The sequence below is a fragment of the Triticum urartu genome, chromosome 5A (genome assembly GCF_056163025.1).
Source record: "Triticum urartu cultivar PI428250 chromosome 5A, HENAU_Tu73, whole genome shotgun sequence".
Lineage (NCBI taxonomy): Eukaryota > Viridiplantae > Streptophyta > Magnoliopsida > Poales > Poaceae > Triticum > Triticum urartu.
The window spans coordinates 127,004,396-127,076,484 of record NC_141877.1 but is presented as its reverse complement, the minus strand read 5'-3'; the positions used below and the strand labels follow the sequence as shown (position 1 = coordinate 127,076,484).

General features: G+C 47.0%; 1 protein-coding gene and 2 non-coding genes across 3 annotated transcripts; all 3 read right to left on the bottom strand.

The window, feature by feature from the left end:
* Positions 1-6,680: 6,680 nt before the first annotated feature.
* Positions 6,681-7,571, bottom strand: LOC147970548 (pectinesterase inhibitor-like). The gene has a single exon (XM_087522666.1). The coding sequence runs from the start codon at positions 7,456-7,458 to the stop codon at positions 6,793-6,795; it is 666 nt and encodes a 221-aa protein (XP_087378792.1). The 5' UTR covers positions 7,459-7,571; the 3' UTR covers positions 6,681-6,792.
* A 26,358-nt stretch (positions 7,572-33,929) lies between these two features.
* TRNAV-UAC (transfer RNA valine (anticodon UAC)) lies at positions 33,930-34,003 on the bottom strand. The gene has a single exon. It is a non-coding gene; the product is annotated as a tRNA-Val (tRNA).
* Positions 34,004-35,141: 1,138 nt separating this feature from the next.
* LOC125506835 (uncharacterized) lies at positions 35,142-41,109 on the bottom strand. The gene is made up of 11 exons (XR_015604099.1): positions 39,204-41,109; positions 38,984-39,091; positions 38,794-38,884; positions 38,208-38,326; positions 37,875-38,084; positions 37,087-37,356; positions 36,842-36,971; positions 36,606-36,743; positions 36,019-36,454; positions 35,512-35,592; positions 35,142-35,405 (listed from the first exon to the last, which is right to left on the bottom strand). It is a non-coding gene; the product is annotated as an uncharacterized LOC125506835 (transcript).
* Between the last annotated feature and the right edge of the window lie 30,980 nt (positions 41,110-72,089).

Here is a 72,089-nt window from a genome sequence, read left to right as displayed (position 1 = left end):
TGGCTAGCGTTCCTACTCCTCCTTTGTCACCAGATTTTGAAGTTCTTTACTTCAAGCAAAGACAAGGAGAAAATTTGAAAGATGCCCGGTATAGGCTTATGGAATCGTATCATGTTTCCAATTTAAAGGGGGATGCTAAGGTTTTGCTTCGTAATTTTTACATAGGATTGGCTTTGCATCATAGACAACTTCTAAATTTTGCCGCTAAAGGAAATTTCATTGAGCTTGATGCCAATATTGCCTATGAAATTTTTGAAGGAATTTTGGGAATTCCACCTAAAAAGAAGGGGTTTTCTTTTACCCCTAAGGGAGCTCAAATGTTGGAAAAACTTGGTGATTTTCATAAACATATGGTTGAAATACAGAAATATAATGAACCCCTCAAACACCTCAATGGTAGTATCAATCGCATGAATACCCTGATTACTCTTTGCAACAAGCGTTTGGATATTTTGGATCTTAAGATGGTTTCTTTTCCGGAGAATTTAGGGAAGCGTAAAGAGCCTCCCGGGTTTGAGAAAACCATTACAAAAGTTGCCAAAACTTTGGAAAACAAAACTTAGATCCTTACTTTATGCCTAGATAAGGGCGTAAAACTATAGCACTTGTTGGGAGGCAACCCAATGAATAAAATTTATTTTTGCTTTTTGCTTCCTGTTTTTGAGTGTTAGCACAATTATGCTACTGTTATGATTGAGTTTATTATGTTTTAATTAGTGTTTGTGCCAAGTAAAGCCTTTAGGATCTTCTTGGGTGATAGTTGTTTGATCTTGCTGAAAAAACAGAAACTTTTGCGCTCGCGAAAATAATTCTCATTTCTAACCAGAGAGCGATAAAATACCCGTTCCTTTTGCAGTAGATCAATATGCAAATTTCTCAGGTCTTCCTAATTTTTTAGAATTTTTGGAGTTACATAAGTATTCGAAATAGTCAGATTTCTACAGACTGTTCTGTTTTGACATATTTTGTTTTCCTTGCGTTGTGTGCTTGTTTTGATGGCTCTATGGTTTTCTTTGATGAGTTTTTGCCATAGAAAAGTTGGAATACAGTAGATATAATGCAATAACAAAATATGAATTGGTTTGATACAACACTTATAGTAGTGATTTATTTTCTTATACTAACGGATCTCACGAAGGTTTTGCTGAGTTTTGTGTGATTGAAGTTTTCAAGTTTTGGGTTATCATATGATGGATGAAGGAATAAGGAGTAGAAGAGCCTAAGCTTGGGGATGCCCTGGCATCCCACGCTATTATCCAAAAATGAGAAACCAACTAAGCTTGGGGATGCCCCCGAGTGGCATCCCCTCTTTATTCTAATGACCATCGGTATTTTACTCGAAGCTATATTTTTATTCGTCACATACTATCTATTATTCTTGGAGCGTCTTGTATGATATGAGTCTTTGCTTATTTCATTTCGTGTTTTAAGTCTTGATCCCTTTATGGACACACCTATTTGAGAGAGCCAAAATTATGCCATGACTTGTTAGAATTGTTCTCTATGCTTCACTTAAATTTTTTATGAGCAATGGACTTGCTCTAGTGCTTCACTTATATATTTTTTTAGCATGGTGTGCTTTAGTATTTTTGAAGAAATTCTCTCTTGCTTCACTTAGATTTATTTGAGAGTTAGTAAAATTTTCAAGAAATTCTCTCTTTCTTCACTTAAATTAATTTGAGAGAAAGAAAGAAATATTATGCTCATGATCTTCACTTATATTTGTTTGAGCTTATGAAAATCAACACATGAAAATTACTCCCAAGGTGATAGATATCCAAGAAGGATATAATAAAAACTTTCATGAAGATCATTGGACAAAATAAACTTGATTCTTAGTAATAGTTTTGAGATATGATGATGTGATATGTGAATCATGATTGATGAGTAATTATGCTTTAGTAAGAATATTTGTGTTAAGGTTTGTGATTCCCTATGCAAGCACGAAAGTCAATAGTCATGCAATGAAATTATATCCTACTTGTGGTGCATTATTCAGTGTTAATTATGCTTAATGCTTGCTTACGAGATTATCCGTTTCTTGGTTGGTCGCTTCTCAATCTTTTGCTAGCCTTCATTTTGCACTAAGTATGATCTCTACTTGTGCATCCAAAATCCTTTAAACCAGTTTTGCCACATGAGTCCCCTATATCTACCTATATGTGGTATTCTTTTGCCGTTCTAAGCAAATTTGCATGTGCCATCTCTAATTTAAAATAAACTTCTCTTTTGTGTGTTCATTTCGCTCACGGAGCGATGAGGGGTAGTTAATATTTTCCATGCTAGATGTGTTATTCTCACAATGAGTGTTTATTCACTTGTCATTGCACGAGAGTAAGGCAAAAGTATTAGGGATGCCCATTCCCGAAATGAAAAAAAATGAATTTACTTTATGTTGTCAAATAATAAATTCCTTGTAAAGTATTGGTATGGAAGGCACCCGTGGATACGCTTAGCCATGGAAAGTGAAAGTATGGTTGAAAAAGGAATAAACTTTATTTTTCTGTTCGGGAACCGCCTATGATATATCTAGCATGAAAAGTGTTGGGAACTCTAAGTCGTTTTCATTGGTGGGATGGATACACCTCCCAAAAAAATTTATCTCTAAGTTTTTCACTTTGAGCTCTGGCACCTCTACAAATCCCTACTTCCCTCTACGAAGGGCCTTTCTTTTACTTTATGCAATTTTTATTTTGAATTTGAGTCTCCATCTTCTCTTATAAAAGCACCAACTAGGAGGCAATATGATCGTACTTGAGTATTGGGTGTAGCTAATATGCGAGTGTATTTCATGAATGGATCAATGGTTGAGCATGATGGGCTAGGGATAACTTATTTTAGCGTTGATATTTTGAAAGACATGGTTGCTTGTTGATATGCTTGAGTATTTAAATTATCATGTCAAAACTAGACTATTGCTTTGAACAATATAAAAGTCCAAATGTCCATGCTACAAAGAAAGAATATGATATGACATGTTAGGCAACATTCCACATCAAAAATTCCGTTTTTATCACTTCCCTACTCGAGGACGAGTAGGAGTTAAGCTTGGGGATGCTGATATGTCTCCAACGTATCTATAATTTTTGATTGTTCCATGTTGTTATATTATCAATCTTGGATGTTTTACAATCATTTTATAGTCATTTTATATCATTTTTGGTACTAACCTATTGACATAGTGCCAAGTGCCAGTTGCTATTTTTCCATGTTTTTACATTGCAGGAAATCAATATCAAACGGAGTCCAAACGCAATGAAACTTTACGGAGATTTTTTTGGACCAAAAGGAACATAATGGGCCCTTCCTGCGCTTGGGGGTGCTCCGAGGAGAGCACAACCCACCAGGGCGCGCCAGGAGGCCCAGGCGCGCCCTGGTGGGTTGTGCCCACCTCGGGTGCCCCCCCCCCCCCCCGGACCGCTTCTTTGCTCTATAAATACCCCAATATTCCCAAAACCCTAGGGCAGTCGACAAAATATTCATCCAGCCGCCGCAGTCCAGAACCACCAGATCCAATCTAGACACCATCTCGGATGGGGTTCACCACCTCCATTGGTGCCTCTCCGATGATGCGTGAGTAGTTCTTTGTAGACCTTCGGGTCTGTAGTTAGTAGCTAGATGGCTTCCTCTCTCTCTCTCTCTCTCTCTTGATTCTCAATACAATGGTCTCTTGGAGATCCATATGACGTAACTCTTTTGCGGTGTGTTTGTTGGGATCGATGAACTTTGAGTTTATGATCAGATCTATCTTTTTATATCCATGAAAGTATTTGAGTTTCTTTGATCTCTTTTATGCATGATTGCTTATAGCCTCATATTTCTTCTCCGATATTTGGGTTTTGTTTGGCCAACTTGATCTATTTATCTTGCAATGGGAAGAGGTGCTTTGTAGTGGGTTTGATCTTACGGTGCTTGATCCCAGTGACAGAAGGGGAACCGACACGTATGTATCGTTGCTACTAAGGATAAAACGATGGGGTCTATCTCTACATAGATAGATCTTGTCTACACCATGTCATTATTCTTATTGCATTACTCCATTTCTCCATGAACTTAATACACTAGATGCATGTTGGATAGCGGTCGATGTGTGGAGTAATAGTAGTAGATGCAGGCAGGAGTTGGTCTACTAATCTTGGACGTGATGCCTATGTAATGATCATTGCCTGAATAACGTAATGAGTATTTGAAGTTCTATCAATTGCCCAACAGTAATTTGTTCACTCACCGTTTGCTATTTCTCGAGAGAGAAGCCACTAGTGAAACCTACGGCCCTCGGGTCTCTTTCTCATATTATTTGCCTTTGTGATCTATTTTCCTTTGCATTTATTTTCAGATCTATTAAACCAAAAATACAAAAATAATATGCTGCACTTTATTTTATTTTCGATCTATTTATTCAATCTATTACAACTTTATTCCGTCCACGCACCAATTTCTGGTGCCGTTACCCGAAAGGGATTGACAACCCCTTTAACACGTCGGGTTGCGAGTGGTTGTTATTTGTGTGCAGGGGCTGTTTATGTTGTGTTGCTTGGTTCTCCTACTAGTTCTATAACCTTGGTTTCATATCTGAGGGAAATACCTACCACCGATGTGCTGCATCATCCCTTCCTCTTTGGGGAAATACCGATGTAGCTTCAAGCGACATCATTGTGCTGCATCATCCTCTCCTCTTCGGGGAATTACCAACGCAAATACAAGCAATCAGCGCGTCCCTCGAGCTTGTGGCTCTCTTGTATCTCATCTAGTTTCCTCCTGGAGTTTCTAGGGTCCGTTCTGGTCCAAAAAAATTAATCCAAAGATTTTTTTTCTGTTTGGAATTCATTTGATATTGATTTTTTGGAAAGCAAAAAACAATCAAAAAACAGCAACTGGCACTGGGCACTAGGTTAATAAGTTAGTCCGGAAAATGATATAAACTAGCATATAAATGCATATAAAACATCCAAGATTGATAATATAATAGCATGGAATAATAAAAATTTATAGATATGTTGAAGACGTATCAGCCCTCTTTTGGGGAACCGACGTGCGAGATCGACCTATCCTTTTTGTCTTCCCTTTTCTTTCTTTCTATGCCCTATCTCCTTATTTTCCTTCCTTGACCTATGGTCAACCATTACATCTTTTGCCCTTGACATCAATGAAAATCATGCGAACACTTTAACGGATCTTTAAATGGAACAATTGTTGAACTTGCATACATAAACATGTTTGAGTTGGTTTGAATCCAAGAACAGGGAGAGCAACCACCCATCCCACACACGGTGGCCAGGACCATTTGGATTCCACTCTTTTATTTAATAGATCTAAACAAGGGGAATGAGCACAATAGGGACACATGTGCTCGTTCCAGGTTGAGCCTAGATCCCGTGGCTACTCCTCCCGATGGCACGGCCTGGCCATGCCTCGTCTTCGCTTGGGTTAGCTATGGTGGTGTTGGTGTCGACGGATCTAGGCTTCCCCTACCCCAATCTGGCTCGTAGTAGTTGGTGGCGGCTCGGGTGCGTCCAACGACGTTGGCATTGGTGGTGTCGTAGGTGGTGGAGAGTTCGATGATGCTTGGTGCCACCTTCTGTTCAGTGACCAGTGCAACTCTCCTTCCCGCAGCGGTGGTTCACTCCAACGACTTGATTTCCACGCCTTTAAATTCTGATCTGGTGGCTTTGGGGTTGTTCAGTCATAGGCAGGGGAGAAATCCATGCTCGTCTTGTCGATGCTGACAGTGGTGCCACCGAGGCACTGCCAGGGTCTTTCTCCATGCCCTCTTCAAGCACCGAAAGAAACCTTAGGTCCAATTCATCAGATTGGACGGCGGTGGCATCACGACGTCGTCCCATCATGAAGGTGTTGTCTTGGTTGAATTTGGAGATGTTGGTCCTCATGTTTGCTTTGGGTTGCTTCTAAGGCGTGCGCGCCTGGGGCACAATGTGCATGCATGAGACAAAGTGGAGCACACCCGCCGAATCAAGCATCGTCCAACTGATCAGACACTGAGTATCGACCAATGGGCTAGGGACGCATCCGCACCATCAGGTAGTTGGCCTAGCACGCTAAGCACAACGCAGACAGACTCTGATGGGTACGCACGCCGCCCACAACATCCTTCCGTCGCATGTTCCGATGTTCATGGCAATCTCTATTCCCTAACCCCTGGCGTGAGTCGCAGGCTTGCAGCCTCGCAGGTCGCGACACTCTCATGCCACGAACTCATTCGCTCTCCGGCCTTCAGGAGATTAGGTGGTGGACGCACACGCCAACTGACGTATATCGACGTCTCATCAAGCGCCTCATGTGAGATGTCAATCCCTGACGCGTCATTGCCAACCGATCAGCCTACTCAGACATCGATCCAAGGCATACCATATACCAATAAACCATTTCATATCCCTCACATGTATATTGCTAATTAAGTAATTTACCTTCTCATACATATGCATAGCTTGCACTATTTATCCTTTGATTGATGCTTAAAAAAATCAACATTGGGTTTTATCATGTTGTCAAGAAAGTATGCGTAGAGAAAAAAATATAAATAAACAATGTGTGGATGGCTTGATATGATCGCAGAGAGGAGCTATTAACAAATACTTCATGTACCGAGGAAAAAATGTTGGATGAGATTGAAGATCGACCCCATCATAAGTGAATTTCTATCCAGGAATGTGAGAAGAAAATTTGAAGATATTAATGTTTAAATTATGATAAATATTGCTTTGCACCTATTTGCTGTTTATCAGTAACATTATATAATATATACTTATACAAACTATTTTAGGCCTCAGAGTTTCAGGAGCCCGGGTGGAGGCCCACGGCTTGGCCGATGGCGAGGCAGTTGCTGGCGAGCTTGGCGAGCTCGGCGTCGTACTTGGACATGAGCCGCGGGAGCTCCTCGCGGTCCTCGAAGCCCTGGTCGCACGTGTCGACGTCGGTGCGGCAGGTGTCGAGCATGGTGCCGGTGGTGTCCTTGTCGGTGGCGGCTATGGCCTTCGCTGCGTGGTCGAGACTGTAGGGGATGTCGTCATACGAGTCGGCGCAGTCGCGGAGTGGGCCCACCGCCAGCTTCGGCGTCTTGGGGTCGGCGATGAGCGCTTCCGCCGCCTTCTTGGCCTCCGCCGCCTTGGCGCGCACCGCGGCCATGGCCATCTCCAGCACGCCGGGCCCGTCCAGCTTCTTCCCTGCGGGCTGGGTCTGCTTGCCGATGGCAGCGACGCACACGTCTGGGTAGTCCGTTTTGGCGCACAGGGCCTTCACGATGTCGCCGCCGGGGGCGACCGGCGTGGCCTTCGGCGGCGTCGGCTTCGATTGCGGCGGCGTCGGCTTGGCCGGCGAAGGGAGAGGGCCGACCTTGCCCCCCGCGCCGGGCTTGCGCGGCACGCAGATGGCGCCGGCCGGCGGTGCCCCCGCCGCGGAGAGGAGGAGGAGGACGAGGCAGGCGACGAGCGGTGGCCTCATGGCGTGCGCGCGTGCGGAAGGATGGAAGGGATTGAAATGGAGGTTAGAATTAGGTAGGCGCGGGTTAATAGAGAGGCTGACGATTAATTGGTGTAATTATTTGTTGGTCTCTAAATTTGTTCCAACGGGGAGGGAAAGGAGGGGATTGGCTGGTTGCGTTTTGCCGGAAAAAATGGGGCCAATGATGGCCAGTGGCAAGCAACCGCCATTTTTGGGGTGGAGCATAATCACGTGGTGGCTCACAAATTGTTTTTGGCATTTTCGTGTCTTTTTTTTGTGGGGGTTTCGTGTCTTTTTTTAACACGGCATTTCCATGTCTTTGGTATGAATGGAAAAATAACAGGAAATGTTTCTATAATGATGGTGGGGCACATTAGGTCGGGCATCTCCTTCGGTTTATGCGCGGCTAACGGAGAGAGCGTTGAGGTCATTTGCCAATTATGTGAGCCTAAAGCATGGGTTGTCGGTTTACGCGAGGCCAGAGACGACGCATGGTACGCATTACATCTATGAATCTTCTTTAAGTTTATGCGGGGCTAACAGAAATAGCGTTGAGGCTATCAGCCAATTGTGTGAGCATGGGCATGGGTCCGTGGAGTTGGTGGTCGGTTTGATTCCTCGCGTATAGGATCTATCGATAATACGTATCACGTCTACCAAATTATGTCCATGTTATCATTTTCTCTTCAATTGACACTGTCTTTTTGGCCATTGTTGGTGCCCGGTGCACACTGATGCCACCGCCTCCGTCCCTCCCAACTCCTCATGTGGCTTGTCCTAGTCCTATCGCAGCTTCCCAGCCATGGTAGCACTTGCTTCCACATGTGTCACCCCCACCATCCCTCTCTAGGAACATCTGCCCCGCCACCCTACTCGATGAGTCGTCTCCTATGATTGCCGCTCATCAACCAGGGAATTGATGCGATCACTGCCGTGGTAGTGTCCTCTGAGATGACTAAGTCAACAACGCCAAGCCAACACTAAGGGAGGAGTAATGCTAGACTCACAGAGGGATTGATTACAAGGTTCACAGACTAACAGACGTGAGCGGTTGGGATTGGACAAGAGGGGAGGATGGGCCCCACCCCTGCTAAAATCCGGGGGCTGGGGGGTTAGTTAGAAGAAAATCATGTAAAAGCCCGTAATGGGTTCGTGTGCGTAGGATTATCGCTAAGGGAGAGTTCACGTGTTCTCTCCCTTCACAGAGTTTTGGAGATCTTTTCTTCTTCCTCCTCTTAATTCTCATGTGCCCAAACATGTTCATGTATTGTTAGACTGACATCGATTTGGTTGCTCCAATTAGTTGTTTGAACATTTTGTTTCGGTGATTACATTATAGTTGCACCTTTAGTGGTCATATGGATAATCATGTATTTCAGAGTTGGGAGTCCATTTTTAGATTGATGGTATAAAATCTTACATTTAATCTAGGAAACATGGTTAAATGTTTGTTATTTCTAATTTAACGCATAAAAAGGGTTGCTAGATGGAGTTCCCACAGAAAAAAGTTGCTAGACCGGGATGAACACCAGAATCAGGCATGCCCAGAGATCCAAGTCAGGCACACCGTCAAAATGTCAAGGTCCATGAAGCTACCAAATTAGAACCGCCATTGGCATCCCTTTTAACCTGCTCCACCTAAGCAGAAGAGAGGCCCAAGCCTGTCGAGACACCACACACCGAACCACCGGGTGTTGCAAGGTCTACTGTTGTTGATCACGCAATGGACAAGCGACCTTGTGAGGAAGGCCACATCGAGTTGCCACCCAAAGAGTCGAGTGATGAGCGGGATGTGCTCCATGCTCAAGGAACGTGAGAGGAGCTTGACATAGGACCGAAGCGCCTCTTCCTCGATCACCTCTGTCATGGATGATCCGCCGACCCAAGTTGCTCCATGAGTGCCCACTGTTGGCGTGTGGTCGGAGTCCCCGACGAAAACCTACCATTGATCCTCTTATTGCGACGCACATGTACCGCCTGCTCGTGCGGGCCCCTGACAGTCGACCTTGGGTTGAATAGGCTGATGGGCTTAGGGCCAAGGCCACGGAAACGAGAAATGGCTATCAGACCACCCTGTGCAGTTGGCGTCGGTTGGGCCGTGGATGTCGACTGCGTGCATGCCAAACCCACAAGAGTTGGCTCAGGCGATACGTTGTGTTTGTTTCATGATAGACTGGGTAGGCTTGTATCAGCTTGACATTAATATGTTGACCTTTATAAAGACAACAAGCACATTACCAGTTTGAAGTTACGCCAGAAAATGTGGTTCCGCAGAATGCATTTCTACGAATGTGAGCTTCGAAATGTTGTTTCAACTAGCAGGGTGGACAGTGCAGCGCATGCCACGCCCGTGTTGTAGCCCGTAGTTGTCTTAGGTGCTGCCTAAATAGTGTATTGGGCAATTTATTTTAGATAGGCAACTTTATATAACTGAAGTTGCACAAAAGCGGAGCCAATATTCAAAGTACTTTTTTTTCTGTCCTACTACTCCCTCTATTTTAAAATAATTAAAGTTCCATCATGAGTGAATTTTTTAAAATTTGACCAAGTCTGTAAAAACATCCACAAAGATCTACAATGTTAAATATACATAACATGAAAATATATTTCATAATGGGTCTAATAAAATAATTTTGGTTTTCAGGGGATTTTGTTACAGGCTTGGTCAAACTTAATAAAAAATTGACTTCGGAAAATCCTAGAATTTCAATTATTTTGAAATGGAGGAAGTAATTGGATGAACTCAGTAGTTTAAATCATCTCTTTCTGCATGATCATATTTGCGGTCTTGAAAAAATCTCCATGAGTTTGAAGTTTTTTTTGCGGGGGGCATGAGTTTGAAGTTGCACTGCCTGGCTTTGACGTCATATCTAGTTTGGCAAAAACTAACCGAAATATGTTCACTTAGTGTTGGATTGGTAAATCACTGGTTGGAGGTCACTTTCGCAATTTTCAAGATTTGCCAATATAATATTGCATGTTACCTGTTAAATGACAGACTACTTTATAAAAATGCCATGCTAACTGTTTATGTGGCATTTACCCTAAAATGCTATGAACAAAAAAATACATATTTTTCTTATAAAAAGCCAGAGAACACATAAAATGTATAATCACTATGATATGATTTTTTAAATGACAGGCTATTTTATAAAAATGCCATGCTCATTTTTAAATAATTGGTACGATTAAAAAAGTGTAATGTGTTCTGATTGTTTTTGTATGAATTCTGCGATGGATATGTTTCACTGTGAAAAAGACCATGTTTTGGAGAACACTTTTTTCTTTATTTTCGCCAAGGACCAGAAACAAAATACTATGCTGTAAAGTTTTTTTCTTTATTTGGTCCATTGTGCAAAAACTCAGAAAAATGCCACGTCGGTGATTTTTCTTTTATAATTTGCATGCCAATAAAAATAAAATTGCCACCCCCTTAATAATAAAACTGTCATCCTCTTGATAATAAAAATGTCATGACAACAATAATAAAAATGTCATGCTCTCAATAATAAAACTGCCAACATGTTAACAATAAAACTCACATCCTCCTAATAACAAAAAAACTATTTTATTAATAATAAAAATGCCATGTTCTTGGTCATAAAACCGTCATCCTCTTGACAATAAAAAATTCCATGTTACTAATAATAAAAATTTCATGCTCTTAATAATAAAACTGACATCCTCTTAATAATAAAAATACCATGTTACTAATTATTAAAAGACCATGCTCTTAATATTTTTTTTGCCATGGCCATGGGGGCATTACAAAAGACCTAGAAATTGACATGCTACATATAATAAGAATGCACATGGCAAGTTTAGAAAAAAAAATCCCCTCTAAAAAAGGATTTTGTTCAATTAATAATGGAAAAGATTTTGCATTCTTGGATTGTTTTTTTCAAACAAAAAATTAAATTAAAATAAGAATTCAACTTCAAAGTTACATAAAAAAAAAGCTTTAATTACATGTGTGCACAAAACCTGCTTCGGCCCCCCCAGTGCGTACACTTTTTGGAAGAAAAATAAGCGATCGTTCGCCAGGAAACGTTTCACTCCAGCTGATGTATACCTTGCTTTCCAACGTATGCGGCTGGTTGAAATTGATGTTTTGTAAAGCAGCAAACTCAAGTGAATCATGTAAAAAAACTCAAGTGAACAAAGTAATGTTAGGCTAATAATTATTGCAAACACTTAGTGTACTGCTCCGCGAAAAGCAAAAAAACAATCAATTAGCAAATTTAAACTTCGGATATGAAAGTGGAACATCTGTATGTTTCTGGCAAGCGGTTGTAATATACATACCGTTCGAAATATGAGCAAATTACTACGAGATTTTAATCCGAATAAACAGAAGATAAATCATGACTACAATAGTAAAGATTAAACTAATCATGCGAATTAGCATAGTAGATGAACAGATCACATCTAAGGCACATACTAGAACCATGAATTCTATCATGATCTCGAACAGGAAGGATAGAATCATATACGGTGCAGCGGGAGCAGCACCGCCGGCGTTGACGTTGTCGCCCATGTCGTCGAGGATGAGGTTGCCGAGGTCGGAGAAGAAGTCGTCGTTCGCGAAGTCATCGCTGCCAGCAGTCGCGCGAGTGCGCTCCCCAAAAACCTGATCGCCCCTCTCCCGTACAGGATCACGAGAGGCGGGGTTCCGAAGGCCTGCTGTCCCTTCTCCCGGTGCACGCCGAAAGGAGGGATGGAGAAGACTTGCTTAGCGGCGCAATGATCTGGAATGGTGGTGAAAAACCATACGAAGCGGCGGCCGCTAGGGTAGACATCTGCAAGACTATATTGTGTGGACCGGGTAGGTCGTGGGAGTAAACCCCACGTCCGAGTCGTCACGATCCAAAAGAATCGAAAACGGTTCAGTAATTAACGTGTCCGTTAATTATTAATTAATGACTCATTAATTTTTCCCGAGCAGCAAAAATATAGACAACGTGCATAGCTCTGTCCTCGGCTTGGCTCAATCCCGAGGCGCGGCGCGGCGCGGCGAGGCGAGTGAGGAGGAGGAGCGCGCGTGTAGGTCTCCTTTTCTCATGCTCATATAAGTGGTAGAAGAGCTCACTTTATAAAGATGTGCAACTCTCTCTCAACTTCGGGGGGGGACTAAACTTTAGTCTCACTCACTTCCCTCACATGTGTACATGAATGGGCCAAGAGAATTTCAAAATTTTAGTTGGGCTTTGGACTAAAAGTCCACTAGCAAATTCCAACAATTTCCCACAAAGTCTCATTGGCACATCTCACCATTTGGTTCCAAAACATTGTTTATATACCGGTGCTTAGTGGAGACTGTGAAGTTGAACTTCCACTTAGAGATTTATGCTACACTAGATCACAAATTGAATAGTGGACTATGCCTTGAACTACAAGTTTTCTGCTAGACTAGTTTCACATAAATTCTTAACTGATACTTATGACGCCCCCGATTCAATCACACTAATCATACACGCAAACGTGTACGATCAAGATCAGGGACTCACGGGAAGATATCACAACACAACTCTACAAATAAAATAAGTCATACAAGCATCATATTACAAGCCAGGGACCTCGAGGGCTCGAATACAAGAGCTCGATCATAGACGAGTTAGCGGAAGCAACAATATCTGAGTACAGACATAAGTTAAACAAGTTTGCCTTAAGAAGGCTAGCACAAACTGGGATACAGATCAAAAGAGGCGCATGCCTCCTGCCTGGGATCCTCCTAAACTACTCCTGGTCGCCGTCAGCGGGCTGCACGTAGTACTAGGCACCTCCCGAGTAGTAGTAGTCGTCATCGACAGTGGCGTCTGGCTCCTGGGCTCCAACGTCTGGTCGCAACAATTGAGTAGAGAAAGGGGGAAAAGAGGGAGCAAAGCAACCGTGAGTACTCATCCAAAGTACTCGCAAGCAAGGAACTACACTACATATGCATGGATATATGTGTAAAGGGGCCATATCGGTGGACTGAACTGTAGAATGCCAGAATAAGAGGGGGATAGCTAATACTGTCGAAGACTACGCTTCTGGCAGCCTCCGTCTTGCAGCATGTAGAAGAGAGTAGATTGAAGTCCTCCAAGTAGCACCGCATAGCATAAACCTAACCGATGATCCTCCCCTCGTCGCCCTGTGAGAGAGCGATCACCGGTTGTATCTGGCACTTGGAAGGGTGTGTTTTATTAAGTATCCGGTTCTAGTTGTCATAAGGTCAGGGTACAACTCCGGGTCGTCCTTTTACCGAGGGACACGGCTATTCAAATAGATCAACTTCCCTGCAGGGGTGCACCACATAACCCAACACGCTCGATCCCATTTGGCCGGACACACTTTCCTAGGTCATGCCCGGCCTCGGAAGATCAACACGTCGCAGCCCTACCTAGGCACAACAGAGAGGTCAGCAAGCCGGTTTAAATCCTATGGCGCAGGGGTCTGGGCCCATTGCACACCTGCATGTTGCGTACGCGGCCGGTGAGCAGACCAAGCCTCCCTTATACAAGAGTAGGCGTTCCAGTCCAACCTGGCGCGTGTCGCTCAGTCGCTGACGCCACGAAGGCTTCGGCTGATACCACGACGTAGAGTGCCCATAACTATCCCCGCATAGATGGTTAGTGCGTATAGGCCAGTAGCCATACTCAGATCAAATACCAAGATCTCGTTAAGCGTGTTAAGTATCCGCGAACGTCGACCAGGGCCAGGCCCACCTCTCTCCTAGGTGGTCTCAACCTGCCCTGTCGCTTCGCCACAAAGATCCACACAAAGGGCCATTGGGAAAGTATGTCCTTCCAGCCCCCAATTCGTGAATCAACCGCGGGTACTCCTCGAGCCAACCCGACTTTAGTCATCACATGTATCATGTATAAAGTATATAGTATATACCCGTGATCACCTCCCGAGTAATCACGGCCCGATAGTATAGCATGGCAGACGGACAAGAATGTAGGGCCACTAATGATAAACTAGCATCCTATACTAAGCATTAGGATTGCAGGTAAAGGTAGCAACAGTAGTAGCAAGGACAGGCTATGCATTAGGATAGGATTAATGGAAAGCAGTAACATGCTACAGTACTCTAATGCAAGCAGTATAGAGAAGAGTAGGCGATATCTGGTGATCAAAGGGGGGGCTTGCCTGGAAGCTTCGCTGAAAGGGAAGAAGTGTCGTCGTCGACGTAGTCGATCACAGGGGCGGCATCGGTCTCGGGGTCTATCGAAGAGAAGAGGGGGAAGAAACAATAAATATAAAGCAGACAAAGCATCACAAAGCATAACATGGCAATATGCGGTGCCGGGTGTGACCTAACGTAAGGCTACACGATATAGGTGAAGGGGGAATTCAATCGGGAATGTTTTCCTGGTTCTGGACCTATGTCAGACAGATGACCGGAGGGGGAATGTTCCATGTGCAGATAGTTAGAGGCATCTGAATGGTAAACGAACCGTGTATTCGGATTCGTCTCATTGTTCTGAGCAACTTTCATGTATAAAACTTTTCCATCCAAGTTACAGATTATTTTATATGAATTTCTGAAGTTTAAGCAATATCCTAGATTTATTATAATAAACTTAAATAGGGTTATTGCACCAGCATGACGTCATCATGATGTCATCAGTCAGCTGAGTTGACCATGGTCAACCCTGACGTGTGGGGCCGGTCAGTGTCCAGTCAGCAGTACAGTCAGCGTTGACTGGGTCAATGTTGACCAGTCAACAGGGTCAATGGGGCCCATCTGTCATTGTCACATATTTTAAAAGGAGGGGTTTAAATTAAGCTAACTAGGGGTGGGGCCCCACTGTCATAGAGTCCTCTGACTAACTAATTAGCTAATTAGTTAATTAGGCAAAATTAATTAAGTTAATTAACTGTCTAATTAACTATTAGTATTGTTTTCGTTTTTCAGGGTGTGGGCCCGCGTGGTCAATGGCCCACGGCCTAAGTGGTTCCTGGATGACGCGGGGCGGGCGAATGGGCGCTGGCCGTGGCGATGCGTCGGCGCGGCGAGCGGCCATGGTCGGCGCGGGGGGGGGGGGGGAGGCGTGGCGGGCAGAGCCGGCGAGGTCCTGGCGGAGCGGCGCGACTGAGCGCAGTGGCGGCGGAGTAGCGCAGCAACAGCAGAAGGCAGGGAGGAGCGACGCGGGGGAAGGAGCAGCGAGCACGCGTGGGCGGCTGGAGCGGGCGGCGAAGGGCAGCAGCGGCAGTAGGCAGGCTGCGCCTGCGGCGTGCTGGGGCGGCTCGAACGGAGGTGGGGCCGGGCACGGGGCAACGCGCGCGGCCGAGGCGGTCACGACCTGGCGAGGTCGGGCGCGGCCATGGTGGCCAATGGCGCGCGCGGCCACCTATGACGACGAAGACGAGGGGGAAGGGGCGCACGGGGAGGGGCTCACAGCGGAGCGTAGGGGGTGGCAGTGGGCTCGGGGAGACGCGGTAGCGAGCGATGGGCGGCGGTGTAGAGGGCGCCGGCGTCGTGTGGCGTCGACTTGGGGCGGCGGTGTCCAGGTGGCGGGGCGCGGCTCGATCCGGCGGCTTCGGGGTTGGTGACGGGGTGAGGTGACGGCGGCGCTGAGGATGGGCGCCGGCGTCGAGGAGTGGGGCGGCGCGGTCGCCAAGGAGAGGCAGCGGGGTCGGGACGAGGCCGATGGGGGCGATGGGATCGGGGCGCTCCCGATTCAGATCACGCGATGGGGGGGAATGGGGATCATGGGGAGAGGCGTTAGGGTTTCGGTGCAGGTGTGGGTTACTTATGCCAGGAGGCATCTGGGCTGAGGCCCAGTTAGCTCGCCTTGTGGCTAGCTAGGCCAGTCGGCCCTACAGGGTGGGTTAAAGCCCAGGGGGGCAAGGGGAGCTTCTCTTTTTTCCTTTTCTGTTTTATATTTTCTCTCTTCTTTGTATTTTATTTTAGTACTAGAAGAGTTTTGATAAATATGAGACTTGTTCCATAAATACTCTGCAATTTTATGGGGCTGTCCACAAAGCTTGGGGGCGACTGGAAAATGTCTAGCCTTTTGTTAATTTTAAGAAGGCCATATTTAGTGTTGTTGACCTTGTTTCAAATATGTTAGGAGCATCTAATTACTTCTAAAGATTTTTGTTATAATATAAAAATTACTTAGTGATTAATTGTAATACAAAGAACATTTTTCTTTTTCTGTTTGAATAACTATTATATTACTTTAATTTAAAAAAAATTGAAATTGAGCTCGGTTTTGATCAAAGTGAGGTTTGGCAAATTAAACATGATGACATGGCATCATTAGTGGGAGATTACTGTAACTTAACTACCGGGGCGTTACAAATCTCCTCCACTATAAGAAATCTCGTCCCGAGATTGAAGAGGTGTGTAAGGGGGAAAGATCTGGTTACGAAATTCTAACGAATCTTCTCGATCTTGGTTGTTCTTCTCGAAGAGGTCGATCCATTACGTGGATGTCTTCATTACTCTGCTTCAGGTCATCATGATGAAGTCGGCATCCTTTCTTCGGGAACCCCATCGTACTTACGAAAAGGATAAGGGGTAGTTTTGGAAGAACGGAACTCTACAAGGTGGCTATCTTGGTTTATAACTCAAGGAATGTGGTAGAAAGTAACTCTCGAATGGAAACTTAAGATAATATCAAGAGCAAGGTAAGTAGGTACCATGAGAAGTTTCAAGCGGGTAGGCAATCGTTCGATGCATAAAACAAAGTGTGAAAGGGGTCTAGAGCAACGAGAATAAGTATTGCGTGTGATACCAGAATAGTTCACTTGACAGGTGGCCCGTGAATTACATATGAAGTCAAGCGCGAGGAATAACTTTGACAACAGGGTGTACATGAGATCAGGTTTCGATCCTGTGGAACTGTGGGTTATGGGCCCACCATGTGGGTTCAAAGTAGAAAGAGCGGTGACATCTTGCACGGTCAGGATAGGAAGGCATGTCAGAGGGTAGAATGTCAGTTATGTCGGCAACAACGTCGGTACCAAGGGCGAGGGACGAAGAGAACCATCTTCCTGCTCGTTGAACGAGGCGGACCAATAGGCAAAGTTCTCGTCCATCGGTGGTTACCGGAATGTCAACAACAATAGTAACAGGGTCTTACTGACAGAGTTTGTACACTGAGGTGCTTATAAAAGCAGTGACGTATTACTGCTTAGATCATATAAACCTCAAGAAGGTTAAACAGAACAATGGAAAGGAAAATGTGTTTAAACACATATTTCAGGGGTATATCCTTCCCAAGAACAAGCAGAGTATGATATCCAAGACCGGATAGAAGGTAGAAAACCACTTAAGTAAGGGGGGGGAGATCATGATATTACCCATACAACGGTGTTTGGATAATTGAGCAGGAAACATTTAGCATTAGCTTCAATGTTCTTGTTGAAAATCGGAATACCATAGACATGCTTCGAGATAGCATTGACATGGTCAACAGGTGAAGATCAGACTCTGGAGACACAAAGGATCTATCAGGAATAACTTGAAGAATAGGTCTTACAATTCCCTCATGGAAGAAGGGATAACTTTGGTGAAAAGGAATCTATAACAACAAGTCCTCTGACCAGGTGTGATAGGCATGACATCACCTTACCGATATATAAGGACCAATGTAATAATTCTTGGAAATATGTTCCAACCATCATATCTGACCGAGATTCAGATCTGATTGGTGCTAGGATGCCTCAGACTCGGGATGCCTGAGAAGAAAAGGTACAACACAATTGACGAGACGACATTGTAAGATTCTCGGGAAATGTACTATGGAAGCGAGTTCCGAAACAAGATTTCATCATTAAGACCAAGGAGAGGATGAAGAGGTGGCTGATGAACTCGGCAATAATTCATTGAGATTTTCAAAAGATGGATTTCCACACTTATGTGAACAAGGAGATAACATTTGTCGGATCAAATGATATAAGGATGTATGCTCGAGGAAAACATACACAATTAAGCATTGGTTGAAAAGTGGACCCAAAATATGGTCTTAGGTAGCATGATCAATGTTAGAAAGGTGATTCAACAAGCAATAGTCTAAGAATGAAATATCGACCATTAACTTGAAAGCAATAGGATTGCTAGAAACACGAACAAGTTTGTGTTGAACGGAAGGCAATAAAGTGGTCGATGATAACACAAATCATCGAGGGCAAGGAGGGTACTTCTCATCATGAATTCAATTGATATCTTGGAAGGGGTCAAAATGTTGATGATGATCACGACACATTTGTCGAGAGGTTTCAAGAAGATGTAACTGATCGGCGATGACATCAAGTTAATGGAATGATGAAACGAGAAGTTTTTGAAACCATAGGTACGACACAAACTTGAAATCAAGCTTGTCATTCAAGGACAATTGTTATGACGAGGAAGATCGACGTAAGATTAACTCACCTCGAAATTTTGCTCAAGGAAGAAGGACCAGGTAGCACAGTTAAAATCGGCATGACAAGGATATAGCCAAGCAGGCTAGGAATGACGTGATCGAGTTCAAACTCGTAAGTCATGAAGGTTACCTCGATTTGTTTAATCGCGGTGCAGACTTCAGTCAGTTATCGGTGTCTTTGAGTGTTTAATAACGCAGAGCCCGTGAAAAATTGGAATCAGTGAGAATGTAGCACTTGATGAAGAACTCATAAGAAGTATGCAGTTCCATGATAATCTCGAGATACCAGGGGGTAATACTCGACGACAGATCATAGTAGAGGTTGGACTAGGGTAATTCTCTGCAGAAGACAAGTGCTCAAACTTGCACGAGAAATGGAATCAAGGAGAAACATGGTCGGAACCATGTCCACAAATACATGATGAACTTATAACAAGGGGGTAATAATTTTAAGAGAAGCTTCCATGATAAGGTATACAACGTTTCCATGGGCATGAACACAGGGTTCAAGGTCGACTCCCACTTGTTCAACGCATAACCTTTCATTCACCTCTCGTATTTTGAAAATGACATTAGTTGTTGAAAGTTTTACCTGGTGCAATACCAGATAAGTATGACCCGTGATCGTCCGGGTTTGCACAAATTAGGGAAGGCATTAGTTCAACCCCTCGGGTATCTTAGGAACATATATCACAAACTTCAGGAGTAAATAACACAAGCTCGAAAGTAGAGCATGGTTGACAAGGCAGAGGATACAATTTACCAAATGCATTATATACCTGTGGAAAGGCTCACAAGGTTATTGAATATTAAGGACGATGTCGGATGAAATCCAACAATGGATCTGACGATCCACAACGGAGCTGATGTGAGTATCGGTACTCTACCAGAAGAAGAAAGAATGCAAGGGGATTAGATGATAGAAACATCTGACTAACTCAAAGCTCAATTGCACAGGGATTATGAATTCCAAGACAAGGGATCAGAAGCAATGCTCTGACTAGGGGTGGATAAGTTGAATAGCCTTAGGGGTACAACCGATGGCAATTTGGTTGGTCGAGATCCAACTCATGTTTAAAATGTCGTCTGAGCCAGAAGGACAAAATGAAGGATCTGATTAAGGAATGTGAGCATTTGCAACATATTGATTCAACAGACTCAAACTGATAATGACTAAGGATGCCAATAATACTGCCAGACCTATGAGATTAATCATAATGCAAGCAAGCAAGAATTTCAAGAGTAATAGTTGGATGAGGATTTTCGAAAGATCGAATGGTATTTCGAAGACTTCTGTGAAATACTTGAATCAAATGGGATGAGCGGATACTCGGTAAGAGCGAGGAATTATCCACATTGGTATTCATGTGGCAAGGAACTGCAAGGCAGTATGCTCAAAGTATTCTTGGAACAATGAGAGGAATTCATGGTATCTTATAATAACAAGGTCACGGGGAATGATTGTACGAATGGCAAGTGTAAGTAGTCATCCATAAGGAATTTTCGATAGTCGGGAATAACAAAAGTGGTGGGCACAAAGTCTCGAGAGAACATCTGAGAGTAACTTCGGAATCTTCTGGTGCAGTAGACGATCATCGTAATTAGGTGTTCTCCCGGTGGAAGTAGTTACGAGAACCTAGAGTCAGAGTTAGTAAATTCATTTTAACCTAAATAGAAGAGAGATCAGAGTCCCAGAGTAAGGATCGAGGAGTAAAAGATCCGAATACCACCCAAATGGCGACATGGGCCCGTAAGGCACACATCCATGTTAGTAAAAAGTTTTGCAATGTCTAGACTCGACTTCGGCCAAGGAGTGTGGAAGGGGATTCCTACAGGCAGTCGGCTCTGATACCAACTTGTGACGCCCCCGATTCAATCGTACACTAATCATACACGCAAACGTGTACGATCAAGATCAGGGACTCACGGGAAGATATCACAACACAACTCTACAAATAAAATAAGTCATACAAGCATCATATTACAAGCCAGGGGCCTCGAGGGCTCGAATACAAGAGCTCGATCATAGACGAGTCAGCGGAAGCAACAATATCTGAGTACAGACATAAGTTAAACAAGTTTGCCTTAAGAAGGCTAGCACAAACTGGGATACAAATCGAAAGAGGCGCATGCCTCCTGCCTGGGATCCTCCTAAACTACTCCTGGTCGCCGTCAGCGGGCTGCACGTAGTACTAGGCACCTCCCGAGTAGTAGTAGTCGTCATCGACAGTGGTGTCTGGCTCCTGGGCTCCAATGTCTGGTCGCAACAATCGAGTAGAGAAAGGGGGAAAAGAGGGAGCAAAGCAACCGTGAGTACTCATCCAAAGTACTCGCAAGCAAGGAACTACACTACATATGCATGGATATATGTGTAAAGGGGCCATATCGGTGGACTGAACTGTAGAATGCCAGAATAAGAGGGGGATAGCTAATACTGTCGAAGACTACGCTTCTGGCAGCCTCCGTCTTGCAGCATGTAGAAGAGAGTAGACTGAAGTCCTCCAAGTAGCACCGCATAGCATAAACCTAACCGATGATCCTCCCCTCGTCGCCCTGTGAGAGAGCGATCACCGGTTGTATCTGGCACTTGGAAGGGTGTGTTTTATTAAGTATCCGGTTCTAGTTGTCATAAGGTCAGGGTACAACTCCGGGTCGTCCTTTTACCGAGGGACACGGCTATTCAAATAGATCAACTTCCCTGCAGGGGTGCACCACATAACCCAACACGCTCGATCCCATTTGGCCGGACACACTTTCCTAGGTCATGCCCGGCCTCGGAAGATCAACACGTCGCAGCCCTACCTAGGCACAACAGAGAGGTCAGCAAGCCGGTTTAAATCCTATGGCGCAGGGGTCTGGGCCCATTGCACACCTGCATGTTGCGTACGCAGCCGGTGAGCAGACCTAGCCTCCCTTATACAAGAGTAGGCGTTCCAGTCCAACCGGCGCGTGCCGCTCAGTCGCTGACGCCACGAAGGCTTCGGCTGATACCACAACGTCGAGTGCCCATAACCGCCCCCGCGTAGATGGTTAGTGCGTATAGGCCAGTAGCCAGACTCAGATCAAATACCAAGATCTCGTTAAGCGTGTTAAGTATCCGCGAACATCGACCAGGGCCAGGCCCACCTCTCTCCTAGGTGGTCTCAACCTGCCCTGTCGCTTCGCCATAAAGATCCACACAGAGGGCCGTCGGGAAAGTATGTCCTTCCAGCCCCCAATTTGTGAATCAACCACGGGTACTCCTCGAGCCAACCCGACTTTAGTCATCACATGTATCATGTATAAAGTATATAGTATATACCCGTGATCACCTCCCGAGTGATCACGGCCTGATAGTATAGCATGGAAGACGGACAAGAATGTAGGGCCACTAATGATAAACTAGCATCCTATACTAAGCATTAGGATTGCAGGTAAAGGTAGCAACAGTAGTAGCAAGGACAGGCTATGCATCAGGATAGGATTAACGGAAAGCAGTAATATGCTACAGTACTCTAATGCAAGCAGTATAGAGAAGAGTAGGCGATATCTGGTGATCAAAGGGGGGGCTTGCCTGGAAGCTTCGCTGAAAGGGAAGAAGTGTCGTCGTCGACGTAGTCGATCACAGGGGCGGCATCGGTCTCGGGGTCTACCAGAGAGAAGAGGGGGAAGAAACAATAAATATAAAGCAGACAAAGCATCACAAAGCATAACATGGCAATATGCGGTGCTGGGTGTGACCTAACGTAAGGCTACACGATATAGGTGAAGGGGGAATTCAACCGGGAATGTTTTCCCGGTTCCGGACCTGTGTCAGACAGATGACCGGAGGGGGAATGTTCCATGTTCAGATAGTTAGAGGCATTTGACTGGTAAACGAACCGCGTATTCGGATTCGTCTCGTCGTTCTGAGCAACTTTCATGTATAAAAGTTTTCCATCCGAGTTACAGATTATTTTATGTGAATTTCTGAAGTTTAAGCAATATCCTAGATTTAATATAATAAACTTAAATAGGGTTATTGCACCAGCATGACATCATCATGATGTCATCAGTCAGCTGAGTTGACCATGGTCAACCCTGACGTGTGGGGCCGGTCAGTGTCCAGTCAGCAGTACAGTTAACGTTGACTGGGTCAATGTTGACCAGTCAACTGGGTCAATGGGGCCCATCTGTCATTGTCACATATTTTAAAAGGAGGGGTTTAAATTAAGCTAACTAGGGGTGGGGCCCCACTGTCATAGAGTCCTCTGACTAACTAATTAGCTAATTAGTTAATTAGGAAAAATTAATTAAGTTAATTAACTGTCTAATTAATTATTAGTATTGTTTTCATCTTTCAGGGCGTGGGCCCGCGTGGTGAATGGCCCATGGCCTAAGTGGTTCCTGGGCGACGCGGGGCGGGCGAACGGGTGCTGGCCGTGGCGATGCGTCGGTGCGGCGAGCGGCCATGGCCCGCGGGGGGGGGGGGGCGTAGCGGGCAGAGCCGGCGAGGTCCTGGCGGAGCGGCGCGGCTGAGCGCAGCGGCGGCGAAGCAGCGCAGCAGCAACAACAGAAGGCAGGGAGGAGCGACGTGTGGGCGGCTGGAGCGGGCGGCGAAGGGCAGCAGCGGCAGCAGGCGGGCTGCGCCTGCGGCTTGTTGGGGCGGCTCGGACAGAGGTGGGGCCGTGCACGGGGCAATGCGCGCGGCCACCTATGACGACGAAGACGAGGGAGAAGGGGTGAACGGGGAGGGGCTCACAGCGGAGCGTAAGGGGTGGCAGTGGGCTCGGGGAGACGCGGTAGCGAGCGATGGGCGGCGGTGTAGAGGGCGCCGACGTCGTGTGGTGTCGACTTGGGGCGGCGGTGTCCAGGTGGCGGGGCACGGCTCGATCCGGCGGCTTCGGGGTTGGTGACGGGGTGAGGCGACGGCGGCGCCGAGGACGGGCAGTAACGCCCCGAGACCGATGTGCCAGGTGTCGTCCAGTTATTCGATGTTGTTGCCTTGTCATTGCTTTAGTGTCATGCATTGCATATCATGTCGTCATGCGCATTTCATTTGCATACATGTTCGTCTCATGCATCCGAGCATTTTCCCCGTTGTCCGTTTTGCAATCAGGCGCTCCTATGTCACCCGGTGTCCCTTTCTACCTCTTTTTCGTGTGCGGGTGCTAAACATTTCCGGGTTGGACCGAGACTTGTCATGTGGCCTTGGTTTACTACCGGTAGACCGCCTGTCAAGTTTCGTACCATTTGGACTTCGTTTGATGCTTCAACGATTAACCGAGGGACCGAAAAGGCCTCGTGTGTGTTGCAGCCCAACACCCTTCCAAAGTGGCCCAAAACTCACCTAAACCTCCTCCATCATCTCGGTCGTTCGATCACGATCGCGTGGCCGAAAACCGCACCTCATTTGGACTCTCCTAACTCCCTCTACCTATAAATATGTGTCTCCCTACGAAATTCTCGCGCAGACGAAACCCTAGATCCACTCCCTCCGCGTCGCCGGACATTTCTTCCACCGGCCGGACATGTCCAGCCGCCACCACCTCGCTCCGCCCTATCGGGAGCCGCCATGTCAGCTCACCGCCTCCCGCATCCAACCAGGAGGCGACACGTCGCCCCCCTGCCTCCTCCCCGCTGCTGGGCCCAAGGGAGCCCAGATCGGGCCCGTCCCGGGCCAGTTTGGGCCGCCGCCGCCCGAGCGCCTTCCCCACGCCTCTCGCCGGAGTACGCCGCGCGCCGCCGCACGAAGCCATCGCCGGCGCCGCCACCTCCTCGCCGCGCTGCACTCCGCCGCCATCGCCGGCCACGTCCGCCGTCCGGCGCCACCGCCCTTCACGCCGGCGCGGCTCCGCCGCCCCACCGCGGTTAGCTCGCCTCGCCGCCGTCCATTCCGGCTCTCGGCCGCCGCCGAGCCGCCGGAGCTCCACCGCGCCATGCTCACCGGAGTCCACTCACCGGAGCGCGTCGACCTCGCCGAAGCCCGTCCTGGCCAGATCCACCCCGCCTGGATGAGATCCACCGGGAGTCCAACCAAACGGCCTCCCCGTGTCCCGATCCGTTCCGTCCCGCTTCTCTCCGTCCCGCGTTGACTTTTCGCGGAGGTATAAATTCCACTAAGTCCCCGAAATTTCCAGATTCATATGCCCATGTTCATCATGTCGTAACTCAGCATCCGTAACTCCGTTTTGGGCGTGTAGCATATCAAAATGTTCGTCTCAGATAGTACATCATTTCATATAATTGCATCATTTTCATTTGAGTTCATCTTGATGCCCGAAATATTGTTGGAAGAGTGCTATTTGGGATAATTGTCAGATCTGCTGCTCCAAATAGCTATTTGTCATTTTTGCCATGATTAATGTGTGCATGATATGCCCCTGAGCTCTACATGTGTTTTGTCATATGCTTTGCCATCTTTCCAGAGGTGCAACCCATGTATTTTTGTGATATGTGTGGTGACTAGCACAAGCTTGCAAAGTGGTGCATTCGTTAATGCTGATTTTAGGGACTTAGCAATTCCACTAAGTCCTTGGACTGTTTTATCATTATGCCATATGTTCATGTTGTTTCCTAGTGATCCGTGCCTCTTTTGAGGATGATCAGTAAGGATGTTTTGTTAATATTGTAGTTCTCTATCCATCCATGTCTTTGTTTGCAATTATGGAGCAACCTAGCTTGAGTCAATCGAGCTCTACTTTTGCCATTTCGTGAATCTGGGCAGATTGTCTACTTGTTAGCGATTTTGCCGAGGATGTTCTAGTTGATCCGTGCATGCTATGTTATTGTTCTTGCCATGTCTAGCTTGTATAATGTGTATTCTTGATGGGTGTATGCTTAGATTGTCATGCCATTCTCTGTAGTGAGTGCATCGAGCTCGTGAACATGCCTACTTGATATCTGATTTGCATGCTCCAGTTTTCACTAAGTATGTGATCTGATTATGTTTTTGCCATGTTCACATGCTTGCAATTGTATTTTCTGATCCCTTTTGGCTCAAGGTCACTAAGGGACTTTTGTTAAGCTCTTTGAGTAGCTCCATTCCATGCCTTGCTTTGCCATGTTAAGTTCCTGTAGCATATAGATTTCTTGCTCCAAAGTGTGCTACCTGATCTGAAATTCCAGACAAGTGTTAATTTCACTAAGTCTGAAACCTGTTTACCAATTGCACTTTTGCCATGCTTGTTTGAACCTGTTATTGGATGAATTAGCCGTAGCTCAGTGTTCATCTTTTGTCAAGCATTATGAGTGGATCCCTGCCATGTATTTTGTTGCCATGTTTGAGTGCTGTAGCATATTTATCTTGTTGCATTTAGATGGCTACTTGTTGTATATCGCAGACCGGTGCCATATTTGTTTTGCTTGCCATTTCCAAACCGTGCATCCGATTCCGGCGATCTTGATATCGATTTCAACCGAAATCACCTCACCTTTCCAGTGGCACTCTTGGATTTCCAAGTTGAGGCCAGGTTCATTTATTCCTTGTCAAATCATGCATATGCATCGCATACCGCATCTCGCATATCATACCATGTTCATGTGTTGGTTGTTTACTATGTTGTGTGCTTCTTTCCGGTGTTTGCTTCTTCGGGTTGGTTCCGGTAACGTCGCGTTTGTGAGGAACCGTTCGACTACGTCCGTTTGACTTCTTCATGGACTCGTTCTTCTTCCTTGCGGGATCTCAGGCAAGATGACCATACCCTCGAAATCACTTCTATCTTTGCTTGCTTAGTTGCTCGCTCTTTTGCTATGCCTATGCTGTGATACCTACCACTTGCTTATCATGCCTCCTATATTGTTGAACCAAGCCTCTAACCCACCTTGTCCTAGCAAACCGTTGTTTGGCTATGTTACCGCTTTGCTCAGCCCCTCTTATAGCGTTGTTAGTTGCAGGTGAAGATTGAAGTTTGTTCCTTGTTGGAACATGGAGATGTTGTTCCTTGTTGGAACATGTTTACTTGTTGGGATATCACAATATATCTTATTTAATTAATGCATCTATATACTTGGTAAAGGGTGGAAGGCTCGGCCTTTTTGCCTAGTGTTTTGTTCCACTCTTGCCGCCCTAGTTTCCGTCATATCGGTGTTATGTTCCCGGATTTTGCGTTCCTTACGCGGTTGGGTAATAATGGGAACCCCTTGACAGTTCGCCTTGAATAAAACTCTTCCAGCAATGCCCAACATTGGTTTTACCTTTCGCCACCTAGCCTTTTCTTTTCCCTTGGGGGTCGCGCGCCCAAGGGTCATCATTATTTTAACCCTCCCCCCTGGGCCAGTGCTCCTCTGAGTGTTGGTCCGACCGAGCAGACTGCGGGGCCACCTCGGGGCAACTTGAGGTTTGGTTTTACTCGTAGGATGTCTCATCTGAGTGTGCCCTGAGAACGAGATATGTGCAGCTCCTATCGGGATTTGTCGGCACATTCGGGCGGTGTTGTTGGACTTGTTTTGTCTTTGTCGAAATGTCTTGTAACCGGGATTCCGAGTCTGATCGGGTCTTCCCGCTAGAAGGAATATCCTTCATTGACCGTGAGAGCTTGCGATGGGCTAAGTTGGGACACCCCTGCAGGGATTTGAACTTTCGAAAGCCGTGCCCGCGGTTATGGGCAGATGGGAATTTGTTAACGTCCGGTTGTAGAAAACCTGAAGTTGACCTTAATTAAAATACATCAACCGCGTGTGTAACCGTGATGATCTCTTTCCAGCGGAGTCCGGAAAGTGAACACGGTGTTGAAGTTATGCTTGACGTAGGTTGCTTTAGGATCACTTCTTGATCATACTTTCTCGAACGTGCTTTGCCTTCTCTTCTCGCTCTCATTTGCGTATGTTAGCCACCATATATGCTAGTCGCTTGCTGTAGCTCCACCTCATACCTTTGCCTTACCTATAAGCTTAAATAGTCTTGATCGCGAGGGTGTGAGATTGCTGAGTCCCCGTGACTCACAGATACTTCCAAAACCAGCTTGCGGGTGCCGATGGGTCCGTGCAGTTGACGCAACCAAGCTCAAGGAGGAGATCGATGAAGATCTTGCCCTTTGTGTTGCTTTCGTTCTAGTTGATCAGTAGTGGAGCCCAGTTGGGGTCGATCGGGGACCGTGTCGCATTTGGGGTTCTTCTTTTATTTTGGTTCCGTAGTTGGACCTTGATTGTATCTGGATGATGTAATGCTTTATTCATGTAATTGTGTGAAGTGGCGATTGTAAGCCAACTATGTATCTTTTCCCTTATGTATTACATGAGTTGTGTGAAGATTACCTCACTTGCGACATTGCTTTCAATGCGGTTATGCCTCTAAGTCGTGCTTCGACACGTGGGAGATATAGCCGCATCGAGGGCGTTACACGGGCGCCAACGTCGAGGAGTGGGGCGGCGTGGTCGCCGAGCAGAGGCAGCGGGGTGTCGGGACGAGGCCGATGGGGGCGATGGGATCGGGGCGCTCCCGATTCAGATCACGCGGTGGGGGGAATGGGGATCGTGGGGAGAGGCGTTAGGGTTTCAGTGCAGGTGTGGGTTAGTTACGCCAGGAGGCATCTGGGCTGAGGCCCAGTTAGCTCGCCTTGTGGCTAGTTGGGCCAGTCGGCCCTGCAGGGTGGGTTAAAGCCCAGGGGGGCAAGGGGGGCTTCTCTTTTTTCTTTTCTGTTTTATATTTTCTCTCTTCTTTGTATTTTATTTTAGAACTAGAAGAGTTTTGATAAATATGAGACTTGTCCCATAAATACTCTGCAATTTTATGGGGCTGTCCATAAAGCTTGGGGGCGACTGGAAAATGTCTAGCCTTTTGTTAATTTTAAGAAGGCCATATTTAGTGTTGTTGACCTTGTTTTAAATATGTTAGGAGCATCTAATTACTTCTAAAGATTTTTGTTATAATATAAAAATTACTTAGTGATTAATTGTAATACAAAGGACATTTTTCTTTTTCTGTTTGAATAACTATTATATTACTTTAATTTATTTATTTTTTAAATTGAGCTCGGTTTTGATCAAAGTGAGGTTTGGCAAATTAAACATGATGACATGGCATCATTAGTGGGAGATTACTGTAACTAACTACCGGGGCGTTACAATACTGTGCTGCCGCAAGGCTTCCCTGCGGGTGGGGCATATACGTTGTACTCCAGGGCTTTTTCTTGAATTTATTAGAGAACATTCAATTCTCATAGACTGCGACGTTAACAGTCAAATTCATATAGGTGTGTTCCTCAGAAGATATTCTGCATGACAACATCTCTGCTTACCCGAATAAGCCACTTGGAACACATTAAGATAAATATCAACCCGCCATGCAGATCAGGAGAGTACTGCATCTTCACGGAGTGGGATAATTAAAATAGGAATACTCTCCTCTCAGCTGACCAACAGCTTGTCTCCCACTTCTACTTCACGGGATCTCCTATCACATAGAGTGGGTTACCACTATGGACAACTCACGCGGTGGGTCTCAAGCCCATCTCCATCGATGCATTATCTATCATGTTACGTGATAGACCCTTTGTGAAGGGATCTGCCAAGTTTTTCGATGTTTGGATATAATCCAACGTAATAACTCCGAAGTTCCTTAATTTTCTGACAGATTTTAGTCTCCTCTTCACATGCCTTGAGGACTTCATATTGTCCTTGGAACTGTTTATCTTGATGATCACAGTTTGATTATCACAGTTCATCAGGATAGGGGGTATTGGTTTTTTAACCATAGGTAAGTCCATCAAGAGTTCACGAAGCCACTCTGCTTCGAAAGTGACAGTGTCTAATGCTGTGAGTTTTGCTTTCATAGTTGACCTCGTTAAGATGGTCTGCTTGCAAGACTTCCAAGAAACAACGCCACCACCAAGTGTAAAAACATAACCACTTGTGGCCTTAATCTCATCAGCATCAGATATCCAGTTTGAGTCACTATAACCCTCCAGTACCCTTGGATACCCGGTGTAGTGAATCTCATAGCTCGCGGTGCCTTTCAAATAGCGCATAACTCTCTCAAGCGCATGCCAATGATCATCTCCCGGTTTTGACACAAACCGACTCAGCTTGCTCATAGAAAAAGAGATGTCAGGCCTCGTGGCACTCACCAAATACATAAGCGATCCAATAATCTGGGAATACCTCAGTTGATCTCTAGCAATCCGTCGATTCTTTTGAAGCAACACACTAGCATCATACGGAGTTGGAGAAGGCGTGCAGTCGCTATACCCAAAACGACTCAAGATCTTTTCCACATAGTGAGATTGAAGCAGTGTGATCCCACCATTCTCATCTCTCAACAGCTTGATGTTTAAGATAACATCAGCTACTCCTAGATCCTTCATTTCAAAGCAGAGAGATAAGAAATCCTTAACCTCCTTGATTAAATCAAGTTTGGTTCCAAAGATCAGTATGTCGTCGACATACAGACAAAGAATAACTCATTCGCCCCCATCATGGCGATAGTACACGCACTTGTCACCGTCGTTTACTACAAAGCCGATAGCAGCTAATGTTCTTTCGAACTTCTCATGCCACTCCTTAGGAGCTTGTTTAAGGCCATACAAAGACTTTAACAACTTGCACACCTTTCCTTCCTGACCAGGTAGTACAAAACCATCTGACTGGTCCATGTAAATTTCCTCCTTCAACTCTCCATTGAGGAAAGCCGTCTTAACGTCCATTTGATGAACGAGAAGACCATGTGAGGCAGCCAATGATAGTAGCACCCGAATTGTGGTCAGTCTAGCCACGGGTGAATAAGTATCAAAGAAGTCTTCATCTTCTTTCTGGGTATAACCCTTAGCCACAAGCCGTGCCATGTACTTTTCAATCATACCATCAGGTCTAAACTTCTTGAACACCCACTTACATCCTACAGGTTTGCATCCATAAGGATGGTCAGTGATCTCCCAGGTTCCGTTAGCTAAAATGGAATCCATCTCGCTACGAATAGCTTCCTTCCAGTGGTCAGCATCGGGAGATGCATAGGCTTCTGAAATAGTCCTGGGTGTGTCATCCATGAGGTACACAATGTAATTATCACCAAAGGACTTTGCAGTCCTATGTCTCTTACTCCTCACAGGAGTTCCATTGTCACCCTCAACAGGATTCTCAACGTGTTCCATCGCAATGGTGGGTTCAGGAATTACAACGAGTTCCTCACTAGATGGAGTAGGTATCTCCTGGTTTGATGAACTCGACATATCCTTCATAGGAAATATGTCCTCGAAGAAAGTTGCATCATTCGACTCCATAATCGTACCAACATGCATGTCGGATACCTCAGATTTTATTATCAAAAATCTATAGCCGATGTTATGAAAATCATAACCCAGAAGAACACAATCCACGGTTTTTGGTCCAAGCTTGCGCTTCTTGGGAATTGGTATATTGACTTTCGCCAAACAACCCCAAGTACGTAGGTAAGAGAGTTTCAATCTTTTCTTTTCCCATTCCTGAAATGGAGTCATGGTCTTATGCTTTGTGGGAACTCGGTTTAGGACATGACACGCAGTCATTAGCACCCCCCCCCCCACCATTCCTTGGATAGACCCGAAGTGTCTAACATGGTGTTAACCATATCAGTTAGAGTTCAGTTCTTTCTTTCGGCTACCCCATTTGACTGGGGTGAGTAGGGAGGCGTCCTCTCATGGATTATACCATGTTCTGCACAAAACAAATCAAATTCATTGGAAAAATACTCTCCACCACGATCGGACCGAAGCCATTTAATTTTCTGATCAAGTTGGTTCTCTGCTTCAGCTTTATAGTTTTTGAAGAAAGTTAAAGCCTCATCTTTTGATTTCAGAAGATACACGTAACAATATCTAGTGGAGTTATCAATATGTCATGAAATATCTCTTTCCATCTTTTGTCAACACGCCATTCATCTCACAAAGATCAGAATGTATAAGCTCTAGTGGCGCCAAGTCTCTTGCCTCTGCAGTCTTATGGGACTTGCGAGGTTGCTTAGCTTGCACACATACTTGGCACTTGGAGCCTTTGCAGTAGAGATTTTCAGAATTAAATTCATATTGGCTAGCCACGTCATGCAACCAAAGTTAATGTGACAAAGTCGTGAATGCCAAATATCACACTCATTATTGTGGCAAACATTATTAATAACTTTAGAGCAAATATCTGACAAAGACAGGCGAAACAAGCCTCCGCTCTCATAGCCTTTTCCAACAAATTATCCATACTTAGAAATTACAACTTTATTGGATTGGAAAAACAACTTAAAACCATCTCGACATAAACGGGAACTGCTAACGAGATTTTTATTGATAGACGGCACATTATGAACGTTCTTCAGACGCACGGTCTTCCCCGAAGTAAACTTCAGATCGACCGTACCAACACCTTGAACGATGGCATGTGACCCGTTCCCCATCAGCACGGGAGAAGTCCTTGTGACCTGATAAGAAGAAAACATGGAGGCATCAGCACAAACATGTACATTGGCACCGGTGTCAATTAATCAATCAGGAGATTGAAATACTGAAAGGATGGTAGGAAGAATACCGTACCCAGAATCCTTCATATCAGTATCACCGATGACAACATTAGCGGACTTGCCGCTCTTCTCATGTTTGCGCTCCTCAAAGCGGTTAGGACACTTCGGAGCCCAGTGATTAGGATCGTCGCAGACATGGCAAAGTCCCTTCCCCTTCTTATGAGAATTCTTCTTGAAGTTGGTAGAATGTGATGGCTTGTTCTTTGTATCAAACTTGCCTTTGCCCTGAGTTTTGTTCTTGTTGTTTTTGAACTTGTTGGGCTGGAAGTTCTTCTTCTGTACCATGTGGGCACTAGAAGCTCCCTCAGCAACTCGAGCACGTGTGTCCTTTGCTCTCGCCTTCTCTTCAACATCAAGAGTATCAATGAGATCCGCAACGGAAAACTCCTGTCTCTTGTGTTTCAGGGAAGTAGCAAAATTGTTCCATGAAGGTGGAAGCTTGACAATGATGCCTCCGGCAACAAATTTGTCCGGCAACACACACTTGAAGTACTCAAGTTCTTTTGCGAGCGATTGTATCTCATGAGCCTGCTGTACAACAGAGCGCTCATCAGTCATCTTATAGTCATAAAATTGTTCCATGACATACAAATCGCTGCCGGCGTCCGAGGCACCAAACTTGGCCTCGAGCGCAGCGCACATGTTCCTGCCGTTTTCAAACGACATATATGAATCCACAATGGAATCATCTAGAACACTCAGAAGAGCGCCTTTAAAGAAAGTATCGATCTTCTCAAAAGCTTCCAGTTGTGCCGGATTAAGATCGCCCTCAGGCTTGCCCTTGGTGGCGTCATAGCAGCCCATGGTCTGAAACCAGCAGACTGCTCTCGTGCGACATCTTATATTGCGCCCCCTTAAAGGCAGGCGGCTTCAGATACGTAACAAAACCACTCGAAGTAAATTGCCTATAATCAGGTTTTTGAATTGTTGGAAATATGAGAAAATTACTACGAGATTTAATCCGAACAAACAGAAGATAAATCATGACTACAGTAGCAGAGATTAAACTAATCATGCGAACTAGCATAGTAGATGAACAGATCACATCTAGGGCACATACTAGAAACGTGAATTATATCACGATCTCGAACAGGAAGGATAGAATCACATACGGTGCAGCGGGAGCAGCACCGCCGGCGTTGACGTTGTCGCCCATATCGTCGAGGATGAGGTTGCCGAGGTCGGGGAAAAAGTCGTCGTTCGCGAAGTCGTCGCGAGTGCGCTCCCCAAAAACCTGATCGCTCCTCTCCCGGTGCACGCCAAAAGAAGGCATGGAGAAGACTTACTTGGCGGCGAGGCGAGGCGTGGCGTGGCGAGCGAGTAGGTCTCCTCTTCTCATGCTCATACAAGTGGTAGAAGAGCTCATCTTATAAAGAGTTGCAACTCTCTCTCCTCTTCCGAGGTGCATAAATGGACCAAGAGAATTTTTGAATTTTAGTTGGGCTTTGAGCCAAGAAAGCATGGCTGACACTAATTTCAGGAATCACCTTGCTCTGCGGAAAGAACACAACATCAAACACTTGAGGCATCTAATCTAAGTTGCCAAAAAGGCTGAAGATTTTAGCTAACTGTGAGAGTTTAGAGGCACAAACACTCCACATTTACAGAGAAGCTCACAAATACGGAAGTTCCTGAAGGTGTGAACAAAATTTCCCAAAATAATGAGAATATTTTGGTGCTGCCCAGGCTCGAACTGGGGACCTTTAGTGTGTAAGACTAACGTGATAACCGACTACGCCACAACACCATGTTGACAAATACTTAACCCACCTGATTAACACCGAAGACTAAACATTGTTTAGGCTAACCATTTCCATCCTCCTGCAACCGCATGTTTCAGTACGAGAGAAAGAGTTCCCCACTCCTAGTGGAATGCAAACAACGTACACATGCCGTACGTGTCATACTAATTGACAATCTTTGTCAAGATTGGTGCTAACAGCGTGCAGGACTGCAGGTGGGAGGTTGGCGAGATTTGTTCCGGGCTCCATTCACCAAATCCCATCGTTTGATTACCACCCTCTGCGGATGCTGGTCACTTTTGGATGGATCATGGAAAAGCCACAACGGCTCATAATGGTTGCCGTGCGGGATTGCGCCCGTTTCCGTGGCATCTGAACCTGAACAACGGCTGCGGACAGTTAAACCCCGAGGATGGAAACACTCACGCCTTTGGAGGCTGTCCCGTCAGTAGCCTCACACAAGAGCGTTGGGCTTTGACATTGCCAGCAGAGAAGGTTTTTGTTCTCTTTGGCCAGCGCCAGAACGACAGAGCTTCTGTGCGCGTGGAAGGACGTCTGAACCAGCGGTGGTGATCAGGGTTCCCCTGTTTCGGTTGCACCCCCCTTTCTCGAAACTATCTTTTAAGTTCAACTTCTAACGCTAACAAGATTATAATAGCATCAATTGCAGTGCGTAGTCCAATGCTCATATGTGTGAAAAGGGTCAACATTTTCAAAAACAAAACCAAAACAAATTTTCTTCTTCTCAAACACACATCCAAATGAGCATCACCTTGTATTAGAGAGAAAAAGGTCAAGACGACGCCAAATACAAACAACAAAGGCCAAAGGGCCATAAGCAGACAACGAAAGCCTAGAGCCTACCGTAACAAAGAAAAAAACAGAGAAAGGAAATAAAAACAGCCTTCAACGGATTCCTGATGGTGATGCATCAAAGTCACTTCTCAGCAGCAGTGGCGGATCCAGGACCCAGGCGGGGGGGGGGGGCGGGAAACTTCGTTCAGTGGAGCATATTGTGCATTGTATCAACATTGTAGCAGCACTGTAGCAGCCTGGGGCCCTGGGCTTTGCCCAATCCTGGCTCCGCCCCTGCTCATCAGTTCCAACTTCCACAGACGAATATCATAAAGCCCTTCTTTCGAGTTAAGAACACACAGAACAATTTATACCATCTCTGAAGAATTTATCTGTATTCGATGTCAGAGTGTGACCAAGCCAAACAGCATCAAAATAGTGGCAATGAAACAAAAAAACTGGGCCCAGAGTTGGCTCTGATCGTCAGACAGAGGTTTGCATTCTGCAAATGAGCTATACAACAGTCTACTTGATAACCTCGAAAAATAGAACTTCAGGCTGGAGCTTGCAGTCCTTGAAGCGTTCTAGCAAATGCTCCCAACTATCTTCTCTCTGCATGCAGGAAGTTCACACCAACAAATCAGCAAGTTAAGAATAAAATGGCTACAAGAAAGAATACAGGGCCTTGATCAACACCCAGGAGTCACGAGTAACTTACCTCGACAGTCTCGAAGCCATATATGACCCACTTGTCCTCGCCGCGAGCAAAGCAGACATAGCGGTCGTCAGCATAGCAGATCTGCAAGAGTTTGGATTGCAAGCTAGCATAAGATGGATGCTCAATTGCACTGCATTTGCAAGGAGTGACTATGCTTGCATATGTAAGCAGGCAAATTAAGTAACCAGAGCACTAAACCAACCTTGCAATAGGCCTGTACTAATACTCAAAGCAACAGAAGAGTAAACACACACACACACACACACACACACACAGAGAGAGAGAGAGAGAGAGGGAGGGAGAGACAGAGAGAGAGGGAGAGAGAGAGAGAGAGAGAGAGAGAGAGAGAGAGAGAGAAGTGTGCAGATAAAAGGTTACTCCAGCAGATGTTCTGCAACCACTCCATGTGATTTGATGAGGCCATTTCCTATTCGCTATAAAGGGAAGGAAAATAATGCAAAATATACTTCTGAGAGCAGCAGACTTTAAAAGGTCTAACCAGTTTACCTACATATGATACTTCTTCAACCGTTCAATCAATGGAACGTTTATAAAAAGAACTCAGCGACGTAAGGATCACACAAGCTATTGATTCTTGCTGAAATTCTTCTGTCGAGTCTTCTAAATATCTTGATATAAGAGAAGTAGGCAGGAAAAAATATGCCACAGATAGGACCATTCGAAAACTTGCAAATATCTCTCCAATTCCAAGTACGAACCAACTCAGATATGATGTATCATAGTTTAAACCTTCTATCCACTTCTTTAGAAATAGCAGCAAAATGCCTTGTCAATGTAACCTAGGCAATTTGAACCAGGTGACAACGCCATTTAACCATGATCCATTTTGTTCCACAAAAATAAGAACCTTGCTTCAGTCTTAGAACAATACCAACTTGGCCTCCAGTAACAGTCAAGGAACAGTAAATAATTAGCAACACAACTTACAAAAGGTCATGAACGTCAACCAATACAGATAGCTCATTGCTTTTTCTCATTTCAGGATTACCTTAACATGAGAATTAAATGATAAAAGTATTTGTTCAGTTCCATTAACAATTCAATTTAGGAAAATAGAATAGTTTGCTGTGCACGTACCATGGATGTGACAGCATACATAGCTGCAGAATGAGCACTTCTGCAAAAGAACTCAGTGTCAAGGGGAGACGTGATGCTAGCCAGAACTTCAGATAGTGTGTCCTGGCTTTCACTGCCACCCAGCCAGTTCAAAACTGCCAACATGATGAATATTTGTTGGTGTAAACTACTGCAAGCTATGATGTATGAATAAAATAAAAGCCAACTTATAATTTGAGACAATTAGCGTTACCTATTGTAAAGAAGTGTGGTGTGTTTGAAAGAAAAAGATCAATATTCTGCAGACTTCCACAATGGTCGCATTTGTTGTCCTCGCGGAACTGTTCATCCAATAGAACCGGAAGCTCTGCAAAGGACTTGATCTGTACAAGGACAATTAAAACCTCTAGTCAATATTTCCTACTTTCTAGAATGCTCTTGCGTCAATATCCACCTATACAATGTTGGCTAGGCAGAAAACTATTGCATACAGCATACCTTTGCTGTTTGAGGTGAACCGGCATCAAGTTTATGGAAAAGTGTGGTATACAGGTATTCACCGGAAGACTTCCCACAGCTACAGCTGATTTGAGCATCGAATTTGATCCCAAAAAGATAATGTGTTGGGCATATGCAATCTCCGCACGTGATTCGGTTCACTACATGTCTCTCGGTCTCCTTGTTTTCTCTAAAACGCGAACAAGTTTCTGACATATGCAATTCAATGAGAATTGTGGCCACAATCTCAGAAGCAAAAGTTTTCCCAACCTGCGGAATTGATTCACCAGGAATTCAGGATTACTAATTGCGTGCATGATCATATAGGACAGACGCAGAATGCAGTTGTTTTTAGGTCAATACTTTACACACAACATAAAAGAAACACAACAGCGATGCAAAACACAACAGAGCTTACAATAACAACATACTCCCTCCCTAAAGAAATAATAGAGCGTTTAGATCACTACTTTAGTGCATATACTTGGTATAAATATTCAGCATGCATAAATATACAGTAAATAACAAGAAAAAACAATTAATTCTGGTATGAACTAGGACTGTTTCCCTCTGGAGTGTAAGATACCGCATCTATGTTTTGTTCAAAACAGTTGCAGACCTCCAAAATGACCACAAAATAAGAAATGAACACATGCAAATAAAATAAATTGAAGGTAGCATCAGCACCGAACTGGATTACATACTCTGCTTTCACGTTGTAATCTAATTTCAATTAATTTTTGTTTAAACGGTCTTGCAAATATATGCAATGGTGATTAAGGTCTAACCTTTTCATAAAAAGTGCCGCAATCTGCAACTCTGCAGAGAAGAGTCTTCATGTAAGTCAGTACAACATCGGTTAAGTGGTGGTCGTTTTTCTCCCAAGAAGAGAAGATTTCATAAAATTGCTGTGCAATGCAGGGATTATCAACTGACGGTATCCATACAAGTGGCCCCATCAGAAGTTTATCTCTGAAATGCCTCAGATTGCACAATGACTGCACACATACAAAGGAAATTATAGGCTGGTTTTTCAGATTGCCCAATGACAGGAAGACATACATAGGAAATTATAGGCTGGTTGTTAAAAGATCACATGACCAGATGCGAGTGTCTCTTACCTGTATGATTACACTCAAGATAGACAATTCTTTATCAGCATTGTTCTTGTTGGAAACAGTAACGCTTTGTTGAGAACTGGAGGTGCTTGCCATTTCCTTGACAGATTGGCCAGAAATTCCTGTATTATGAAATTGTAAGAAGTATTAGTGACATAACATAGCATATTTTATATTGTAAAACTGAGAGCATGCAATAACATATTTGTTAATTCAAAAAAGTATTTTCCAAGAGGTTAGACTGAATGGAAGTTTTCCTTTGGAACTGAGTGCAAAGTGGCCTATAGGAAAAGAGGACATCCTAAGAATTCAAATCCTACATACCAGATAACTTCTCATAGAATATTACACTGTAAAAAACCCTCTAATATAGTAGTACTCAAAATTCGTAAGGATGGAAATCCTAATAAACTACATAGAAATTCCTCTGAATCAAGGAGGCATAAAACAAGCAGGCTAGGGCAATGCCAGGTTTAGATCGTTGAGATATAACTAAATTATTTGTTACGACAGCAGAAGAACAAAAGGCTCCTGGAAAAGTCAATGTGACATGAGGTAATACAAATTCATTGGGCAGCAGGAATTTTACCGCATATAATATCAATATTGGCATCAGCAAATCCAAGACGCCTGGTACCAGGATGATTTAGATAAAAAGGAATCCGTTTCTTCAATTCTATCTGCAAAGATGGTTATCAGTTAGCACACAATATGGGCAGTTGAGCGAACATATGGGCATATATAACTATAAAAACTAATCACGGCAGATGTTAACGGACCCATTGGTATGATCTTGCAAGGGGAAGAATGATTTCACGATAGTCCACAACAGTAACTTGAAGAAACTTTAGCCACAATTTCTCTATTCGAGAACAGCACTCCTGAAACTGCAATCAACAAGCAAGCCAATCATTAGTCTGATAAACATCACTATAAGCAGAACAGTGAACTAAGGAAGAATGCTAAATTGAAACCATGCCATATGTATAAGTGCTAGACCTTAGTGCTAAGTGTATCTTTAGGCAACATCCTCAGCTTCTCCCTGATGCTCCCAAGGATCTCAGATCCTTCTCTGCATTTCCTTTGTCGCATTTCAGTGAAGGGCTCTGCCTGTATTCCAACAGATGGTGAAAGCAGCAAGGATTCAAACATATCCTGCACCCTTGGTAAAAGGAAGGTGTCAGACTGGCGGCTGAGAGTTATCCCAACCAACGAGTGATCATCCTGTGATGTATTCTCATAATATACTGGATCTATAAGTGACTGCAGCTTCCCCCAGAGCTCATCTCGGTGCTTGCTGCATATGTGTTGCCAGAGCGAACTAGTGTCTGAAACTTCTTGCCATCACAACGGGAATTGAGGCAAATCCAAGAACTCCATGACTCCTGATTCTTGAGAAAGCGCGTTGCATCAGAAATGGTCTTTGCTGCCGACTTGTCGATTCCATCATAGTGCGCATGCAGCGTATCAACCGTCACTGATACAACGCGTTGGCCCTGCGGTGCATTCTTCATGGAGGACCAGTATAGTGCAGCCACAACTATGATCTGCTTGAGCAAGACACGGAGCTGCTTCTTGACATAAGATACTCTGGCATCAGAATCTGCCCCAAGAGCAGCCATGGGAGGTATGTCATCCCACTTGGGGTCATTCGGCGTCTCGATGCGAAGTGCCCGGCGGCACTCTCTCTCCGCAGCATCAAAGTTATCCAGGACGAACAAGAGCTTGGCGTGGAACAAGGCAACCATGAGCGAGTGGTCGAAGTTTTCTGCCGCTTGAGACACGGTGGTGAGCGCGCGGCGCAGAAGCTGCTTCTTGTCCATTGCCGGATCGAGGGCACGGACTGGTGCCAAGTCGATGTACGCGCGGAGTATCTGGGCGCGCGGCGAGTAGGGGTAGGTCTCGGCGAGAAGCCTTGCACGGTCTCGCGCTTCATCGGCGGCAGGCCCGCCGAGATTGCTGGCGTCCAGCAACTTGGCGGCCTCCAATGGCAGAATCCTGTGGTTGATTCTTTCCGCGAAGCGCTCCATCGAGATGCTGGCGCTCTTCACGGCATCGCGCCTTCTCTCCTTCATGCTTGAGTCCCCGCTCATGTCGTACACCACGTTGTACAGCGCCGGGTCGGCTTGGTCGTTGTTGGCGACCGTGTCGAGCATGCGGAGAAACTCCTTCTGCGCGTCCTCGAAGCGACGGCAGTCGGCGAGCGCGTCGGCGTGGTCGGCGTTGGTGACGACGCAGCTGGGGGCGAGCCGCGCAGCGGCGGAGAAGGCGTCGAGGGCGGCCTGGCGGTGGTACTTCTCCAGCGCGGACGCGTTCTCGTCGTCGTCTTCGTCGTCGCTGTGGACGCCCCTGTCGTTCCGCGCCACGAGGAAGGCGTGGCGGTGGATCAAGCCGGCGAGGTTGAGAGCGACCGCGGAGCCCGGGTGCACGGCGGCGAGCACTACGGCGCGGGCCACCGCAGCCTCGTGCTGGCCGTCGTAGTGGAGGTTTAAAATCTCCCGGGCCTCGTTGCGGATGGAAGCGGCCTCCGCGGCCTCGTGGTTCGCCATCGCCGGGGCGCTCGGAGAAGTTGCCCGGCTGGCGTGGAAACCCGGGGAGATGCGCGCGAGGTGTTCGCCGAATTGCCGCAGAGCGCGAGCGGGAGCGGGAGGGGGGAGCGTGGCGTTGGGCTTGAGGCCTAGGGTTTGGGTGGAGGAGGCGAGTTGCGGGCGGAAACGGGAGGGGAGGTGGAATGTGGGATTGACGAGGCGGCGGTTTTGAGTTGGTGAAGCGTGCACGGGGAGGAGGAGGAGGAGGAGGTATTTATATTCAGCGTCGGGAAGAAGACGGGTGGTGGACTTGACGACTCCTGGAAGACCAGATCATCAGGAACAGCAAGAGTGCCGGTGATCGAAGCGGGAGCCGCTGCAGTTTGCTAGGCCAACTCATTTTTTTTTTTCTAAAACAGGGAAAGGCCCGAAGGACCTGGATGCTCCATTTGTATTGACCAAAAAGGGTTTTCGTCATCTTTATTATATTATAAAGCAACATCACTGACAACAAATTCAGTATTCAAAGAGTTCAAGATTCAAAATGCGAGAACGAAAAATAATAGAGTCATGCTGGGGCACAACATAACAAACCCCTACATAAATCAGTAAAGCTAGTCAGGGAGGCGGTGGAGTCGGGGGACCGAGATGCGAGGCGGTGGAACGAACCCCGACGATGATCATGTCGATGTTGTCCTGATAGCGCCGCTTACTAAGTGGCCCCATAGCTATAAGAAGCCACGCATTTTGTATATCGCGTCACTCACACGAAATGAAATCACATGTTCAATCACAACTTATTGCGAATGTTCCATAGAATCCAGATAAGGATGCCCACGACCACCCAAAGGGAGGGCCACATGGTTGGTTGAAAATCAAGGACCTCACGAAATATACCCGGGAGATTGTCATGAAACCATTTGCCACCCACAACCTCCCGAAGACAGCTCCAGAGGAATCAAGCCGCGGGGCAAGAGAAGAATATGTGGTTGGAGTCCTCTGGGTCCAGTTGCCATAGGGGATATCCTCTACTCCCGAAGGAAGGTGGCTACGGACCAGTTGCCATGGGAATATCTTCTTCAAAGGCAATTTTATCTCCCACGGGAGATTTAGTTCCTCCAGCCCTGGGGTGGCCACGATGGCTTTATAGAGAACAAACTATTCGGTTAAAGTTGCCAGCTAACCGAGTCTTGTTCAAGGGTGGGTGAGTGTAGAGATACACACTCAAGCAAATCCTCCCATTGGCCCCGTTCCGGGGGGACAAATGTGTGTATAAAGCTAATGTTGCCAAGGTTGGCCAGGGTGGCATCCACCAAAATGTTGGGTGTCGTGCAATTGCTGAAAAGCAGTTGGAACCGCGCGGCGAATGGTTGTTGGCCCGACCAACGATCAAGCCAGAACAGGGTGTTGGTTCCAAAGCCAACAGAGATGGAGGAGCACACAATATTATAAAGCAACATCACCGACAACAAATTCAGCATCCAAAGAGTTCAAGATTCAAAATGCGAGAAGGAAAAATAATAGAGTTTTGCTGGGGCACAACATAACAAACCCCTACATAAATCAGTAAAGCTAGTCAGGCACCGGGGAGGCGGTGGAGTCGGGGGAGCGAGATGCGAGGCGGTGGAACGAAGCCCGACGATGATCCTGTCGATGTTGTCCTGATAGCGCCGCTGGGTAAGTGACCTCATAGCTATAAGAAGCCACACATTTTGTATATCGCGTCACTCACATGAAATGGAATCACATGTTCAATCACAACTTATTGCGAATGTTCCATAGAATCCAGGTAAGGGTGCCCACGACCACCCAAAGGGAGTGAAGGAAATATGCCCTAGAGGCAATAATTAAGTTGGTATTTATATTTCCTTATATCATGATAAATGTTTATTATTCATGCTAGAATTGTATTAACCGGAAACTTAGTACATGTGTGAATACATAAACAAAACAGAGTGTCCCTAGTATGCCTCTACTTGAGTAGCTCGTTAATCAAAGATGGTTATGTTTCCTGACCATAGACATGTGTTGTAATTTGATGAATGGGATTACATCATTAGAGAATGATGTGATGGACAAGACCCATCCATTATCTTAGCATAATGATCGTTTATTTCTATAGCTATTGCTTTCATCATGACTTATACATGTTCCTCTGACTATGAGATTATGCAACTCCTGAATACCGGAGGAACACCTTGTGTGCTATCGAACGTCACAACGTAACTGGGTGATTATAAAGATGCTCTATAGATGTCTCAGAAGGTGTTTGTTGGGTTGACATAGATCGAGATTAGGATTTGTCACTCCATGTATCGGAGAGGTATCTCTAGGCCCTCTCGATAATGCACATCACTATAGGCCTTGCAAGCAATGTGACTAATGAGTTAGTCACGGGATGATGCATTACAGAACGAGTAAAGAGACTTGCTGGTAACGAGATTGAACTAGGTATGATGATACCGACGATCGAATCTCGGGTAAGTAACATACCGATGACAAAGGGAACAACGTATGTTGTTATGCGGTTTGACCGATAAAGATCTTCGTAGAATATGTAGGAGCTAATATGAGAATCCAGGTTCCTCTATTGGTTATTGACCTAAGATGTGTCTCGATCATGTCTACATAGTTCTGGAACCCGTAGGGTCCGCACACTTAACGTTCGATGACAATTTGTATTATGAGTTTCGTGTTTTGATGAACCGAAGTTTGTTCGGAGTCCCGGATGAGATCACAGACATGACGAGGAGTCTCGAAATGGTCGTGACATAAAGATCTATATATTGGAAGGTTATATTCGGACACCAGAATGGTTTCGAAGTGTTTCGGGTATTTTCTGGAGTACCGGGAGGTTACCGGAACCCCCCGGGAGAGTAATGGGCCTTAATGGGCTTTAGGGGAAAGGAGAGAGGGGCTTCAAGGGGTGGCTGCGCGCCCCATGGGCTGGTCCGAATTGGACTAGGAGGGGGCAGCACCCCCCTCCTTCCTTCTTCCCTCCTTCCCCTTACCTCCTTCTCCTAGTTGGAATAGGAAAGAGGGGGGGGGGGCGAATCCTACTTGGACCGGGAGTCCAAGTAGGACTCCTCCCTATGGCGCGCCCCCTATGGCCGGCCTCATCTCCTCACCCCTTTATATACATGGGAGGGGCACCCCAAAGGCACACCAATGTTTCTCTTAGCCATGTGCGGTGCCCCCCTCCACAGTTACACACCTCGGTCATATCGTCGTAGTGCTTAGGCGAAGCCCTGCGCCGGTGAACTTCATCATCACCGTCACCACGTCGTCGTGCTGACGGAACTCTCCCTCGACCTCAACTAGATCAAGAGTTCGAGGGACGTCACCGAGCTGAACGTGTGCTGATCGCGGAGGTGTCGTACGTTCGGTACTTGGATCGGTTGATCTCAAAGACCTTCTACTACATCAACCGCGTTACTAAACGCTTCCGATTTCGGTCTATAAGGGTACGTGGACACACTCTCCCCTCTCGTTGCCATGCATCTCCTAGATAGATCTTGCGTGATCGTAGGAAATTTTTGAAATACTGCGTTCCCCAACAGTGGCATCCGAGCCAGGTCTATGCGTAGATGTTATTTGCACGAGTAGAACACAAAGAGTTGTGGGCGATAATAGTCGTACTGCTTACCAGCAACTTCTTAGTTTGATTTGGCGGTATTGTTAGATGAAGCGGCCCGGACCGACATTACATGACCACGTTCATGAGACTGGTTGTACCGACGTGCTTTGCACACAGGTGACTGGTGGGTGTCTGTTTGTCCAACTTTAGTTGAATCGAGTTTGACTACGCCCGGTCCTTGTTGAAGGTTAAAATAGCACACTTGAGGAAAAATCGTTGTGGTTTTGATGCATAGGTAAGAACGATTCTTGCTAGAAGCCCGTAGCAGCCACATAAAACTTGCAACAACAAAGTAGAGGACGTCTAACTTGTTTTTGCAGGGCATGTTGTGATGTGATATGGTCAAGACGTGATGAGATATAAATTGTTGTATGAGATGGTCATGTTTTGTTAAAGTTATCGGCAATTGGCAGGAGCCTTATGGTTGTCTCTTTACTGCATAAGATGCAAGCACCATATAATTGCTTTACTTTATTGCTATGCGATAGCAATAGTTGCAAAAGCAATAGTTAGCGAGACAACCATGTGACGACACGTTGACAGAGATCAAGATGATGGAGATCATGTTGTCATGCCGGTGATGATGGAGATCATGACGGTGCTTTGGAGATGGAGATCAAAGGCACAAGATGATGATGGCCATATCATGTCACATATTTTGATTGCATGTGATGTTTATCCTTTATGCATCTTATTTTGCTTAGTACGGCGGTAGCATTATAATATGATCCCTCACTAAATTTCAAGGTATAAGTGTTCTCCCTGAGTATGCACCGTTGCTATAGTTCGTCGTGCCGAGACACCACGTGATGATCGGGTGTGATAAGCTCTACGTTCACATACAACGGGTGCAAGCCAGTTTTGCACACGCGGAATACTCGGGTTAAACTTGACGAGCCTAGCATATGCAGATATGGCCTCGAAACACTGAGACCGAAAGGTCGAACGTGAATCATATAGTAGATATGATCAACATAGAGATGTTCACCATTGAAAACTACTCCATCTCACGTGATGATCGAACATGGTTTAGTTGATATGGATCACGTGATCATTTAGATGACTAGAGGGATGTCTATCTAAGTGCGAGTTCTTAAGTAATATGATTAATTGAACTTTAATTTATCATGAACTTAGTCCTGATAGTATTTGCAAATTATGTTGTAGATCAATAGCTCGCGTTATAGCTCCCCTATGTTTTGATATGCTCCTAGAGAAAACTAAGTTGAAAGATGATAGTAGCAATGATGAGGACTAGGTCCGTGATCTGAGGATTATCCTCGTTGCTGCACAAAAGAATTATGTCCTTGATGCACCGCTAGGTGATAGACCTATTGCAGGAGCAGATGCAGACGTTATGAACGTTTGGCAAGCTCGGTATGATGACTACTTGATAGTTTAGTGCGCCATGCTTTACGGCTTAGAACCGAGACTTCAAAAACGTTTTTGAACGCCATGGAGCATATAAGATGTTCCAAGAGCTGAAATTGGTATTTCAGACTCATGCCCGAGTTAAGAGGTATGAGACCTCTGACAAGTACTTTGCCTACAAGATGGAGGAGAATAGCTCAACTAGTGAGCATGTGCTCAGAATGTCTAAGTACTACAATCGCTTGAATCAAGTGGGAGTTAATCTTCCAGATAAGATAGTGATTGATAGAGTTCTCTAGTCACTATCACCAAGTTACTGGAACTTTTTGATGAACTATAATATGCAAGGGATGACGAAAACGATTCCCGAGCTCTTCGCGATGCTAAAATCGGTGAAGGTAGAAATCAATAAAGAGCATCAAGTGTTGATGGTTAACAAGACCAATAGTTTCAAGAAAAGGGGCAAAGGAAAAGAAAGGGAACTTCAAGAAAGAATGACAAGCAAGTTGCCACTCCCATGAAGAAGCCCAAAGCTAGACCCAAGCCTGAAAGTGAGTGCTTCTACTGCAAAGGAAATGGTCACTGGAAGCGGAACTGCCCCAAATACTTGGCGGATAAGAAGGATGGCAAAGTGAACAAAAGTATATATGATACACATGTTATTGATGTGTACTTTACCAGTATTCATAGTTGCCCCTGGATATTTGATACTGGTTCAGTTTCTATGGTTATTAACTTGAAACAGGAGTTATAAAATGAACATAGACTAGTTGAGGGCAAGGTGACGATGTGTGTTGGAAGTGATTCCAAGATTGATAAGATCACCAGCATACACTCCCTTTACCTCCGGGATTAGTGTTGAACCTAAAATAAATGTTATTTGGTGTTTGCGTTGATCATGTTTATTGCAATACGGTTATTCATTTAAGTCAAAGAATAATTGTTATTCTGTTTACATGAATAAAACCTTTTGTGGTCATACACCCAAGGTGAATGGTTTATTGAATCTCGATTGTAGTGATACACATATTCATAATTTTGAAGCCAAAAGATGCAAGGTTAATAATGAGAGTGCAACTTATTTGTGGCACTGCCGTTTAGGTCATATTGGCATAAAGCGCATGAAGAAACTCCATGCTAGTGGGCTTTTGGAATCACTTCATGCTTGCGAACCATGTCTCATGGGCAAGATGACTAAGACTCCGTTCTCCAGAACAATGGAGCGAGCCACTGACTTATTGGAAATAATACATACCGATGTATGCGGTCCGATGAGTGTTGAGGCTCGCGGCAGGTATCATTATTTTCCGACCTTCACAGATGATTTGAGCAGATATGGGTATATCTACTTAATGAAACATAAGTCTGAAACATTTGAAAAGTTCAAAGAATTTCAGAGTGAAGTGGAAAATCATCGTAACAAGAAAATAAAGTTTCTACAATCTCATCGTGGAGGTGAATATTTGAGTTATGAGTTTGGTCTTCATTTGAAACAATGTGGAATAGTTTCACAACTCACGCCACCTGGAACACCACAGCGTAATGGTGTGTCCGAATGTCGTAACCGCACTTTATTAGATATGGTTGTTGGGGAACGTAGCAATAATTCAAAAAATTTCCTACGTGTCACCAAGATCAATCTAGGAGATGCTAGCAATGAGAGAGAGGGAGTGCATCTTCATACCCTTGAAGATCGCTAAGCGGAAGCGTTGCAAGAACGCGGTTGGTGGAGTCGTACACGCAGCGATTCAGATCACGGTCGATTCCGATCTAAGCGCCGAACAACGGCGCCTCCGCCTTCAACACACGTATAACCCGGGGACGTCTCCTCCTTGTTGATCCAGCAAGGGGAGAGGAGAAGTTGAGGAAGAACTCCGAGAGCACGACGGCGTGGTGGTGATGGAGCTCGTGGTTCTCCAGCAGAGCTTCGCCAAGCGTGACGGAGGAGGAGGTGTTGGAGAGTGGGAGGGCTGCGCTAGGGGAAGGTTACGGCTACCCTCCCACCCCCACTATATATAAGGGCAAGGAAGAGGGGGCCGGCCCACCCTAGATGGATCTAGAGGGGAGGCGGCGGCCAAGGGGAGGCTTGCGCCCCTTGGGGGGCGCCCCCTCTAGGGTTTCCCCAAACCCTAGGCGCATGGGCCATAGGGGTGAGTTGGCGCCCAGCCCACCTAGGGGCTGGTTCCCCTCTATATTCAGCCCATAGGGCCCTCCGGGGCAGGTGGACCCTCCTGGTGGATCCCCGGAACCCCTTCGGTGGTCCCGGTACAATATCGGTAACTGAGGGAGTCCTGGATTAGGGGGTGTCCGGATGGCCGGACTATACCTTCAGCCGGACTCCTGGACTATGAAGATACAAGATTGAAGACTTCGTCCCATGTCCGGAAGGGACTTTCCTTGGTGTGGAAGGCAAGCTTGGCGATACGGATATACAGATCTCCTACCATTGTAACCGACTCTATGTAACCCTAACCCTACCCAGTGTCTATATAAACTGGAGGGTTTTAGTCCGTAGGACAACATACACATCAACAATCATACCATAGGCTAGCTTCTAGGGTTTAGCCTCCTCAATCTCGTGGTAGATCTACTCTTGTACTACCCATATCATCAATATTAATCAAGCAGGATGTAGGGTTTTACCTCCATCGAGAGGGCCCGAACCTGGGTAAAACTTCGTGTCCCTTGCCTCCTGTTACCATCCAGCCTAGACGCACAGTTCGGGACCCCCGACCCGAGATCCGCCGGTTTTGACACCGACATTGGTGCTTTCATTGAGAGTTCCTCTGTGTCGTCGCCGTCAGGCTCGATGGCTCCAACGATCATCAACAACGATGCAGTCTAGGGTGAGACCTTCCTCCCCGGACAGATCTTCGTCTTCGGCGGCTTCGCACTGCGGGCCAATTCATTTGGCCATCTGGAGCAGATCGAAAGCTACGCCCCTGGCCGTCAGGTTAGGTTGGGAAGTTTAAACTACACGGCTGACATCCGCGGGGACTTGATCTTCGACGGATTCGAGCCACTGCCGAGCGTGCCGCACTGTCCCGACGAGCATGATCTAGCTCTGCCGCCGAACAGTGCCCTGGAGGCCGCACCCGCATCGGCTCCGATCCTTAATTCAGAGCCAACTGCGCCGATCGAGGATGGGCGGTTGGACGCCGCCTCGGGGGCTGCGATCGCAACGGCGATTGAGCCGAACACCAGCCCCGTACTGTGCGAGACTCGTGACTCCAAGGAGTCGGACTCCTCTCCGGACTCCGAACCCTCCACGCCCCTGCCGATCGAATCTGATTGGGCGCCGATCATGGAGTTCACTGCCGCGGACATCTTTCAGCACTCGCCTTTCGGCGATATTCTGAAGACACTGAAGTCTCTCTCTTTATCAGGAGAGCCCTGGCCGGACTACGGTCAGCAAGGTTGGGATTCGAACGATGAAGAAATTCAAAGCCCAACCACCACCCACTTTGTAGCCACTGTCGACAACTTAACCGACATGCTCGACTTTGACTCCGAAGACATCGACGGTATGGACGCCGATGAAGGAGACGATGAAGAACCAGCGCCTATCAGGCCCTGGAAAGCCACCTCGTCATATGACATATACATGGTGGACACCCCAAAAGAGGGAGATGGCGATGGAACAGCGGAGGATGACCCCTCCAAGAAACAGCCTAAGCGCCAGCGTCAGCGGCGCCGCTCAAAATGCCGCCAAAACAAACACGGGGATTCCAGCACGGGAGATAATAATACTCCGGAAAGTGCCGAAGAAAACCCCCTCCAGCAAGATTTAGCACAGGAGGATGGAGAAACCAACCCTCATGAGAGAGCGACAGACAGAGAGGTCGAGGACGATAATTATATGCCTCCCTCCGAAGACGAGGCAAGCCTCGATGACGACGAATTCGTCATGCCAGAGGATCCCGTCGAGCAAGAGCGTTTTCAACGCAGGCTTATGGCCACGGGAAGAAGCCTCAAGAAAAAACAGCAACAACTAAGAGCTGATCAAGATTTGCTGGTCGACAGATGGACTGAAGTCCTTGCGGCCGAAGAGAATATACTCGAACGCCCCTCCAAGAGCTACCCAAAGCGCAGGTTGCTACCCCGATTAGAGGAGGAAGCACTTGATGCGGCCGACCGACCACCTTGTGGCCGCGACAGAGAGGCCTCTCGGCCCTCCACTCAAGCCGCACCCCGTACCAAGGCATAGGAATATGCGCCGGACTTACGAGACATGTTGGAGGACAAGGCAAGGCAAACAAGATCGATATACGGATCGCGTGGGCGCCCCACGGCTCGAGACGGTAACCGACACACTGACCACAAATTCGGCAGGGCCGAACACAGTAGACAAGGCTCATTGGAGCTATGTCATGATATAGCCCAGTACAGAGGCGCCGCACACCCACTATGCTTTACAGACGAAATAATGGACCATCAAATCCCCGAGGGTTTCAAACCCGTAAATATCAAATCATATGATGGCACAACAGATCCCGTGGTATGGATCGAGGATTATCTCCTTCATATCCACATGGCCCGCGGTGATGATTTCCACGCCATCAAATATCTCCCACTCAAGCTTAAAGGACCAGCTCGGCATTGGCTTAACAGCTTGCCAACAGGATCAATCAGTTGTTGGGAGGACCTGGAAGCCGCATTCCTCGACAATTTCCAGGGCACTTATGTGCGACCCCCAGACACCGATGACCTAAGTCACGTAATTCAGCAGCCAGATGAATCGGCCAGGCAATTCTGGACACGGTTCCTAATAAAGAAAAATCAAATAGTCAAATGTCCGGACGCTGAGGCCCTAGAAGCCTTCAAGCACAATATCCGTGACGAGTGGCTGGCCCGGCACCTTGGACGGGAAAAGCCGAAATCTATGGCAGCACTCACGACACTCATGACCCGCTTTTGCGCGGGAGAAGACAGCTGGCTTGCTCGTAGCAACAATATGACCAAGAACCCTGGTAATTCGGATACCAGGGACAGTAGTGGCAGGTCGCGTCGCAACAAGCAGAAGCACCGCATTAACGGCGACAATGCAGAGGATACGGCAGTTAATGCCGGATTCAGAGGCTCTAAATCCGGTCAGCGGAAAAATCCATTCAAAAGGAATCCTAGGGGCCGGTCCAGTTTGGACCTAATACTCGACCGCTTATGCCAGATACATGGCACCCCTGAAAAGCCGGCCAATCACACCAACAGGGATTGTTGGGTGTTCAAGCAGGCAGGCAAGCTAAATGCCGAAAATGAAGACAAGGGGTTGCATAGCGATGACGATGAGGAGCCCCGCCCGCCGAACAATAGTGGACAGAAGGGTTTTCCCCCACAAGTGCGGACGGTGAACATGATATACGCAACCCACACCCCCAAGAGGGAGCGGAAGCGCGCGTTAAGGGACGTATACGCGATAGAGCCAGTCGCCCCAAAGTTCAACCCATGGTCCTCCTGCCCGATCACCTTTGATCGAAGGGACCATCCCACTAGCACCCGTCACAGCGGATTCGCCGCATTGGTTCTAGACCCAATTATTGATGGATTTCATCTCACTAGAGTCCTTATGGACGGCGGCAGCAGCCTGAACCTGCTTTACCAGGATACAGTGTGGAAAATGGGCATAGATCCCTCGAGGATTAAGCCCACCAAAACGACCTTTAAAGGCGTAATACCAGGTGTAGAGGCCAACTATACAGGCTCAGTCACACTTGAAGTGGTCTTCGGATCTCCGGATAATTTCCGAAGCGAGGAGTTAATCTTCGACATAGTCCCATTCCGCAGTGGCTATCACGCACTGCTCGGGCGAACCGCATTCGCTAAATTCAATGCGGTACCGCATTACGCATACCTTAAGCTCAAGATGCCAGGCCCTCAAGGAGTAATTACGGTCAATGGAAACACCGAACGCTCCCTTCGAACGGAGGAGCACACGGCGGCCCTTGCAGCGGAAGTACAAAGCAGCCTATCCAGGCAGTTCTCCAGTCCGGCCACTAAACGACCGGACACCGTCAAGCGCGCCCGGAGTAACCTACAACAAGACCGCCTGGCACGATCCGAGCAGGCGTAGCAATGCGGCCCCAACCCCAACCCTCGCAATAAGGCGACGCTAGTACTTCGCGTACATAACTACGCTCTAGAGATACCATGGGCACAGGGGGAGGGGCACCTTCACGGCACGCCCAAAACACGGCTTAAACTGTACCAGGGGCTGCCGATTTTTTAATTTTCTCTTACTTTCAGGACTCCATCCTTCGGAAGGCCTGTTCGGCAGTTCAATTGCCGCACAAACGATGCAAGAACCAGGGAAGCAGACAAGCCATGCCGCATTACGGAACTCCCAGGTGGTCTCTATCACGAGCAGTATACCTGTTTTGCATACTATTCCGCAGCTTGCCCCTGGAGCGGACATGTTAAATAGTCCAACCTTTTCGCTTATCGCATTATTTGTATCGTTTTGCTTTGATCGCAGCTCTCCTTTTTAATAAACAATGCATAGCTTTCGTCTATTTTTGCATTACCTTATATATATATGTTCCTTAACGACATGTTGCACCCGTACACATTGGTACGGCCAAAATACGCCAGGGGCTTTAGTACCCCTCAATATGGTGTGAGAAGTCCGAACACTTTAACAAGTGCGGCACCCCGAGCTTATAGCATTATATGCATCGGCTCCGAATCATGTCTTGGGTCAATAGTTGGGTTTGCCCGGCTCCTATGTTTTGGTGCCTTACGTTCCGCTATATCGGCTAAGGTAGCACTAAGAGAACCACTGCGATTGTGCCCCGGTTGAGCTGGGTCGAGCACCTCAGTGGAGAAAGCTAAAACTAACTGTCATGATGAAGCGAGAGCTGGTCGCTGTTTGAGAGGTTTTTTCGAGTCCTTAAAGACTTATGCCGCTTAGGGCGAGGAGCCGGCTCTGTCTGGCCAAGGCGTGGATAGCGCCCCGAACTCGGTCTTCCGAATACCAGGGGCTTCGCCGAAATTTAAAATTATAGAATTCTATGGCTAAGTGAGAGTGTTCACGCATTATAGTCTGATTGCCTTGTTCGTTGGGCTGAGCGCCTCCCTCGAAGGACCCAAACATGGGAAAAAGAGCGCTCAGGTTTATCCCCGAACACCCCAGCACTAGCGGCATGGGGGCAGAAGCCGACGACTCGCCATCTCTCAGAATTGATAAACAGCCGCACAGAAGGTAATATTTTAAATCCAAACAGCATTGCTTAGCACATATGAACAAGTTTTCAGCGCACAGGACAAAACGAGCGAGTTTTACTCAAAAATTACATCCATAGAACATTCATCCGCCACAAGGCGGGCACCCTTCAGAACATCCTTATAATAATTCTCGGGCTTGCGATGCTCTTTCCCCGGCGGTGGCCCGTCCTTCACAAGCTTCTCAGCATCCAGCTTACCCCAGTGCACCTTAGCACGGGCAAGGGCCCTACGGGCACCTTCAATACATACGGAGCACTTGATGACTTCAAGCCTTGGACAGGCCTCCACCAGCTGCCGCACCAGCCCGAAATAGCTCCCAGGAAGAGCCTCTCTAGGCCACAGCCAAACTATGAGGCCCTTCATGGCCTGTTCGGCCGCCTTGTGGAGCTCGACCAGTTGCTTCAGCTGGTCGCTCAGGGGCACGGGGTGTCCGGCCTCATCATACTGAGACCAGAACACCTTCTCCGTCGAGCTGCCCTCCTCGGCTCGATAGAATGCGGCAGCATCAGACACACTCCGAGGAAGATCTGCGAACGCGCCTGGAGAACTCCGGATTCGGGTAAGTAACAAGTAACTCACGCTTATGTGTTTGCTTTGCATAAAGAATGCCTTACCCGCCGCTATCTTCTTCACCTCATCCAACTCCTAGAGGGTCTTCTGGGATTCGGCCTTGGCAGACTTGGCGCTTTCAATAGCTGCCGCGAGCTCGGACGCTCGCGTCTTTGGGTCAAGCTCCAAACTCTCATGTTTTTCCATGAGAGCCTAGAGCTCTTACCGCACCTTGCCAACCACGGCCTCATACTTTTCTCGCTCAGTGCGCTCCGCGGCCGACTTCTTCTCGGCCTCGAGCAGCGCTTGCTTCAGGGTCGCCACCTCAGACGTGGCCCCTACAATAGCCACGATAATCCTGTCATTTTTTGCAATTGCACCTTTTTATATATATGTAATTTAAAACAAGGTATTTCTTACCTTCATTGTCCTCGAGCTGCTTCTTGGCACGCCCGAGCTCTTGCACGGACCGCTCGAGGTTCTGCCTTAGCGTGTCCACTTCCGCAGTCAGTGCGGCGGACGCAAGCATCGAAGCCTGCATACGCATATTGACTCCTTTTTGTTAGACTCCTGCGAATTTTATTTGATCCTCTATTCGGCTTTTCTTCCCGAACGCCAAACAGAGCATCAGGGGCTATTGTCTATGCGGTAATATTATTTACGCATTCTTTACTTACCTCAAAGCCTGTTAAAAGGCTTGTACAAGCTTCAGTTAGTCCGCTCTTGGCGGACTGAACCTTCTGGACCACCGCACTCATAATGGTGCGGTGCCCCTCGTCGATGGAGGCGCCTTGGAGCGCCTCCAACAGATTGTCCGGCGCCTCCGGTTGGACGGAGGTCACCGGCACGGTGGGCTTGCTCCTCTTGGAAGGAGGTCCCTCGCCGGACTCTGGAACCCTTGAAGGTTTCAGAGTGGTGTCCGGCCCAGAGCCGGACTTGGAGCCCTGGGGGGTTTCATCCCCTTTACTCCTGGAGTCCGGGAGGTCGCCTTGCGGTGCCTCCAGGACCACCTCCTCCCGGATTGGAACCTGTTGGGACAACACTTCGGTGTCATCCGCAGGGCAGGGGGAGGAAGCCGTCGGAAGCGAGTTCACATCCGACGAGTCCAGTGAGCCGCCCGATGACGCGTCGAGCCGGTCTTTGGGTGGGCTGCATAAACATATTCGACATAAGGGAAAGCTGTACAATAAACAAATACTATGAATTACTCCGGTATCCGGATACTTACAATTTCGCCAGGGGCTTGGCCCTGGGCGGCCACTCCTCTTCACCGTCGTCGGCGTTGGTGGAGTAGTCCGGAGGAAGGGTTCTCCCCTTCTTGGACCCTTCGACCTCCCAGTTGGGGCGGCCTTCCTTTTCTTCCCTTCCCCCGCTGGAGGGGGAAGGGTTTCTTCTTCCTCCTCGTCTTCACGGGAGGAGTGCGCCTCGGAACCGTCGGATGATGGATCCGACACCTCCTGGCGCCGGGCACTCTTTCGAGTCCCCGCGGCCTTTTTTGCGGCCTTCTTCTCCGGCACCACATAGGGTGCCGGAACCAGCAGCTTTGCCAAGTGGGCATCGGCTGGGTCTTCGGGCAAAGGTGTCGGACAGTCGATCCATCCGGACTTCGCCTGCCAATCCTGTCAAAGGTAAGGGAGCTTAGATCCCGCACAGAGTTAAACTATGAAAAACTAGTGCCCTATAAAAGGTACAAAAAACTTACTGCGCTAGCGTGACGCTGCACGCTGAATCCGCGATCCTCGGTAGCGGATGCGGGAGCCTCGGCGCCTTTGAAAAGCACCTTCCAGGCATCTTCGTACGTCGTGTCAAAGAGCCTGCTCAGAGTTTGGTGCCGCGCCGGATCGAACTCCCACAGGTTGAAAGCCCGTTGTTGACACGGGAGGATCAAGCGGATGAGCATAACTTGGACTACGTTGACAAGCCTGAGCTTCTTGTTCACCAGGGATTGGATGCATGTTTGTAGTCCGGTCACCTCCTTTTTGCTGCCCCACGACAGGCCCGTCTCTTTCCAGGACGTGAGCCTCGTTGGGGGTCCGGACCGGAACTCGGGGGCTGCGACCCACTTAGGTTCGCGCAGCTCGGTGATGTAAAACCACCCCGATTGCCACCCCTTTAGGGTCTCTACAAAGGAGCCCTCGAGCCATAGGAAGTTGGCCATCTTTCCCACCATGGCGCCTCCGCACTCCGCTTGGTTGCCGCGCACCACCTTCGGCTTGACGTTGAAAGTCTTGAGCCATAGGCCGAAATGGGGGCGGATGCGGAGGAAAGCCTCGCACACGATGATAAACACCGAGATGTTGAGGACAAAATTCGGGGCCAGATCGTGGAAATCCAGGCCGTAGTAGAACATGAGCCCCCGGACAAATGGATGGAGAGGGAAACCCAGTCCGCGGAGGAAATGGGGGAGGAACACCACCCTCTCATGGGGCCTAGGGGTGGGGATGAGCTGCCCCTCTTCGGGAAGCCGGTGCGCGATGTCGTTAGACAAGTATCCGTCCTTCCTTAGTTTTTTGATGTGCCCCTCCGTAACAGAGGAAGCCATCCACTTGCCTCCCGCTCCGGACATGGCTGGAGAAGGTTGAGGTGGGGAGTGCGGACTTGGGCGCTGGAGCTCGAGTGCGCGAGAATGGATAAGCAAAGGAGGAAGAAGGCGTAGGTAAAAAGGTGGATCCTTATCCCCTTATATGGGTGGACACAACTACGTGTCCCCACCAGCCTGGTAAAACTCGCTTATCTCCCAAGCGCCGTAATCAATGGCGCGGTTGGGTTACCCACGCCCGTATTGATGAGAATCCCGGAATAAGGGACACGATCTCTGCTTTAACAAGACGTGCCAAGGAAACCGCCTCGCATGACGCGCTGAGGTGGGATAATGAAACGACTCGGATAAAGGCTTGGCCGTGGTGTGTCACGCTACAGAATACGTCAGCAGATTAGATTTGTGTAAATATTATTCTCTCTATGGCAATATGTGGAAACTTATTTTGCAGAGCCAGACACTATCTTTGTCTTCAAAATCTTCTATGAAGTACTTGGAGGAGGAACCCGCCTTGCAATGCCGAAGACAATCTGCGTGCCGGACTCGTCATCATTGAAGCCTGGTTCAGGGGCTACTGAGGGAGTCCTGGATTAGGGGGTGTCCGGATGGCCGGACTATACCTTCAGCCGGACTCCTGGACTATGAAGATACAAGATTGAAGACTTCGTCCCATGTCCGGAAGGGACTTTCCTTGGCGTGGAAGGCAAGCTTGGCGATACGGATATGCAGATCTCCTACCATTGTAACCGACTCTATGTAACCCTAACCCTACCCGGTGTCTATATAAACCAGAGGGTTTTAGTCTGTAGGACAACATACACATCAACAATCATACCATAGGCTAGCTTCTAGGGTTTAGCCTCCTCGATCTCGTGGTAGATCTACTCTTGTACTACCCATATCATCAATATTAATCAAGCAGGACGTAGGGTTTTACCTCCATCGAGAGGGCCCGAACCTGGGTAAAACTTCGTGTCCCTTGCCTCCTGTTACCATCCGGCCTAGACGCACAGTTCGGGACCCCCTACCCGAGATCCGCCGGTTTTGACACCGACAGTAACCCCCGAACACTTCCGGCGACCGAATAAGGACTTCCCATATATAAATCTTCATCTCCGGACCATTCCGAAACACCTCGTGACGTCTGAGATCTCATCCAGGACTCCGAACAACCTTTGGTAACCACATAATATTTCCCATAACAACTCTAGCATCACCGAACCTTAAGTGTGTAGACCCTACGGGTTCGGGAACCATGCAGACATGACCGAGACATCTCTCCGGCCAATAACCAACAACGGGATCTGGATACCCATGTTGGCTCCCACATGTTCCACGATGATCTCATCGGATGAACCACGATATCAGGGATTTAATCAATCCCGTATACAATTCCCTTTGTCCATCGGTATGTTACTTGCCCGAGATTCGAACGTCGGTATCTCTATACCTCATTCAATCTCGTTACCGGCAAGTCTCTTTACTCGTTCCGTAAAGCATGATCCCGTGGATAAATCCTTTGTCACATTGAGCTCGTTATGATGATGCATTGTTGAGTGGGCCCAGAGATACCTCTCCGTCATACGGAGTGACAAATCCCAGTCTCGATTCGTGCCAACCCAACATATACTTTCGGAGATACCTGTAGTGCACCTTTATAGCCACCCAGTTATGTTGTGACGTTTGGTACACCCAAAGCATTTCTACGTTATCCAGGAGTTGCATAATCTCATGGTATAAGGAAATGATACTTGACATTAGAAAAGCTTTAGCAAACGAACTACACGATCTTGTGCTACGCTTAGGATTGGGTCTTGTCCATCAGATCATTCTCCTAATGATGTGATCCTGTTATCAATGACATCCAATGTCCATGGTCAGGAAACCATGACCATCTATTGATCAACGAGCTAGTCAACTAGAGGCTTACTAGGGACATATTACGATCTATGTATTCACACATGTATTACAGTTTCCGGTTAATACAATTATAGCATGAACAATAGACAATTATCATGAACACAGAAATATAATAATAACCACTTTATTATTGCCTCTAGGGCATATTTCCAACAGTCTCCCACTTGCACTAGAGTCAATAATCTAGTTACATTGTGATGAATCGAACACCCATAGATTTCTGGTGTTGGTCATGTTTTGCTCGTGGAAGAGGTTTAGTCAACGGATCTACGACATTCAGATCCTTATGCACTTCACAAATATCTATGTCTCCATCCTGAATATATTCACGAATGGAGTTGAAGCGGCACTTGATATGCCTAGTCTTCTTGTGAAACCTGGGATCCTTGGCAATGGCAATAGCTCCGGTGTTGTCATAGAAGAGAGTCATCGGGCCCGCCGCATTGGGAATAACTCCTAGGTCGGTGATGAACTCCTTCATCCAGACTACTTCATGTGCTGCCTCTGAGGCTGCTATGTACTCCGCTTCACATGTAGATCCCGCCACGACGCTTTGCTTGCAACTGCACCAGCTGACTGCCCCACCATTCAAAATGTACATGTATCCAGTTTGTGACTTGGAGTCATCCAAATCTGTGCGACGAGCTCTTCGTCACCTCCATAAACGAGAAACATATCCTTAGTCCTTTTCAGGTACTTTAGGATATTCTTGACCGATGTCCAGTGTTCCATGTCAAGATTACTTTGGTACCTCCCTACCAAACTTATGGCAAGTTTCACATCAGGTCTGGTACACAACATGGCATACATAATAGACCCTATGGCTGAGGCATAGGGGATGACACTCATCTTTTCTCTATCTTCTGCCGAGGTCGGGCATTGAGCCGTGCTCAATTTCACACCTTGTAATACAGGCAAGAACCCCTTCTTGGACTGATCCATATTGAAGTTCTTCAATATCTTGTCAAGGTATGTGCTTTGTGAAAGACCAATGAGGCGTCTCGATATATCTCTATAGATCTTGATGCCTAATATGTAAGCAGCTTCTCCAAGGTCCTTCATTGAAAAACACTTATTCAAGTAGGCCTTTATGCTTTCCAAAAATTCTATATCATTTCCCATCAATAGTATGTCATCCACATATAATATGAGGAATGCTACAGAGCTCCCACTCACTTTCTTGTAAACACAGTCTTCTCCATAAGTCTGCGTAAACCCAAATGCTTTGATCATCTCATCAAAGCGAATGTTCCAACTCCGAGATGCTTGCACCAGCCCATAGATTGAGTGTTGGAGCTTGCATACCTTGTCAGCATTCTTAGGATCGACAAAACCTTCCGGCTGCACCATATACAATTCTTCCTTAAGGAAACGATTAAGGAATGTCGTTTTGACGTCCATTTGCCATATCTCATAATCATAGAATGCGGCAATTGCTAACATGATTCGGATGGACTTCAGCTTCGCTACGGGTGAGAAGGTCTCATCATAGTCAACCCCTTGAACTTGTCGATAACCCTTAGCGACAAGCCGAGCCTTATAGATGGTCATGTTAACATCCGCGTCAGTATTCTTCTTAAAGATCCATTTATTTTCTATGGCTTGCCGATCATCGGGCAAGTCTGTCAAAGTCCATACTTCGTTTTCATACATGGATCTTATCTTGGATTTCATGGCTTCAAGCCATTTGTTGGAATCTGGGCCCGCCATCGCTTCTTCATATTTCGAAGGTTCAGCGTTGTCTAACGACATGATTTCCAGGACAGGGTTGCCGTACCACTCTAGTGCGGAACGTGTCCTCGTGGACCTACGAAGTTCAGTTGCAACTTGATCCGAAGTTTCATGATCATCATCATTAACTTCCTCTCTAGTCGGTGTAGGCACCACAGAAACATCTTCCCGAGCTGCGCTACTTTTCAGTTCAAGAGGCAGTACCTCATCAAGTTCTACTTTCCTCCCACTTACTTCTTTCGAGAGAAACTCTTTCTCTAGAAAGGATCCATTCTTGGCAACAAAGATCTTGCCTTCGGATCTGAGGTAGAAGGTATACTCGATAGTTTCCTTAGGGTATACTATGAAGACGCATTTTTCTGACTTGGGTTCGAGCTTTTCAGGTTGAAGTTTTGTAACGCCTGGATAATTAAGCTACAGTGAACCTCTGCTAATGATGCCACGTCACCTCGATTACTGTTACTAGTCTCGGGTTAATTTGAAACCGTGTCAAATTCAAATTCAAATTAATATCAAACGGCAAAAGTTTCAAATTGTTAAACTAAAATGTTCGGAGTGTGCAGTTAAATGCCAGGGTAATTATAATGAAGCAAACACATTTTTATAAAATGCCTAAATAATTTAAAATGATTTAAAACAGAAGAGGAAATAAAGAAAAGGAAAACAGGAAACAAAACCAAAAAAAAAGAGAAACCCCCCCCTGGACCGTGGCCCAACTGGGCCAACCCCCAGGCCCAGCCCCTGGCCCGGCCCACCCCCCTCACTCCCATAACCCCCCCGGTCGGCGGAAACCCTAGCCGACACCCCATTCCCCCCCGATCCCCTTCTCCTCCCTCCCCCGCCGATCTGGATCGGGATCCGCCCGATCCCGTCGCCCCCGACGCCGGCGCCCCACCCCACCGGCGCTCGTCCTCCTCCCCTCCTCCCCGACCGGCCGCGCAGGACGCCCGAACCCCCCCCCCTCGTCACCTCGGGACCGTCCCCGACTCCCACCTCGCCGGATCCGCATCGCCGGACGGCCGCCGCCTCGACCTCCTCCCCGCCGGACGCCCCGACCGCCCCCGAGCCCGCTTCCGAGACCCCACGCGTCCCCCCCGTGAGCTCTTCCCTCCCCTGCTTCGCTCTGTAGCCGTAGGGGTCGACCCCCGCGCTCGGTCGCCATGGCCGGAGCTCGCTCCGGCGCCGCGCTCGTCGCGCTCCGGCTCGCGCCGGCTCACCGCGCCCCACGTACCCCCCTCCCCTCGCGCCTCCTCCGCTCGGTCGAGGCCCCCCCTCCTCTTCCCCCTCGTTCCCCTCCGTACCCGAGCGTCCCCGTCGCGGATCTCGTCGCCGGCGCCCTTCCAGTGACCAAATGGTCACGGGGCCGAGCCCCTTGTGCTCAGCGCGTCGCGCAGCCCGCTGGCCTTCCGTTAGCCCCGTAGCGCGATCCCGAATCCCACCGCCGCCTCCGCCGCTCGCCGGCGTCGTTTCCGGCCAAGTCCGGCCGTGCCTCTGCCACCGTTGGACGCGGCATCCTCTCCACGTTCGAACGCACCCGCCCGCGGCCATTTTTGCCGCCGGACGGCGAATCCCGGCGAGGTCCGGCGCCCCTCCGCCGCGGGAACGCTCTCCGGAGCTCCCCAACGCCGGCCGCCGACGTGGCCGACCTGGGGCCACCCCTGGGTCACTGACCCGTGGGCCCTAGGGGCCCGGCCGGCCTGTTGACCCGGTCAGCCTTGCTGACTGGACCGGCCATGCCACTGACCGCAGGCCCCCCCAGGACGTTAAAAATAAAAATAAATGATAATTAAAATATTAATTAATTAATTAAGTAAATACTTAATTTAATTAATCCTGATTAATTAACCTAATGGCTAATTAACCTAATTAACTATTGTTAATTAACTAACAGAGTATGACGAACGGGACCCACCTGTCAGGTTGACCAAGTCAACCCTGTTGACTGCTGACGTCAGCATGACATCATGCTGACGTCATAAATTCAATTTTCGAATTAAATAAATAATTAATTAAATTCCAGAAATTAATAAAATCTTTAGAAAATCATATCTTTTAATCCGTAACTCGGATTAAAATATTTTCAACATGAAAGTTGCTCAGAACGACGAGACAAATCCGGATACGCAGTCCGTTCGTCCGCCACACACCCCTAACCTATCGAACCCGCAACTTTCCCCCTCCGGCTCCTCTGCCCGAAATCACGAAACACCGGGAATACTTTCCCGGATGTTTCCCCCCTTAACCGGTACCACCTCATACCACGTTAGGGCATGCCTAGCATCGTTACTTGTCATGTCATGCTTCACTATGCATATGCTTGCATTATATTTATTGTTTCTTCCCCCTCTTCTCTCTCTAGACACCGAGACCGACGCCGCTGCTACCCCGTACGACTACGGTGTTGACGACCCCTCTCTCTTGCCAGAGCAACCAGGCAAGCCCCCCCTTTGATCACCAGATATCGCCTACTCTTCTCTTACTGCTTGCATTAGAGTAGTGTAGCATGTTACTGTTTCCCGTTAATCCTATACTGATGCATAGCCTGTCCTTGCTACTACTGTTGATACCTTTACCTGCAATCCTAATGCTTAGTATAGGATGCTAGTTTATCATCAGTGGCCCTACATCCTTGTCCGTCTGCCATGCTATACTATCGGGCCGTGATCACACGGGAGTTGATCATGGGTATATACTATACTTTATACATGATACATGTGGTGACTAAAGACGGGTCGGCTTGAGGAGCACCCGCGAGTGGATCTTTGAGGCGGAGCGACAGGGCAGGTTCCGACCACCTAGGAGAGAGGTGGGCCTAGCCCTGGTCGGCGTTCGCGGATACTTAACACGCTTAACGAGATCTAGGTATTTGATCTGAGTCTGGCCATTTGGTCTATACGCACTAACCATCTACGCGGGAGTAGTTATGGGTATCCCGGCGTCGTGGTATCAGCCGAAGCCTTCTTGACGTCAGCGACAGAGCGGCGCGCGCTGGATTGGACTGGAACGCCACTAGGCTAGGTCTGCTTCCGGCCGCCCACGCAACGTGCAGGTGTGCTAAGGGCGATGGGCCCAGACCCCTGGGCGCTTAGGTTTAGACCGGCGTGCTGACCTCTCTGTTGGTCTAGGTGGGGCTGCGACGTGTTGATCTTCCGAGGCCGGGCATGACCCAGGAAAGTGTGTCCGGCCAAATGGGATCGAGCGTGTTGGGGTATGTGGTGCACCCCTGCAGGGAAGTTAATCTATTCGAATAGCCGTGATCTTCGGTAACAGGACGACTTGGAGTTGTACCTTGACCTTATGACAACTAGAACCGGATACTTAATAAAACACACCCTTCCAAGTGCCAGATACAACCGGTGGTCGCTCTCTCACAGGGCGACGAGGGGAGGATCATCGGTTAGGATTATGCTATGCGATGTTACTTGGTGAACTTACCTTTTGCTCTCTTCTGCATGCTGCAAGATGGAGGTGGCCAGAAGCGTAGTCTTCGATAGGACTAGCTATCCCCCTCTTATTCCGGCATTCTGCAGTTCAGTCCGCATATGATACCCTTACTCCATTTGATACCCATGCATATGTAGTGTAGCTCCTTGCTTGCGAGTACTTTGGATGAGTACTCACGGTTGCTTTCTCCCCCTTTTTCCCCCTTTCCTTTCATTCTGGTTGTCGCAACCAGATGCTGGAGTCCAGGAGCCAGACGCCACCGTCGACGACGACTCCTACTACACCGGAGGTGCCTACTACTACGTGGTGCCCGTTGATGACGACCAGGAGTAGTTAGGAGGATCCCGGGCAGGAGGCCTGCGCCTCTTTCGATCTGTATCCCAGTTTGTGCTAGCCTTCTTAAGGCAAACTTGTTTAACTTATGTCTGTACTCAGATATTGTTGCTTCCGTTGACTCGTCTATGATCGAGCTCTTGTATTCGAGCCCCCGAGGCCCCTGGCTTGTAATATGATGCTTGTATGACTTATTTTAATTGTAGAGTTGTGTTGTGATATCTTCCCGTGAGTCCTTGATCTTGATCGTACACATTTGCGTGCATGATTAGTGTACGGTCAAATCGGGGGCGTCACAAGTTGGTATGAGAGCCGACTGCCTGTAGGAATTCCCCTTCCACACTCCTTGGCCGAAGTCGAGTCTAAACATTGCAAAAACTTTTACTAACTTGGCTGTGTGCCTTACGGGCCCACGTCGCCATCGGGTGGTACTAGGATCTTTTACTCCTCGACCTTTACTCTGGGACTCTGAACTCTCTTCTACTCGGGTTAAACGAAATTACTAACTCTGACACTAGGATCCCGTTACGACATCCACCCCAAAGTTGGATAAGCCCTAGTTATTCTTTAGAGTAGTATTTGAACATTACCCACATTGTCATTTGACTCCTGTGAAAACATCTTTGTTTTCAGATGGAACCCACGAGGCAGGTCGTGCGCCACACGACGGCCATTGGTGCCTCAGGGTCACCTGCTGTGTTGGTTGAGATGATGACCTATCTGGGTTATCGCTGGCACCCTGAGTACACCGTCTATGAGGAGTATCAGGACTTCAACCAGGAGCAGTACCGTGCCATCGTCCACCTCTACTCTCGGGAGTATGACTCCACTACCGTGCTGCACACTGCTCATGGTGTTGGAGTGACTATCGATATGGCAGTCCACGATGCTGCTTATGCTGCTCTGACACGTCTTCGTGGAGAGTATCAGGAGTTGGGCACCTCCCCCTTCAGGCACATTGCTATCGCATCCGATGTTGGTGCGGAGGGATACTACACTGCTGCCTACTCCACTGTCACCCGAGAGCCCTTCTACCATCAGAACCTGGTTCTGCATGCTGATGGGCTGGATAGAGCTAACCGAGCTCTTCGCCACGAGTTGTACACCACCCGTCAGCACCTGTATCGTGCTCTGACGCTGTTACACCCCTCTGTCCACTCTGGTGACCTGTCGCGTTCTGCGATCTACCCTGCCCGGACCGTGATGCCCCAGGGCGTCGGCTGGCCAGATGTGGGAGGCTACTCTCCTGCATTGGGCCCTCTCCTGCCACCTGCGCATCGGGTTCCGCACCAGAGTATCCGCAGACCCCAGGCTACCAGCGTGGAGGTCTTTCCTTCGCGTCACTACCAGCTGTCGGGCTACACCTACCTCCGCAGTACCGCATGGGACTGACGTAGACTTGCTTGTTAGTGTTAGCTGCATTCGCCGCGAGCCTGTGTGCCGCCTATGATGTCTTAGCCTATGTACCGAACTCCGTGTAACGAACGCTGTGCTGATCTCTTTTGTAAGATATGCCGACTACTATGTAGTATCTATCGTGCTGCTTTCGTTGTGCATGTTTCATCATGAATGATTCTCGTCTTTGCACATTTCTCAATACTGAACTACCCCTGTTATATATTAGCAGGATGGTTAGACCAGGTGGTCGTGGTCGTGGTCGTGGTGGCAACGCCCCACCACCGCCTGAGTACATGGCTGGTATGATCCAACAGCTTGAGATGAATCGCCAGTTCATGGAGAATATGATGGCTCAGTTTCCTCGCCCCAATATGAACCAGCAGCCAACCCCAGTGACTCTGCAGGATTTCATGCGCCTGAACCCAATGTACCGCAGCTCAACTCAGCCTCTGGATGCTGATGACTGGCTCCGTGACATCACCTATGAGATGGAGTCTGCTGATGTAGCCCCTGCCAGCTATGTCACCTTTGCTTCCTTCTTCCTGAAGGGACCCGCGGCTCAATGGTGGGACAGCCACAGGCGTACTCTGCCAGCTGGAACAATCATCACCTGGCCAGACTTCCAAGCTGCCTTCCATGCTCGCTTCATTCCTCAGGGAGTTATGGACCGGAAGAAGCGTGAGTTCCGCAACCTCACCCAAGGCAACAGAACTGTGGAAGCTTATCAGCGGGAGTTTCTGGACTTGTCCCGCTATGCTGAAGAGGACATTGCAACTGATGCACGCAGACAGGAGAAGTTCCGGGATGGCCTTCAAGCTGACATCAAGCTCGCACTTCTAGTGCATGACTTTGCTGATTTCGCCACTCTGGTGAACAAAGCCATCAATGTCGAAACTGGTCTGCAGGAATACCAGAGCTCTCACAAGCGCAGCCGTGACATGGGCTCATCTTCGGGCCCGTCCTCACAGAAGCGCAAAATATGGATCCCCAACAGCATGTACCAGCCGGATGCACCTGCCCCAAGGCAGTCCTATGCTGCACCTCGTCTGCCTGCTCCTCCAACTAGGCAGACAAGACTCCCAGCTCCACCACCACAAGCTCCTATTCCCACTCCCAATAATGGATTGTGCTTCAGGTGTGCACAACCAGGGCATCGTGCTAGGGAGTGCAACCAGAACCAGAATCAACTGGCCCTTCCAGCAACTGGCCGTGGAAGCAACCAGCCCCGCAGCAACAATGCCAAGTCTTATGGTCGTGTTCATGCCAACCACGTTGATCTGAGCGAAGCTCAAGACCAGCCTGCTACTGTGATGGGTACCCTCCTCGTAAATTCAGTACCAGCATCCGTTTTATTTGATACAGGTGCATCGCATTCATTCATGTCAGAAGGTTTTGCATGCTTGCACGACATTAAATGTGAGAACATGGATGCTTCACTATTAGTACACACCCCTGCGGGCCAATGTCGAACCTCCATGATTTGCAACGACGTCCCTGTAGAAATCGAAGGACTGGAATTCCTTGTCTCTCCCATCGTACTGAAGTCCTGTAGCATTGATCTCATTCTGGGAATGAATTGGTTAAAAGCGCATACTGCTTCTATAGTTTGCGCCACTAAGGTCGTCCATCTGCTACACCCTTCTGATGAAATAATAGCTTACCAAGCTCATCTAGTTCAGAACGCCGAGGCACGACTTTATGCCTTGAATGCGTTGAACGCTGCACCACTCGAGGGCATTGAAAACATTCCCGTCGTTCATGAATTCCAAGACGTCTTCCCAGAAGAACTTTCAGAAACGACATCTTAGGTTTCTTTCCAAACCATAATTCATACAGTGTTGTCTCAACAGATTTTGGCGGAGCCCTGTTTAAAGTGAATGCGGCAGTCTCTAAAGCATAACCCCAAAATGATAGCGGTAGATCGATAAGAGACATCATATATTGCACCATATCCAATAGAGTGCGATTACAAAGTTCAGACACACCATTTCACTGAGGTGTTCCAGGCGGCATGAGTTGTGAAACAATTCCACATTTCCTTAAGTGTGTGCCAAACTTGTGACTCAAGTATTCTCCTCCATGATCTGATCGTAAGAACTTTATTTTCCTGTCACGTTGATTCTCTACCTCACTCTGAAATTCCTTGAACTTTTCAAAGGTCTCATACTTGTGTTTCATTAAGTAGACATACCCATATCTACTTAAGTCATCAGTGAGGGTGAGAACATAACGATAGCCACCGCGAGCCTCAATGCTCATCGGACCGCACACATCAGTATGTATGATTTCCAATAAGTTGGTTGCTCGCTCCATTGTTCCGAAGAACGGAGTCTTGGTCATTTTGCCCATGAGGCATGGTTCGCACGTGTCAAATGATTCATAATCAAGAGACTCCAAAAGTCCATCTGCATGGAGTTTCTTTATGCGTTTGACACCAATGTGACCAAGGCGGCAATGCCATAAGTATGTGGGACTATCATTATCAACCTTACATCTTTTGGCATTCACACTATGAATATGTGTAACATCACATTCGAGATTAAACAAAATAAAACCATTGACCAGTGGGGCATGAACATAAAACATATCTCTCATATAAATAGAACAACCATTATTCTCGGATTTAAATGAGTAGCCATCTCGCATTAAATGAGATCCAGATACAATGTTCATGCTCAAAGCTGGTACTAAATAACAATTATTGAGGTTTAAAACTAATCATGTAGGTAGATGTAGAGGGAGTGTGCCGCCGGCGATCACATCGACCTTGGAACCATTCCCAACGCGCATCTTCACCTCGTCCTTCGCCAGTCTCCGCTTATTCCGCAACTCCTGTTTTGAGTTACAAATATGAGCAACCGCACCGGTATCAAATACCCAGGAGCTACTATGAGCACTGGTAAGGTACACATCAATAACATGTATATCACATATACCTTTGGCGTTGCCGGCCTTCTTATCCGCTAAGTACTTGGGGCAGTTCTGCTTCTAGTGACCATTTCCCTTACAATAAAAGCACTGAGTCTCGGGCTTGGGTCCATTCTTTGGCTTCTTCCCGGCAACTGATTTACCAGGCGTGACAACTCCCTTGGCGTCCTTCTTGAAGTTCTTCTTACCCTTGCCTTTCTTGAAACTAGTAGTTTTATTCACCATCAACAATTGATGTTCCTTTTTGATTTCCACCTCCGCTGATTTCAGCATTGAATATAACTCAGGAATGGACTTCTCCACCCCTTGCATATTGTAGTTCATCACAAAGCTGTAACATCCCAAATTTTCAATTTGGAATGTTATACATTAGATCATCACTGCATATCATATTTTTATTTGCTCTTGTCCTGATCCAGAAATTCTACGCAACTCAAGGACCCACGGAGAGAGTTGGGGATTTCGTTATTTTCATATATGGGCTTTCTCAAATTTTGAAAATAGGATCATTTGATTTGATTTATTTTCTCTTCAATTATTTCTATTATACAAATATGAGAGAGGGAATAAAATGAATTTCCCAAAATAAAGAAATATTGAAGATTTAATAAAAAAATCAAACAAGATTTTATTTTGGGAGTTTTTGGCTAGTTTATTTGAATTTAGAAAAAATTGCATGTTTTTCAAAACTACATTTTAGGGCCAAGAAAATGTTCATCTCGTTCTAAATATTTTATTTAGGCGGTGAAAATTTATTTTGGCATTTTAAATTTTAATTTATTTTCTAGAATTTTTCTTAGTTTCGGCGGAATTGTTTAAAAAAAAGTACCGGGCGCCCGACTGGGCCGAAGGCCCAGCCGAGCCAGGCTAGGCCCGCGCCCGCCGCCGCCTTCCCCGCGGGAGACCGCCACCGCCGCAGCCGAGTCCGGCTGGGGCACGCCTCCCGAGGCCGACCCCGACCCGGCGCCCCCTTCCCCAAGCCGCACCACCCCCTCTCATAAATACCCCCCCCCCCGCCGCTGCCTCACCCCGCCACCTCGACACGCCCTGCCTCCCGTAGCCGCCGCACGCCGCCGCAGCCGCCACTTGCCGTGCCGCTCACCGCCGCCTGCCGCGCCCGCCGCCGCCGCTTGCCGCGCCGCCCCACCCCGCCGGAGTCCAACGAGGTAGCCGGGCCGTTCGCCGTCGATTTTCCGAAGAAAACCGATCCGGTTTTTTTAAAACCCTAGGTTTTATTTTATTTTATTTTATTAGATCGGTTTTATCGGTTCTTTTTTTAGCGAGCGTTCGCTCGTTCGTTCACTTTAACGGACGAGTTCACCGTTTAGTTTCAGATAACGAACATTCGTTCGTTAATCTGTTCGTCAGTTTCTCTTTTTCTCGGATTTTCCACGATTATTTCTGATCGCGATTTCTGATCCGATTTTCGTTTTAGTTTAACTTTTCGCTCGTTTATCGGAATCAGGTGATTCAAGCGCCTAGAGTTTCGTCTCGAAACCCTCTTTCCGTTTAACCAACTCAAACAAGTTTTTGCAACTGTAAATTTTTACTTAGGTCCAGATTAGTAATCAAAGCTTGTTTTCTTTCGCCGTTTGACTTTCGTTGTTTCGTTCGATTTGTTTCTTTTTGCAAACCGGAGTTCTTAAGTTGAACTTTCTGGTTAGATCTCTTATTTGAGTTTTACCTGTGCATTAGATGAGTACTTATAGTATGCTTGTTTGTTTGTTGCGATAGAGTACCCGGAGTGCGCCGCTTGCTACTTCGAATCTCTAGGTTTCACGGATCATCAGCAAGGCAAGTAACACTTTGATCATATCTCTTACTACCCAGTTTTATTGCATTAGATCAATCCTCAAACCAATGCATGAATAGGATCTGATTAATATGTGGGTTTTGGGAAGTAGATGAGGTAGCACCTATTACCTGTTTTATTATCAAACCCTGGGAGTTACTTCTACATTTGCTTATGCCATGCTATGCTTGTAGACGTGGATTGGGTTTGACTGTATCCATGATAGATGTGAGAATGTTAATTAATGGTTCAACTTAAGGTGGCAACTTTAATACACATCTGGGTGGATTGAGGCACCTGGGTATTCCAGCGATTGCCTGTTTTCTTTATGGACCGCCACCCAGGCTCAAAGGGATCATGAGATTATTCATACTAGAAACTTCCGTGTGCAGCCACAAGCTACTATGGGCTCTAGCATAGTTGATTAAGTCGTGCGAACTCTTACAGTGGTAGACTAGCAGATGTAGGGGAAAGTAGGTGTAACGGTCTACCCGATCGTAAGGTGCTAGCACTTCTGAAAGACTATGTCTCGGTCATCCGTTTCTCAAACACCATGTAGTGTGAGTATCCCAACGGAGGAGATCGAGTCTTGTGGGGAAAAGTGCGCAAACCTCTGCAGAGTGTATAAACTAATCATGATTAGCCATGTCCCCAGTTATGGACGTCTTGAGTATCTAGTACTTGGATTATCATGTGAATCTCATCATGTGACTTTAATTAATTTTGTTGGGTTTTAATGATGTTGTTTAATTGGGATTGAGAGGGTGTCTACGCTCTCAATGTTTAACAACTACCATGATAATTAAATAAAATTTATTCCTTTGCAGTAGGGAAAAATTGGCTTTACGCAAAACTGTAACCATAGAGCTTTCCACCAGCCAAATATGCATGTAGTGATAGCATTATTCTGTTCTTGCTCTACTGTGTTACATTTGCCAGCATATTCCATGTGCTGACCCATTTTCAGGATGCAACGTTCATGTTGCAGACTTTTCAGATGACGAGTAAGGAGCCTTAGGTCGTGGTTCTATATACTCAGTGATGCCGTTGGAGTTGATGGACTCACTTATCTTCCAAGCCTTCCGCTGTTATCGTTATTAGATGGCCTTAGGCCATATTATTTGTAATAAGTTTTCTTTTGAGACACCCGATGTAATAAGTGTGTGATTGCTACTCTGTTATAAATCCTTCAAGTACTGTGCATGTCAGCATTACTGATCCAAGGATGACACTGATGCACAGAGATCAAATTGTTTGAGGTCTGGTCGCTACAAAAGCTCTTGCGGCTAGGTGGAAGCGACTGGAGGATCCTGTCAATGACCGAGTCATCTGGAAGATTAACTCCCAGCTGAGACAAGCGGTTCTGCAACCCAGACATGTTGAGTATATGCTCGCTGACAGAACTGTTTTCCTCCATCTTACAACTATAGAACTTGTCGGAGACTTCATATCTCTCGACCCGGGCATGAGCTTGGAAAACCATTTTCAGCTCTTGGAACATCTCATATGCTCCATGCTGCTCAAAATGCTTTTGGAGCCCCGGTTCTAAGCTGTAAAGCATGCCACGCTGAACCAGGGAGTAATCATCACCACGCGACTACCAGGCGTTCATAACATCTTGAGTTGCTGGGAAAATGGGTGCGTCACCTAGCAGTGCTTCAAGGACATATGCTTTCTTGGCAGCTATGAGGATGATCCTCAAGTTACGGACCCAATCCGTATAGTTGCTACCATCGTCTTTCAGATTGGTTTTCTCTAGGAACGCGTTGAAGTTGAGGGCAACATTAGCATGGGCCATTTGATCTACAAGACATATTGTAAAGACATTTTAGACTAAGTTCATGATAATTAAGTTCATCTAATCAAATTATTTAATGAACTCCCACTCAGACAGACATCCCTCTAGTCATCCAAGTGATACATGATCCGAATCGACTAGGCCGTGTCCAATCATCACGTGAGACGGACTAGTCATCAACGGTGAACATATCCATGTTGATCGTATCTACTATGCGACTCATGTTCGACCTTTTGGTCTCTCGTGTTCCGAGGTCATGTCTGTACATGCTAGGCTAGTCAAGTCAACCTAAGTGTTTCGCATGTGTAAATCTGGCTTACACCCGTTGTATGCGAACGTTAGAACCTATCACACCTTATCATCACGTGGTGCTTCGAAACAACGAACCTTTGTAATGGTGCATAGTTAGGGCGAACACTTTTCTTGAAATTTTAGTGAGGGATCATCTTATTTATGCTACCGTCGTTCCAAGCAAATAAGATGTAAACATGACAAACATCACATGCAAATCATAAAGTGATATGATATGGCCAATATCATCTTGCGCCTTTGATCTCCATCTTCGAGGCGCAGCATGAACACCATTGTCACCGGCATGACACCATGATCTCCATCATCATGATCTCCATCATCGTGTCTTCATGAAGTTGTCTCGCCAACTATTACTTCTACTACTATGGCTAACGGTTAGCAATAAAG

What these genes read in the sequence shown, in the direction of transcription:
- LOC147970548 (XM_087522666.1), bottom strand. Translation starts at nt 7,458, where the DNA reads ATGAGGCCACCGCTCGTCGCCTGCCTCGTCCTCCTCCTCCTCTCCGCG.